The following is a 69,105-nucleotide window of genomic DNA, read 5'->3' as shown; positions in this document are numbered from 1 at the left end:
AGCCTTAGCATCCAAGATACTAAGGACATGCTACTTCTAGCCAACAATGAAGAGAGATGCAATGGATTTCTCCAAGAGGTGTGATGCTTGCCAAAGACATAGCAACATATTACATCAACCAGCTGAACCATTTTATCCTATCATTTTCCTATGGCCATTTATGAAGTGGGGAATGGATATTGTGGGAAAGCTGCCCAAGGCTCCTGGTGGAAAAGTCTTTATGCTAGCCATGACGGATTACTTCTCCAAGTGGATCGAAGCAGAAGCATTTGTTCAAGTCAAAGAAAAGGACGTGATCTCATTCATCAAACGCAACATCCTAACAAGATTCGGTATCCCAGCAGAGATTGTTTGTGACAATGGATCACAATTCATCGGAAAAAGAACAACCAACTTTTATGAAAGTTGGGGAATCAAGATGGTGACCTCAACTCCAGTACATCCTCAAGCTAATGGTCAAGCAGAATCCAGCAACAAGATCATTATCAACAATCTGAAGAAGAAATTGGGGTCCAAGAAGAGTAAATGGGCTGAGGAACTACCATTTGTTCTTTGGGCCGGCATGACCACTTCAAAAAACGCAACGGGGCAGACACCTTTCTCCTTGGTGTTTGGGCCGAAGCTGTTATCCCTATCGAGATGGTAATCCCTACAGCAAGAACCAACATCCAGGATACTGAGTCCAACAACCAAAGTCTTACTGAAGACTTGGATACCATCGATGAACTCAGAGATCTTGCCAGGATCAGAATGGCAGCATACCAACAGAGAATAGCCAAGTCTTACAACAAGAATATCAGGGTTCGAAGGTTCCAAGTAGGAGATATGGTATTAAGAAAGGCATTCCAGAATACCACTAACCCAGCAGATGGAAAACTAGCTCCGAAGTGGGAAGGCCCTTACTTAATTGATTTAGAAGCAGGTAAAGGGGCCTACAGGTTAATCATTATGGAAGGTGTTCCTATACCAAGAGCCTGGAACGCTATCCACCTCAAGGCGTATTTCTGTTAGTATACTTAACTGGTATGTTGGTATCCTCAAGAGGAAGGTATGTTTCCTTATCTATTTTTAAATTTTTTAACTCTATTATTTCTAAATCAAGTTTACTGACTTAAGCATCAGAGGGGTGTTAGCCAGGCTAACACCCACCCCTCATCAAGAGCTTAGTGTTTTGCAGTTATCCTAAGGATATGTTATCTCAACAACAGTCAGAGGCTGATCACCTCCCAAACGAATATGATATCCATGATATTCCTCAAGGTTTAAAGGTCTTCACCTTTCCCACGAACGCCAGGGGCGCACGAATATGATATCTCGGATATCTCAAATGGTTTAAAGATCTTCACCTTTCTAACGACGCCTGGAGCCCACGATGATTCGGGTATAGTTCGAGGCAGGCTGACCAGACCAACTGATAATCCGTCTGTTGTTGGCTATATACCGAATCCTTAAGATAAGTGGCAGACGTGTCACACAAACGGTTTATAACATTTTCATGTTATCTAAGGTTCATAACACTTTCGTGTTATCTAAAGTTTTGGCATAATCATGCCCATACGTTTGGGACCTTCCCCAGTTTTATCTCAAGCTTAAACATTTTCATGTCTCTTAAGTAAAGGCCTAGTCGCCAGTAAAAAGGCTTTATCGCCAGTTAATGGGCATTGTCGCAAGAATTGTCTAACTTTGTTTCGACAGATTGCTAAGAAGATTACTAAATTGTTTTTAACTTAACAAAATCCCAGAAGCTTGATACTTAAAAAGGTCAACGATTGGGGACATCACATGTAAGCCTATCAAATTTATAAATAATCTCCACAAAGGTACTCTTTACACTTAGTTTTATTACACAATTTTATTTCAATGTATGATCTTTTGGTTTGGTTGTGATAACTCACACGAGGCGTAAGGATACATTATCCTTAAGATATTTTTTATCAGTTCCTAATAATCCCTTTGAGGATTATGTTTTCTAAAAACTTATAATCATTAAAACATTTCTTGATCAAGATACGTTATTCTCAAAATGTTTTATTAAAAGTCTTAAAGATAGATAATCCTCAAAGGGTTTAAGAACCATGTTTTCAGGATACATTATCATCAAAATAATTTGTCTCAAAAAACTAAAGACATATAATATTCCAACTAAAAATTACAAGTTATTGAACACAACACTTAAAGCCAAAAGATTATGCTATTACTAATCATAAGTGCAGGAAATTAAAAAGGCAACACCCAGGTTTCGTCTTGAAAAGCCAAGATCCCTCCACCCAAGTACTGCCAGATGTTCAAAAGTTAAGACTACATGGGCTTCGTCTTGGAAAGTCAAGATCCCTCCACCCATGTATCCTAAAGCATACCATTATTTAAGACAGAAAAAAGTAAATTGTTCAACAGCCATTACAAACCAACATTAGACCAATAAACAGAAACACATAAAAAATTGGGCTCAAGCCTTTTCTTTACCGCTATCATCGCCTAATTGCACCTCGTCACCAACCGCCTTCACTGCACACTTGATAGCCACCTCCACAGTCTCTTCTGCAACCTTCTCCGCTCCGCTAGGACTAGCATCCTCTACCTTCTCCCCACCAAGCTCAGCCAGTATCTTCTCCCAACCAGCTACATCCCAGAAAGGAGTGTCCAGACCAGCATCCTTCGCCTCTTTAGCCATCTTAAGCGGGACTGGAATACGGAAACAGCAACAGACTTCTTCGCCCCCCTCCATAGCATCATAAACTTTTATCATACATTCCGCCTCTTGATGAACCAACTCCTTCCTGACCAGTGACAACTCCAGCTTCAGGTCATCTACCTCTTTGGTCTTCTTATCAAGAAGACTGGTCTTTGTCACCCCCCATCTTCATCAGTTCAGAGATACGAGTATGGGTTTCATGGAGTTCAAGGCTCATGGCGTCAAACCGGGAGGAAAGATATTCGAGGCCCAACAAGGATAAAGAATCCCCAATATAAGTTATTCTTAGGATATGAGAAATCGTGACAAATGAAGAAGATACCTGCTGAGTCTTATTCATGGCATCGTGGAAATCAACATCGTGCACGGGAATGGATTCGCTGGTCTCCTAGCTATTCCGTTTCTTAGAGCCTTTCGCCCGGCTGCCTTCTGGACGTGGGATAGAGCTGGATATGGGTTCTTTCTTGATAACGCTTCGAGTGGATACCATGCTTTCTATATCTTCAAGGGAAAAAACAGAAGCAGACTTGCCTACAAATACACAGGTTAGTATCCCTAATCCTTAAAATGTTGATACTAACATCCCAAATGTTTCTTACCAGACATAACGGAACTTGAGGATGGAGATGGCTCTTGAAAGCTTGATTGAAGATGAAACGTCCTTTCCTCCTCGTCAATAAGAAAGAAGGATGCAAGTCTGTCCTCAGTTTCTCCGGTGGGAGGAGCGATCTCAAAGAACTTCAAAGCTGCAAAAATAAAGAAAAGCACATCAGTCACAAAAGGTAATAGTATATATTCAAGATATAGTATCCTACTTTTGGAAACCCAGAGATAAGGAAAAGTATTGGGCTGAGGAAGAGAATCTCTCCTAACAAAGAAAAATTGTCTCTTCCACTGGTCATTATTCTGGGTGTTTTTCAAGACCAATGGAGATTGACCAGATTTGATCTTAAAGAGATATCTTGAAGACCCATGGCTACGAAGGTCGTATACAGAAGCAAGCTCCGAGAGAGTAAATTCAAGAGCGTGGTCGGCGATTAGTCTCTCCAAAACAAGCAAAGTCCTCCAAACCATGGGCTTGGTTTGAGCATAGCTGAGACCAGTTCTTGAAAAGAAATCGGTGGTAAAGGTAGGAAATGGATAGGAAAAACCAATTTTGAATGGCAAAAAAGGAAAACAGATCCAGGTTCTAGAAACAAAATCAGAAGATAAAGCGGCATCAAAAGGCCAGAAAACAGTTCCAACAGGAAAGCAACCCCGAGATCGAAGGTTTGCGATATCGGCATCACCAAAAGTGCATATCTCGTTCGCAGGACTTGCGAGGAGATTCTGACATACGAAATCCTCGATACCAGAAGGAGAAAGTTTCGGACTCATGGTTTCGTTAAGATAAGAAGAAGAAAGGAGTTACCTGGAGAGAGGAGGAAGATGAGATGAATATTATTTATCCGGGTAATTATAAGGACAAACTTGGGTTTGGCAGATCATCATGACGGCTGACACGTGTATCAAAGATCCACCGCACAAATGGGGGTTCAAAATTCAAAATTTGAAAATTTTACAGCTGCGATCTATATCTACAGCTGTTAAATTTGAGGACAATTGTTAGGGCACGGATTTTCAGTATCCTCAAGAAACATTATTCAGAGCAAATTCACGATGCGGTATCGTCAAAGGTAATAGGTATCCTAATTACATTATAAATTTAACATGATTTTTGCTTCTTTCTATGTTTACCAGGTCAAAGATTGTTATCGTGATCTCCCAAAGACTCGCACTTTCCGTTAATAAAGTGTGACAAGAAAGGAAACGTGCTGATTGAAGGGCTAACGGCTAATTGGAATAACTACGCAGTTTCCTTAAATATAGACCATATTGTTAGCTTTTTATTTTTATAAATAGAGATCAAAACCGGATCAGAACACACACTCTAGACACACGAGACTTACTAGTACTCACATTCTCTGTAATCACGATCAAGTTTGAGCTCTATCATTGTAATCAACTTTGTTATTAATAAACCGGTGGTGATAGTTTTCACCGCCCGGGGTTTTTTGCTTGTTATCCTAAGGATAACGGGTTTTTTCCTCGCAACAAATCTTTGTGTTCAAACACTTTTACTTTCATTTTATATAAGCACCTAGTCCCGATTACTAATTTGGTTACAAAATTATTATTGCCAATTTTTGACCAAAACAGTAACATCGTTTTTTTTGTTACATGTAATATATGTTGTTACATTTAATACAAAACATCGAAAACATATAAAAAGATGTTTTGCTATTTTTACAATTTTTTAGTAATTTTTATATATGTTTTCAGGAGAGAGAAAATGTAAATAAACTTTTACATTTTTTATTAACTTTAATTGTGGACCACAAGATTTAATCTTTAATTAAAAACATGTGGTTGAGAATTAGTTTCTAGAGTTTTAACGACTCAAGTAGGTTTTTATTTTAACCTAACCCTATATATATATATATATATATATATATATATATATATAGGGTTTAGGGTTTAGGGTTTATATAGGGGTGGGATCCAGTGAAAATTCCTTTTAAAGAGAAAGCTTGAAAACTCCTAAAAACACCTAAAAACTATTTTTAACTTTTTTTAAATTTTTTTTGAAGTTTCTGTTTTTTCCATTATTCTTATATTTGTTATTGGTTCCAAAAAAAAAAAAAAACCTTGTTGCTAACCTCGTCGGTGTAGTGCACATGTGTAATGGTGCTTTTGCATGTATGCAAAAGTGTTTGTATTGCATAGTATACAACACTATTGCAAATTTGATACACACTATTGTATATATGCAATATAAGACTAATACGCACATCGATTACACATTAGTACGTATGTGTAATACAACATTAACGGGCATGTGCACTACATCGACTTTTATTTTATTATTATTTTTTTCCATATAATACAACACTACTACACATATACAATACACAAATATTGAATATATACAACTAGACACTATTGAACTTAAAAATACATAGTAATACACACGTGTAATACAACAGTTTCGCACAGTAATACGTATGTGCATTACAGCGGATTTTTTTTAATTTTTTATATTTTTTTATTTTTTTCGAGTGAAGGGGACCAAAATATAAGAATAATGACAAAAATGGAAATTTGAAAATATTTTTTTATATTTAATTAAAAATAATTCTTTAAGAGTTTTTAAGTTTTCTCCCTAAAGGTGAGTTTTCTTTTGATCCTCTCCCTATATATATATATATGTGTGTGTGTGTGTGTATTGTAGGTGTATGTTTATATAGTATAAATCAATGAGGTGAGTTTGGCTTAATCGATGAGCTCGAAGATACTATCATAAATATAAATGACAATATCTAATTAATTATTTTGTTCAAATAATACACACAATAATCAAATACAACCAAACGATTCAAATAAGTAAATACAACAAGTCTAATTCCATGTATGTCTTCATTATAATCCTAAGGTCTTTCTAAGTGTCCATCCTTCAACTCAGGCAACCTGCATATGCGTAGAAAATGGAGTTTGATCAACAACACATGTTGAGTGAGATGATCACCAATTTTGAAACAACAAATAATATATATATATATATATATATATATAGATAATTGATAAATGATAAATACGCAAACCAATCTATGTGGTAATAATCAATCAAACCTTAACAAACCAAAACCAAGTTGTACTCGTGTGCCAATAAATCGTTGCCAAGCGAATCGGGCATTGATCACAATGACTAGATTATCGGTTTACCTTCGCCAAGCGAATCGGGCTCCGGTTACTAAGACGGTCATATGATCATACTAATGAGAACCCTATACAAGGGGATATGTTGGACCTCTCCGAAACGTTATCAAGTAAACAATTAAACATGTAGCAATTAGCAAATAACATTCAATTGATATTCACACAATAATTATGTTTGCGATTTTGAGTATATATATAGAATAGAAAATATGAGTAAGTACGCATATGTCCCCAAAACGTTAGAAAAAAGTGTATAAAAAGGGGAATGATCAAACTCACTTGATCGATTAAGCCAAACGGGAATATTTGCGACAAGAACGATACTCATGCTCTTCGAGAATTACCGACAAGAATCCTAATTAAATAATGTTATGAGTGAATTATAAATGATATAATACGTACAACGAATTTAGGATTTCGATATGATTTGAGTTACAATTATGTTTGGTATGTTATGGATTGAACGATTGATCTCTACTAATTATTGTTATCATTTAATTATAAAAGTCATTGTTTGTTATAAAAATTGGGTTTACGAATAATTAGTTTAAATAAATATGAGTTAAGACCTACTATAATAATAAACGTTTAAATATATAATTATCATAAAATTTATATTTTGGAAAACTTAACGAAAATCTAACGATATAAATATTGACAACACGTTTAATTAGTTTGTTATACCTTTACAAATATATTTACATATATAATAATAATAAATAAAATAAATTTATGAAGACGTTCAACTACAAGAACCTCGATATTGGTGTCAGGTTTTAATAAAATAATTGTTGATTTATACTATATAAACATACACCTATAACACACACACACACACGAAAGCCTGTAACGAGACAATTGACATGAAACGTTTAACTCGGTAATGTTGGTTAAAATAAAATATTGTTTTAATATTGATTATAATATATCCTAATTCATTAAAACAAGTTTAAAACAATCAAATAAAAATAAAACCAAAAATAGGGGCTGGCCGGGACTCGAATGTAACATCTGCCCTGATCCGACCCGACCCAGGTACCCGTTTCTCTTACCCGATCTCTTTCTTTTATGATTTAATATTTATTTATAATAATAATAATATATATTTCCTTCCCGCCTCTTTCTCTATCTTTTTCTTTCCGCCGTCCCGTCCCTCTCCTTCTCTCTTTCCGCCTTCTTTTCCCTCTTGTCGCCGTCCCGCCCTTACGCCTTGTTTCCCTCTTCTAACTCTTTGCTTGTCCTTTGGTTCTTCCCGCCTAAGGATGTCTGCAGCTCCACGCGCCAGACTCCTTACATGGAAGCCTGCGTGAAGACATCTTGTTCCTGCAATGCGTGAAGAGAACTCTTCTCGCAGCGCGCTAAGAATGTTCTTCCCGCGATGCGCTTAGAATTCTAGGTTCTTCACGCAGCGCGCTAAGGATTTGTGATCCTTCCCGCAGTGCGCTAAGGATTTGTGATCCTTCCCGCAGCGCGTTAAGGATTTGTGATTCTTCCCGCAGCACGCTAAGGTTTGTTGTGCCAGCCTTCGCGCTCGCGCACTCAGCCTTCTCGCGCTTGACCCTTTAGTCTTCTGTTTATTCTAGCCGTTTGCTTTTGTAATGTCTTTTCTTCTGAGCTGTTGACCTAACCTATCTAATGTCTGAATAGTTACTTTCGGCGCAGCATGCGTACCAACCCCATTGGTTGGTAGAAAAAGTGACTGACATTATCTTTTGAGATCTGCTTTTGCCATGCTTGACCAGTAACTTTATCTGTCCTCTCCCATGCCTTTTTCTGAATCCTGTCAGCTTTTTTCTCTTTTTCCCTGCTACCATATCTTTTGATATCTTTACTTTTCAGAACTTTTTACTGTTGATATCTTTTCTTTTACTTTTGGAGATCTTTTCTAGGGTTTGTGTCCCCTAGGGTTTGCCTATATATAGTACTATTTTCTTAACACTTCACACACTACACTTATTCTCTTCCTCCCTTTTTGCTCTCTGCCGTTGTTCTTCAGCCGCCTCCCTCCTCTCTTGCCTCCGTTTTCTCCTCTCCTCTGCCCTGTTTTCCGGTAATATATTATATATAATAACTTATTAATTATGCTAACTTATAATCAAGACTTAAAACAAATCATTAAAACAATAATCTTTAATTATAGGTTAACTTGTGCTTGTTTAAAGTTGGTTCTTGCTTTATCTATCATCGCATCTTTATCAAGTGAGTAATCTCGTACCTAATCCCTTTTTGCTTTTAATGTTTTGGGATGTTCATGTGTTCATACAAACTTAGAGTCTTAAACTGTTTATGAACTTTAGTCGCGCAGTATCCCATGTGTTGAGGACGTAGACTTGGCTGTTTATTTGTATGTGTGGATCATTAACCGTCTTGTCGGTCTATTCCGCAGTTTTCATGGTACCATTAGATGAACACGGGAGAACTATCGTTTATGATTTTCTCTTTTGTATACACATGCACAGTTTGTCTTGTTTGTGAGCTCAATTGTGAGCACTGGCAGTCTTGTCTCTTAGAATTGGTCCCGATCTGATTACACCCTTGTCGAAACCCAGACATACACATGTTGCGCGCAGATTTATGGTTATCTATGTATTGTATTAAACTTGATTTCTCACCAACACGCAAGTGTTTGACGTTTATTTTAACACATGTTCAGGTTTGCAGTAGCTGTTTTGGAGCTTGTGGACACATAGGAAGTTTTCTTTATTTTGGACCTAGATTAAAATGTATCAAGACAAGTTATTGCTGTTCGAATATTTGATTGATAATATATTGATTTATGATGATTTATGTTATCTTACTTTTACTTTGCGCGTGCGCGAATGAATGTATTTATTAAATATTGACACCCAATAGTGTCACGAGTAATGAAACAATATGTGGCGCCCCGATGTATAATCCGCCTTTGGTCGGGGTGTTACATCGAACCCGCGCCAGTGGCCGGTCCAAAGTTTAACACACACACTCCAGCCATGCGTGCTGGTGTGTCAGTTGTTTAAAAGTTGTAAACGGTTTGATTTATACAGACACAAACAAAAACCCAATTCTGATTAAGAACCCTAATTATACAATCGTTAAATCTGTTAATTGTTGATTTAATTAATGTTAGGGCTTTCATTCCCCGATGATCGACGAATAGGATGCACAAATTAATTACCTCAAACGATGATGAATTAAGGGAGAACGATACCCACCAGCGCCGTCAAGACAGAACCCGATTGGAGAGGTTACGGCTAATACTAACAGAATTAAGCTTAGGGGTTTTGATCGCCGGATTATATAGAAGGTTCAGACGTGTTTTATTGCATTAAGATCAGCCCAGGTTTATATAATTGATATTAGGTTAGGACGGTTATTTGAATAAATCAATTCACATTAGATTTGATCTTGTTTCTTAGTTAAATGAGTTTGTTAGGCCACTAATGGTAAAGGATATCAAAACACGATCCAATTCTTAATTTAGAACGAAAATTGTGGTTCAAACAATCTAATCGGGTCACGGATTTGGATATCCGGTTCATGGGTTACGGGTTGGGTAAATGGGTATTCAAGATATTCTTCAAAAATTGCAGTTTAGTCCTTATGGATTGGAGATGGAGACGTTATGGGATTAAACTTTATATTTGGGTTGAAAATGTACTTTTTTCAAAGTTGAATATATATTAAATAACTTTAATAAACGATTATAAAATTTCTCGATAAACGCGATATTTTTCAGTGTTAAAACTTCCCGACATAAAACGGGTCGAGTAACGGGTTCGGATTAGTATGTGGAAAACTTAGTTGCTACAGTCCCCCTACTTTAGGGAATTTCGTCTCGAAATTAAGGAAAACCACAACATCATCGTTTGTAAAACAATTAAGCTTTTTAAATAAAATATCATGACATAGAACTTATAATAACCGAAGCAACGATTCAAATGACAATCCGATAAGGGCACTTATATATTGGATGTACCAGCGGCGTATCCACCATGTCCTTATCATCTCGTCATTCGTACCGTTACCCAAGCTACCTTAGGTTCTAAATCATGACACACAATTTTACGTATTATGATTTCCATGCGAGAACTTGGATAATTATGTATGCATTCATAATTACTCTTATCGTCGGATGGTCCGCATAATCCGCGCCATCATGTGGATTGTAAAACATTGAAAATAAAATTTTAAGAAGAAACAATTGTTTTGATAATTCTAAATATACTTTCAAATTATAATTAATAAATGTTCGAGTTGAATTAATAAAACCGTGAGATTTCGGGAAACCTTGTTTGCTTTTAGAAGTAAAATTTTGAAAATTGAAGAAAATAGATTTAGTGAAACAGATGTTATTGTGATAATCGAGATTAAGGGAATGAGATAGAGATATAAGAGCCTAATAGATTAACTTCGATAAAGGAATTTTTACTCCGGGGATGAATTACGCAATGGTTTTATAACAAATAGATAATGGCATGCGAAGTCCTTAAAGATCGTATTCTTTAGGGAATAAAGTTCTTAAGATTGAGAATATAAGTTTAGACATAGTTAACGAAAATTTTGGTGAGTCGAGTTTAGTTAATTTAAGTACTTATGAGTTTAAAGAGAAATTAATGTAAAGTTTATATGTTTTCAAATTGTGAATTTGGGATGAGATTAATTCGATTAAGATATTCTAAAATATTATTAAAATTAGTAGTTAATAATTTAATTTATTAATGAAAATGCAAAAATATATGTATTTGAATAAATCGTTATTAGATTAAATTGAGAAGCGGATATTCCCGAATCACAGAGATAGTCCTATTTCAATTAAACCTTTAAAATTAGATAAAATATAAAGTAGGTAATTAAATTAGATTAAATTGAGAATTCGTGGATTTTTTTTCGTTTTCTCTTGCATAAAATCATTATAAACATTAGGAAGTAAGTAATTTGAATTATCAATAGTGGAAATTTGAGTAAATAATAAATTTTAAATTAAAGTGAAGCATATAATAAATTGAGATAAATGTGAGGCTAGAAATGCATGAACCACCATGACTATTCTAACAACTACGAATTTATCATCTCAAACGTTCAAAATTTTCAAAAAATTAAAGTAAGGAGTTGAAATATTTACGATGAAGGTTCAATCAAAAAGTCAATTTAATAATAAAAGTTAAATTAATTAATGGAATATTTTAAATTTAAAAATTGAAATTAATTTAGAGAATACATAATTTAGTTTAATATCAATAAGATTTACAACATTTGAATTTTAATAAAGATTTATAAAATAGAAAATAAGTTATGAAAACCATCATGATATTGAGGAAAACGAGAGGTAATAATATATTTATAGTTTAAAGTTGAGGATAAGGATTTAGATGTACTTTGAAATTTATAGTTTGAGGATATGGATATAATTTAAATAATATTTGACGGATATGAGTTAATATAAGATTTCTTGTTTGGTGTATTTTAGTTTTGTCGAGGTTGACGGTTGGTCGATTAATAGCATACAGTAGCACTCCTTGGTGATTCTAGTAGTCGAATGGAAATCACGGGAAACAAGTGAACGACGTTGATTCTTAAAAAAGACATTCTATGAGGGCCAATAATGGAAATGTGTAAGATGACAGGTGAGTTGTAGGAATGAGTTGATATGAAATTACGGGGATGCGTATGTATATGTATATGTATGTTTATGAATTATTACTAGTGAAGACTCGAGGATGAGTCAAGAATTAAAATAATATGTATGAGTTTAAAGCATTTAAGTAAATAATGTTTTTATAAGATTTTTCAAAAATAAAATAACCAAGCATATCAAACTAGTTGACCTCCCATGAGCTTTCCCTGGCAATTTGAATGACCCAACTAAACAAAACAACATAAAGTTTGTGAATTGGCCTCCCATGAGCATTCCATGGCATTTTGATGGTCCAATTCAAATAACGTGTAATAAACAATTGAGTTGTTTAGCCCATGAGCGTGTATATGGCATTTAACCGACCCAACTAAATATCGAATCAACGAATCAAATATAAGTAGTTGGTGTATCTCGGGAACCACCCCGGACGACACGTTCCAACCAAAAAAAAATCAAATTGAAAACGAGTTGAGAAATGGATAGTTGGAGTGCCCATGGATTTCCATGGATTTTTCACCCAACTAAGCATTTAAAATAATTTAAAAACACAATTTGAAAGTATAACCGTTTAGCCGGTTATGTTTACCACATAACCGTTTAGCCGATTACGAGTACCACTTGAAGTTATGGTTGTACGAGATTTATCATACCCCCACGCTTCAAGGTGAAAGAGCAAAACACGGGAATTCTTAAGGAATTTCCCACAATAAAATATAATCTACAAAAAATTAAGAGGATTTAAAAATATTTTGAAAGTTGAGGCATAACCTCGGAATTTGTGTGTATGTGCAACAAATAAACAAGATAAATACAATTTAAATAATTAATCTAAGCAAGCTGTAAACAATTTATTAAATAGCACATAAGGCAGTTTAGATAAGCACGTATAGGGTTCCTAACATATGTCTAGGACCATTTCTAACGACCTATCTAATAACCTTCGGCTCTGATACCAATCGGATCACGCCCTGGCATTTCCGCTTTAGGTTGGGGTGTGACATTGGACCTGCTCGATTCTTAACAAAACTTTTATCGCAAGGGAAAATGAAAGAAAGTATCATATTTGAGCTATTTCTAACAAAACTTTTATGAAAACATATATAAAAATAAACATGTTTTAAGGATATACTAAAACAACAAAATTAATTTAAATTAGATTTTATAATGGAAAAAAAATATCATGAAACACAACTTATGAAAATAAAATATAAAAGAAAATATTAACAAAAGCCATTGAATAATATGAAAGTGTTTTGATTTACAAAGGGATCAACTAAAAAAAATCTGGATATAGTGTGAAAAACCAACATTAATGCAGCAGTGATTAAGAACCACTCATTTTTCTTTAGTATTTAAAAGTGAGTATGTAAATTATTATAATAATGAAAGAGACAATGGACCTTGATCATTCTTTAAGGCATGATACTCCTCCTTCTCCTTCTCTTACCGATGATTCCACTGTAGAACAAAAGAGAATTCATGATTGGTGGGAGTGTTCTAATAGAATGTCACTTATGATAATCAATAATTCAATCTCTTCTACCATTAGAGGAGCCATCCCTGATTCGGAATATGCTAAGGCCTACTTAGACTTGGTTGAGGATCAATTCAAAAGGTACCTCAAAAACTAATGCTTACATCTTGATCCTCAACATGTTAACTACAAAGTACAATGTGACTATTTATGAGCGTATCATGATGATAAATGACACAACCAACCAACTAAAAGTTCTAGGCATGCAAATCAGTGAAGCTTTCTTAGTTCACTTCATTATGACATATCTCTCTTCTCAGATTGGTCTTTTTAAGATCAACTATAATACTCAAAAGAAGAAATGGAAGATGAGTGAATTAATTGCCATGTGCGTTCTGGAAGAAGAATGCTTAAAGCTAGAAAAGCATGATGTTGCTCAGCTAAACACTTTTGACTCCAAGAAGAAAAGGCACATTCAAAGGCTAGGTGAAATGAGAAATAAGTTAAAACTCAAAAGTTCTCTACCCCTATAGCAAGTACAAGCATAGCTAAAGGCACTCCTAAATGTTGTTTTTGTCATAAGAAAGGACATTATCAATGGTACAGTCCAAAGTTTATGGAATGGCTAGCGAACAACGGTATTGCTCTAAAGAATTAATTCATGAATCGTTTAATGTTTTAATGTTGATGTTACCTGTAATACATGGTGGTTTGACTCTGGTTCCACTGTACACATTTCTAATCCTTTACAGGGATTCCGTACAATAAGGAAGCTGACAAGAAACTAGCAGACGGTTAAAGTGGGAAATGGCTTGGTTTCTGAAATGGAACACGTGGGGACTTTTTCTTTAGTTCTGGAAGGAGGCTTCATTTTAACTTTACCTTAAAAAGAGGAAAAGAATTATGGAGACTTCATCTAAATTATGACACCAAATATTAGACTTTTCCGATTTTGAAGAAAAATGTGATAAATGTATTAAAGGAAAAATGACAAAGAAAAATACAAAATGTTCCACTAGAAGCACAGGATCACTTGATTATATCCATACCGACATATGTGGTCTTTTTCTTACGAGAATTGGTGGGTATAAGTCATTTATTACTTTCATCGATGACTATTCACGTTATATGTACTTGTATTTACTCCATGAGAAATTTGATAGTTTAGAAACTCTTAAAACCTTTAAGACTGAAGTTGAGAATCAACTAGACCGGAAAATAAAGATTGTAAGATCAAATAGGGGTGGGGAATACTACGACCGACACACCGATGAATTTTGTAAGAATCATTGGTATTATAAATTATTATACCATGCCCGGGACTGCTAACAAAATGGTGTAGCTAAAAGGTGTAATCGTACTCTTATGGATATGATACGTAGTATGTTGGCTAATAGTGATCTCCCTTTATTTCTTTGGACTGAAGCATTAAAAACAGTCGTCCATATATTTAATCGGGTTCCTTCAAGTCTGTCCCCCAAGACTCCATTTGAACTATGGATGGGAAGGAAACCTAATACAAATTATTTTAAAGTATGGGGGTGTCTGGCTAAAGCTAAATTGTATCATACACATTCCAATAAGTTAGATATGAAAACTGTTAACTACTCTTTTATTGGATATCCCGAACGTTCGAAAGGATACCGATTTTATTGTCCTTCTTATTTTACAAGAATTGTTGAGACTAGAGATGCTGAAACAATATTTTAACTATCCTGAATTGTTGTTAGCATCGAACTGGCCTAATCTTCCTTTTCGGTCGATGTAAACAACTTATTTAGTGGAGCGGTGGGTATTGGTAATGGGATTCGATTCTAGGTCAATTGTTGCCTAACTAAAAGCCTCTCAGCGTGTAATTTCCTAACCCCTTCCTGCTCGAATTTGTGAACTGTTACCCAGGATGTGGAGCAGATAAAGTTATCTCTTGGCTTTACTTCACAAAATTACAATTCCTGTAATTCCTAAACTTTCGAGCGAAATATGTCAATTTCAGAAGTTTAGGGACTAAAAATGAAAATATTAAAGATTTGGACTCGTCGTTCTACGTGATGGATCAAAAACAAAACCGTCATGATACACAAATGGAGTATTTAAAAACCCAAGAATGGGCGGTGTCGCGCTATGCGACGAACCTCCCATCTCCTCATCGCGCTACGCGACGTAGTCACCACGGCGGAGTGACACATGTTCAACAACATGTCAGCACGTGGCATCACGGGACAGGTCACGTGTCAACACTTGGCAGACCTATATGTCGACGAAGCAGGCCTAGTGGGCGGTGTCGCGCTACGCGACGGCCACCCCTAGCATTTGTCGCAATACGCGACAAAATAAAACAATACGAGGAGGTTAAATGGCCTGTACAAGCTAGGCAGCTGCGCAAGGCCTATAACCTAAAGGGGCCCAAAGCCTTTTAAGCTGAAACCATGCACCAGCCCATCAAGAGTTTACCAGCCCAAATTTAAAACAGTGAAATGGCCCAAACAAATATAAAACAAATTAAGTAACTATTTAATACATATAATTTTGCTACAATAGTATTGTTTTGTTCATCTTTATTACATTTATCGACTTATATATGTATTTACGTTAATTTTTTGGGGCCATTTTTATAACTCGTGCAAGGCCTATGAAAGTCATCGAGCTCTCGGGAACAGCCCTGCGTTTGTAGAGTGTAAGGTGGCAAAATACATTTTGTCTCAAATTGCTCTTTGGTGCAAGATACTAGTGATTGTCGCATCTACTCCTTCGGACTTGTTTGTCTCATTAAAAAAGGCTTACAAAGTCGATTTCGGTGACTTCTTGTTGATGTATTTGGCGGGCTAAGAACGAAAAGATCTTCAACAACAAACCGCTTCACATTCCAAAGATCATTATAGTCGTCAAAGTTCTTGGGGTGTGTAATAGCTAACTTAGATAACTTAGATTGGTTCAATTTGGGTTTGATTTTATTGATACTTCGTTTTCTTTCGAATATCTTGTTTCTTGCTAGTCTCTTCTTTATAAATTTACCGCATAAAAAAAAACAATTTATATGCCCACTAATCCACCCTTTATCACCTTTCTATTTATCTCGTCACACACCTATATATAGATGTGTGTACTAGTTTTGTAAAGTTAAATTTGATGAGGTGCTCTTAAGCAATGTTTTGAAACCCGGACCGGACCGGTCCGATCGGGACCCGCTATGAACTCCGGTTCGGTTCACTCATATTACCCGTTTTCTAAAAACCCGGCCGGGTTTGACGGGTTGCGGCCGGACTGGACCCGGTGCATCAACGGTCCACCTGGTAAATGCTTTTAAAAAACAAAAAAATCAAACCCTAAAGTACTAAATTCGCAGTCACAGCCCTCGTTCCCATCTCAATTCGCCATTCTCTTCTGTAGGCCATCTATTATACACTAGCATGGCTGTTGTGTGGGCAGCTGCTGTTGCTGTTGTGCAATATCAAAAGAAAAATGGGAGGTGGGTGGCTGCTGTGTGGCTACAATATCTTGTAAAGAAGAAAGAATTGTAAAGAAAGAAGGTGTTATGTGTTTTAATTTGTGGCTATTTTAGGACAACTTTAATTTTATTGACTGTGGGCCATCTAAATGTTTTTTTATGGGCTATCAGTTTGGGTTACTCATGAAGTAGTTCAAACAAGTCTTAATACAATAAAACCGAGAACAAATAATTGTAGATTATTGTTAATTAATTAATTAATTAATGATATATATTTATTTATATAGATGATGTCATCCGGGTCAAACACCGGTCCGCCCTCCCGGGTCGGTCTGACCTTTGACCCGGTAAGGCTTTCGGGTCGACGTCCGGGCCGGGTCTGAAAACATTGCTCTTAAGTCACAACTAACAAAATCAAACTCAACACCAACTCTCATGGTAAAAATAAATGACCTCACGATTGTGTTTAATTCAACACTTTAAATAGTATATTTTTTGTTATAACACTTACGTTTTTATCAAATGTGATTTTAAAGAGAATTATACATGATTTCCATCAATGGGAAGTATTAACATTGAAATACAAATACCTCTAATAGGAAACATGGTAACCACAATCAACTATTTCCCTTCTCTCTTTAAATAGATTATTGGGCATACCTTATCAATCATTTGTCATATTGTTCATTTATACACATGACATATTTTTTTTACAAACCACATTTTCTATATCTAACTTCAGTCAAACAAAGAATCATTAGGACATTGTCAAACAATCAAATTCGTGTTTTTGTGATCACAAAGAACAACTATAATCGACTTACTTCATGCAAAAAGGGTATAAAGCAAGGGCATTGAGGCCTATGAATACAAATCCGAGCAAGAAAGGGGCTATAAGAAGAGGATCACCAAATAGAAAACCAAAAGCCGATGATCATTTAGAAAGGAGAAATGGAGGAACGAGTTCACCAAAGTCACAAAGAATTAGTACTCGTAGAACCACGAGGCTTGAGACTCGTGACACAAATGAAAGGCAACAAAGTGGCACTATTCTATCATGGCTCATCGATTCCCAAAACATCCCAGAACGTGCAACTATTTACTACATCGGTTCAACCAATCTTACCAGTTTAAAGAAAGGCGCACTAGAGCAAAATGGGATTTTATGTGCTTGTTGTAAAAGCATATTCACCATTCGCGATTTCCAAATGCACTCGGGTGGCAATGCTTGTGACAATCCATATGATGCAATTGGAGTTTATGGAATTCTAGACAACGATTGCATTACTCCCCTTTCACAATACATGCAACTAGCCTTGCTAAATCGAAATGAGCCCAAGCACCACACTGTCAAACATATCACCAAAGGATTTGATGATGATGACGATGTTTACGATGATGTTTGTATTCTATGCGCTGATGGAGGGAATCTGATTTGTTGTGAACAATGTAACTCAACATTTCATGTAAAATGCCTAGACATGAAGGTACATAAATTGTATTTATTTTTGTCCTTTATATATAATTATTAACAATTGAATATCCTAATGTTGTAGGTGGTACCTGATGAGCCATATTATTGTGCTTATTGTGCATGTAAGATATGTGGAATGCCTATTACCAAAAGGGATTCTTCTTGTCTCACTTGCTCTTTATGTGGAAAACAATGTATGCTATTACACTATTTTCATTTTCATTACAAACTTTCAATATATATGTTATCAGGTCGGGACACGTTCAATTCATAACCAATAGCTACAAGAATCGTGTAATAAACTTCTACATAGTGTTTTGATAGTAGGATATGCAGTTTTCCAACCGCTTTATTTGGTGTAGCTAAAGAAATAGCTACAAATATTTATGCGATTCTTGTAATTTTCTAATTTAAATTGGTTTTGTATTGAACATGCCTCTATGATATCTTTATTTAACAAATAATAATTTGTTTTCGTGAATACAGATCACGTGAGGTGCTCAAATGAGTCTTTAATGATTGACGTCAATCATTTCCCACGAGCATTTTGTGATAAAAGTTGTCGAAAGGTTCACGAAAAGTTGGAAAATGAAATCGGAGTGAAACGGGAGCTAGAAGATGGGCTATCCTGGACTTTGCTACATAGATTTGACCAAGAATATGGTTCTTATGAAGTTCAAGCATCCAAAAAACTCGAGTGCTACAGCAAGCTCGCGGTTGCATTTAGAATACTGACCGCATGTTTTGAGCCGATAAAAGATCGACACACTAGGATTGATATGATTCGAAATGTGGTGTACAATTGTGGGTGAGTGCCAGTGATCAAAAACCAAATTTGTAAGCAATTTTCATGGCTTGATTATAAAGTTGGTGATCACTTATGTAGGTCACATTACCAACGGATTAATTTTCGTGCCTTTTTTACTGGCATACTTGAAAAGGGTGATGAAATTATTGCGGTGGCATCAATCAGGTATAGTTTAGTTATTATACCATTACTTTACAACTAGAGTGGAACAGAACTTGTTATATAAACCTGTTTGGTTGAGTTTTTAAAGACTAGTTATCCAAACTAGTCATAGCTAAGACAGGCCAAGGCAAAGTCATATGTGGCACTTCATCAGGAGGTCACCTCAACTGAATCATGCCTATAGGCTTCGTCTATCATATGTGGCACTTCATCAGGAGGTTGGTTTTGGGCTTAAATCGAACCAATACCAAAGTTTTGGCTTTTTGGTTTTAGAATTTTTTTTTTTTTTTTTGTGTGTGTGTGTGTTTGGTTTGGTTATGTTTAGTTTGCGAATTTATATTTGGGCTTGAAATGTTTGTGCTTGGAGAAAAGCTTTTCCAAAATATTAAGCTTTGCCTAAAGTCTTTGTTCTAAAATTTTTGTTATCTATTAATATATTTTAGCGTGAAACCTTTTGACCTAAAATAATGTATTTGAACAATTAATCCAATAATAGACATTCATAAAAAGTTTAATTTGGTTTGGTATTGGAGCGAGGCATAACCAAGCGAGCTGTAATTTATGGTTTTCAAAGAAACAAAAGTGAACCGGCTTTATTAGGTTGGGCCGGTTGTATTTCAGTTTCAGTTTTTGTCAGATTTTTTGGTTTTGCTTCAGCTAATGATTTATGCTCACCCTAGCTTGAACCAAGGAAATGGGCACTGGTTGGACCGGATTTTTTTATGTAATTCATTTACTATCCTGGCTTCATTTTTTGAAATGGTCTAATCTGCAGACCGGTAAAACGATAGTTTAATGACTCATTCGGTTATAAAAACGTTGAAACGTTTTGATCTGTGTTTAGGGTACACGGGACTAACCTAGCAGAGATACCGTTTATAGCAACTGCCGAACCACATAGAAACAAAGGAATGTGTGGCAAATTGCTGCATGAATTGAATCTGCAAGTTTCCGTTCAAAATCACAAGACCCTTTTCTTGTTTCCAGAAATATGATGATTCGATTATGTTACATGTAACAAATCTGCAGGATCTTCAAGATTTTGGAGTTGGAACCATGGTTATCCCTTCATCATCAGAAACAATAAGGGTTTGGAATAAGAAATATGGTTTTAATCTTCTGAAGGACATAAAGCAAGAAATCATGAAATTGAACACACTTATGTTTCATGATTGTTTAAGAATGCAGAAGACTATATCAGGTTATCTTAATACCTTACTATCTTAAGGATACACATATTTTTTCCGACAACCAAAAAATCAAAATAAATCGTTCATTTTTCCAGTTTTAAACTACAAAAAAATTTGTTGAAATGCATTTTTGTTCATCTTTGATGAAATTCAAAAACCAAATAAATGCATAAACAAATTTCAGCTATCTATAGAATCTACAAATGCATAGCTAAACGCCTAAAAGTTTAACATAATAAAAATAACATATGAAAAAATTTTGTGAAAATAACATGTACATTTTGTGTAAACGATTTCAGTTTTCATTTTGTTCACGTAATAATTTTGTGTCTTGTAATGAGCCTCATCCTTGTATATGCGCAATGTATATACGTCACACGAATGTGTACGTTTTTGACCTTTTTCCCACAAAACATGTAATTCACAGCATTTTATCATCAAATATAGATTTATGACGTTTGATAAACTGTTTCCTCTTGCAGGCTCAATTTAAATGAGGAACCACCACAAGAGTAATATACTAATGTGGCATCTTTCTGTTAGGGACTAGATTCAATCCTATATTATGTAAACCAAGGAAAACTATATATCATCTTTATACCTATTTTTGATGCTGATTATAATTCACATAACCTATATATTCATATTACCGTCTATATAGCAAAATACAATTCAATTTCAAGTGTATCTAGTTCCTTTTAAAAATATCACTCTTGGAATGTCACCAAAATGTAAATTGCATAGAAAAGAATGACAAAAGTTTGGTGACCAATGAAATGGCTTCTTCACATCAACAAGTATGATAACTAAACTCCATATCTTAACACACATTGGCCACCCACATGCTTACCCTCTTCAAGTTGAGCAACAGCCTGACTTTTGGTTGACCGGTTGGCCTCGGATTTCAACAGTTGGCAGCCTAACATTGTTCACTGCAGGCTGGCTTGCCATCCTGAATTTATACACCAAATTAGTTATAACACCTTATTTCAGGAACATGGTTCCTTGATTAATTCTTAATTGATCATTACCTGTTTTTGATTTCAGCAGTCATAGCCATAAATGCCTCTTCAACATTGGTGGAATTCTTGGCACTTGTTTCTAGAAATGGAATCCCAATCTCATCAGCAAATGCCTGCACATCAAAACGGGCTGGGGTCATACGGGTTCAGGTAAAAACGGGCCAAACTAAAAAGGTTCAGTTTGGTTTGGGTCAAAACGGGTGCGCATGAAATTGGAAAAGCGGTTCATAACTGAAATAATCGAATCCATACAAAAACAATGGGTTGGTTTTACATTTACATAAAAGCTGAACCTTTCATTTTCAATTTTGCATGTAATTAAAACTGAAATAACCAAACTGAACGAAATTTATGGATTTTCGTTGTTAATTTTGAACTTTAAGTAACTTATAAGAATTTGATAAATACTATTACAGACGAATATGCTACCCCAAATGTAGGATAATCACTTAATTATTAACAAAAAAGACTTAAACCAGAGTTTTAAGGCACAAATTCATTATATTGGGTCACTTTTTTGTTTTCAGCCCAAAAATTTCAAGCCCAAATGGTAAAACTGAAAAAACCAAAAACTGAAACCGAACGGTTTTCAAATACCAAAAACGGCTCAAACTGACCCATGCACCACCCTAAAAATAAGCTCGGGTACAAAGGGCCATTTAAGGAGAAAAAAAAAGTACCATACAAAGTCCTGATTTTTTAATCTAGCATATTGGTTATGATCATTATTAACTTATTTGCAATATTACCTTTCCTGTTTCATAAGAAACAACTTTCTGAGACGTGAGATCACATTTGTTTCCAACAAGAAGCTTGTTTACATTCTCACTAGCATAACGGTCGATTTCACTCAACCATTGTTTCACATTGTTGAAACTCTCTTGATCTGTCACATCATAAACAACCTGCACAAAAACAATATTAATTCCTCTGTTCCCTATTCTTCATACAAAAATGATGAAAAAGAATATGAGAATGAATTATTTACAATAATGCCATGAGCTCCACGATAGTAACTGCTAGTGATAGTTCTGAATCGTTCTTGTCCAGCTGTATCCCACTGTGTGCACAAGAACGGTTAGCAAGATCTATGAAAAATTTCAATAATAATGCAATATGCAAGCATGATGTGGTAAAAATAAGATACGAATTTTCTACAAAACAAGAAGCGTACAATTTGAAGCTTAATAGTTTTGCCGTCTTGTTCCACTGTGCGAATTTTCTACAAAACAGATACGAAAAATTATAAATATAATGAATTTTTCAAATAGTTATCATGTCAAAGTCAAGCTAAAAGCTTGATTAAAGATTGCTTACAAAGTCAACCCCTATGGTGCTAATGTAACTTTCCAAGTATGAATCATCCTGCAGTACAAAAAGAGTAAAATCAATGATATGATAAGCATGCACGTATGAATATTTTTATGGTAAAAATAAGAGACCGATTGCCTCGTTCTATAATTTTTATGTAGATAAACTATAAAAATAAAATAAAAGAACTTACAGCAAAACGCAATAGGAGACATGATTTTCCAACTCCCGAGTCTCCAATGAGTAACAGCTTGAACAGATAATCGCTACAATTAAAGAAAATATATAAAGTTAGCGTTTACTGTTACCATTCATCTTATACTAATATAAATTAGGTGCGGCAATTATTGACACGGCACGCGTCCCACGAAAATAATCGGGTTTCCGGTTCGCCAGTCTAAAATGTTTACTAGAAAAAGTCGTGCTTGCGATGACTTGCATCCGACTTATAAACAAGTGATGCTCGGTTGTACTAAAATTAAACAAGTTGAACTGAACCCCGCTTAAAACTAGAATAAAAATATAACCCACTAAGCCGTTTACAACTCATTTACAGCCCACCAACCCGTTCGACCTCTTTAGATAAAGAGGTTGCGGTCGTCATGTTCGCGCCACGTAGTTTTAAATGTGTCCGGGTTAGAATTAATATCTATTTGATAGGAATACATGTATAGCGCTAAGCTTTCTTATAATCAACCAGTGACACAGACACCATCCATTTGAGGTTACAATTTAATAAGTCTATCTAGGTCAATAATTTGCTATCAAAGCTTTGACTTTGAAAAATAATCACTTTACATAAACACCAATAAAGCCGTACAAAACCTAATTCAACGCCAGTCCAGTAATAATTTTCAAAATCAGCGTTACTTAGATCAGATCAACAACGAATTTAATCAACAGATGGAGCAAAATTCCCAAATTGAAGATAACAATAGAGCCCTAAATCATCATCGGTGGAAAGCAAACAGCTAATCGAAGACCAATTGAGCATAATAAGCGATCAAACAAGCACAGATCTAGTTGAATCACATGAGTTAGTTATAAATGAAAAACTTTAAATTTATTGAGTAGAAGAAGAAGAGCATACTATTCGGGATTCATCTGGATCGATTAAATGAAAGATATTTGGCGATTTTGAAGGTGTATTTGTGTAGATGCAGATGCAGATGCAGATGCAGATGCAGATGCAGATGCAGATGCAGATGTAGGTTAGCTAGCGGTGTTTATGAATGCGGGTAAGGTGGAGGTTGAGTTGAGTTGAGTTGAGTTGAGTGGGTGACGTATTTATTTAATTCGATGGAAAGTTGGAAACAATGTTTTGACACGCGTTTTTCTCTTTTCTGTGTAACTTCCTTCTTTTCTTAACACACCAACAAAAATAAAAAGTAAATGAAATGCAACCAGTATTTATTCCCTTTGACTAATTTTTAATAATAATAATAATTATTATTATTATTATTCAGAATTTCGACCGATGTGATGGTATAACACAACCAGACATTGGTTTCTTTAAGCAAATTACATGGTGTCGCATGTCTAAGATACCACTGTAAAAGGTTAGTGTAGTTAATAAAGATTAATGGCCGAGACCGTAGTTTACTCTAATAATTACAGTAAATGATGTAAAGTATTACTTATTTTAATGTACTTGACCGGTTATTATTTTTTGAAACTACCATTTGGATTGCTGACATCACTTGCATACCCGATCATCTTCATTCTATTTCTAGGGGCATGGGCGAAGTATAAGAGGGATCGGGGGCGACCCCGGTCACTGCCGGGTAAATTTGGGTGATTTTATTCGAAAATTGTTATAGGTATTGAGCATGGTCGAGGTATTTGGTCGGTGACTTAGGCACCAAGTTAATAGTCCAGGGACTGTTGATATAAATTACTGCCTTCCGTTCCCCACAACAATGAACACCTTTGTCAGGCTCTCACATACGATTCCAATTCCTATTCCAGTTCCGACGGTTATGCTCTGTTTTCTCCACCACACCACGTGTTGGTAGGAAATTGAATCCACAATTCGATCCTCATTTCTCTCGTTATCATAACAGCTAATAATAAATATTTGAATTCCTTTCTTTCTTTCTTTCTTTCTTTCTTTACATTCTTGAATTTCAATTCATATTCTAAACTGATAGCTTCCGTTTTCATTTCACGGATGATAGATTACATTATTATTAGATTTTGAACCTTTTTATTTATTATTATCAATGGCTAGCGGCAACAAATTAGTCTCCGTCGATCCCGAAGAGCTCAGGTTTCCATGTAAGCATAGACTTTAAGCTTGTGTTATTTGTTATGATGATATTTGTATGTTGTAGGATATATTATTGCATCATGTTGAATTATTTGGAGATCTATATCTCATGAATGATCTGTTGCTGATAAATGTATGCAAATGGATATGAATTAGGAGATCAGATATAATATTAAGAGGATATTATATGTAGAGGTGTCGTAATGCTTTCATGTTGCAGTGATTATAATGAGGCTGAATGTTGCATCATGACATTTTTTTCTTCATAATCATCAATCAGGTGGTTATAATGAGAATGACATACTGAATAGAGGAAACTTAATAAAAGATATATGATAACTTTAACTACACTTTTAGGTTGAGTGCATGATACATACAAGGATCATAGTAATGCATGTTTGAGGTTAACATGAAGCTTAATTGCTCATATTCTTTTACATGTTAAGTTCCTTGTTTATACTGACTTATCTACATTATCAGAATTTTTAATGGCATGGCTTTAACATGCTAGAGATTAAGCAAACACTGATTTTAGCCATTGATTACATATCTTTCTTATCATTTATCTTTCTCATATTTCAACAGTTGAACTGGAGAAACCGAGCCTCTGTGATTTAAAACTTTCTAACTCCACAGACAAGAATGTTGCCTTTAAGGTATGTATGCTTTTCAACTCTTAAATGTTTAGGTGTAAAGCCTTTCCTCATAGCGTACTCACACAGATAATTTTTGTACCATTTTCTTGTTTTATGCTAGGTCAAAACTACTTCACCCAAGAAATACTTTGTAAGGCCAAATACTGGTATTATACAGCCTCGGGGTTCATGTATCATAAGAGGTAAATTATGGAGTCAAATCTGATTTGGATTATCTTAGTTTTGAGTGAAAAGATAAACTAGTTTACATCGCCACCCTCCTTATATTGAGTAAGGACTGCAATTAAACAGTTAGATATCAATTCATTATCTGAAATTAACAGTCGAAAGTGTTTAGTTATTGATTCCAATCATGTTTTATAAGTTACCCGCATGTATTCTAAATTCAACTTATTTGTGTATATTTAGTTACCCTTCAAGCTCAACTTGAGTACCCTCCAGATATGCAATGCAAGGATAAGTTTCTTTTACAATGCACTCCGGTCTCACCAGAAACTGATAGTGAAAATCTTCCACAAAATACTGTAAGAATACTTAAATATATATTACATTTCAGTCACTTTAAGCTTTATTGAAAAGATTAATAGCAGTTGAGTTATTAGTATATATTGCTTGTTGAATCCAGTTTAGCAAGGAACCTGGTAAGCAATTAGAGGAATGCAAGCTTAAGGTTGTCTATATTCCTCGCAATAATCCGGGAAATTCAGATGATAGTAAACAAAATTCTGATCCAAGCTCTGTGAGTTCATTAACAGTTTTTTTTCCACTTTATTGTTCATTTTATTTGACTGTATCTTTGCTGACTTCAAATTGGTTCTGTGTTGAACTACCATCTATATACATAGAATATATATGTATATACACACAGATACATATATGTAGACCAGATTATGCTTATTGAGCTATTTTTGTTCCTTCTTTGAATACAGAATCCCGCAGTTCAGGCCGCAAAAGCCGCTAGGGATGCAGCTATAAAAGAAACAAACCAGCTGCAACAGGAATTGGTACATTTACCTTTTTACCCTCACTATAGTTGGTTCACTAAATTTGTGTTACTTTCAACCATCCTTAGTAACGAATCTACATTTGAATTAATTTGAAGTGTCAAACAAGTTACCGGGAGGTTAACCCTTTCAGTCCAAAAAGCCTCTTTTAACATAGATTTTAAACCTCAGGGCATATGTCAATAGTCAAAAAGATTTTTTTTTTGGCTGAAAGTGTTAAACGGGCCAAACCACAAGGACCAAGGGTCCAAAAGCTTATTCTACTTAAATTTTATAAAGTGATAAAGATGGTTCCTGCGCATTTTCAAAAAAGTGAAGAGTAAATATAAAAGGTTAAATGGATGGTTTTGCTTACACGGTCGGTTCCTGCTAAACTGAAAAACTGAATTGTATAAACCCTAAACTGACGAACGACTTGCTTAAGGTTGGGCAGTCCGGTCGGTTTCAACTGTTTATGAACACACCCCTACAAGCTAGCATTATAATATCAGAAGATAAAAGAATCACTTCGGCTTGAGTTGATGATCTTTGAAATTTATTGAATCATTAACATTAAACATTCATATATGTTTTATGACTTTATCTACTCTTTAGGATACGCTAAAGAAAAGGAGCCACAGCAACAGTTCTGGATTCTCAATGAAGCTTGCAATAGCTGCTGGAGTGATTGGGATAATAGTGGGGTTGGTTATAAAGATGGTTCTAGGTTCATCACCAACACCACCCATACCCGCACCAATAGTTGAGGTAGCAGAATAATTCGCTTCGAAGTATAAAAATCTATTAATGATGATTCTTTTGTTCATTTTTTTTAAAGTAAATTTGTCTATGTCCAAAGCTGATGATGGCTTTGTGTTGTGTTGCTTGTTTTATTCATTGTCTTTGTACATTTGAACATTGAACATTGTTTATTTTGTTGGTTCTTTTATCAACAAGTATATGTCTATTATGCTAAAGTTATGTATTCTCACCTTGTTCCTTATTCTACTATAATCAATAGTTTAGTCAATGTTAACTAAAATCATGTTCTTTTTCAAATACTCAAAATCTTTAATTTTAAGATTATTTTGCTAAAGATTTGATCTAAAATTAGGATTTGCCATGGGCTGGTCCGGTTATGGTACGTGTAACCGATGTTTTAGCTTTTAGATTCCACAACCGATCAGTTTTTGATGGGAATGAGCTATGGGGGGGAATGATATATAGGTATTCTTAAAGGGGTCAATGGGAAATTAATACAAGTGACTAAAGTGTAATATAGAGGTAGTATAAGTAATAGGAATAAGACGTGTTAGTGGGCAGGATTTAGTTTGTTTGTTGTTAGGGCTCCGATGTATGGAGAGAGGGCATAGCCTTGGATTATCGCTGTAATCTTTCTTTTACGTTTTCGTAATACAATCGTCTCTTTTGTTCTTATTATCTTCCCTAAATCCAATCTATCACAATCAACACATATCAATTCTTATCAGTTTTGGTTACGAATGATTCAGGTTTTTGGTTATAAGGAAAAGTGGTTTAGTTAGAGCACCTATAATGGGTTTTTTTTTTAAGAAATCTGTGGTCTTTACGAGGCCAACGTGGAGGAGAGAAAAAGCGCAACGCCAACCTGACATCCATATGCCCCCACAGGGTTGCTCTTAATTCACTTAATCGTTGATTACGAACTTGAGTAAATTCGAATCAGTTTCAATATATAAATATATTCCATAGGTTTTGTGTTGATTGGAAAAAAAAGTATTTTAATTTTCAAAGGGAAGGAATAAGTAGGTATATATTATTATTGATGATAAAACTATCACAAAGTGATATATGATATATACTATTTATAAAGAAAAGAAAATATTGGGTTTTGATTTGATAAAACTATTAAGTAGATGATGATATGCATGGGGCTGATATGCATGCTATAAAAGTACAAGGGTGAACTAACAATAAAAGAAAGTTACGAGGGCAATACGTAAAATTAAAAATCAAGATCCAAAGCAAAGCAGTCGGGCGGGAAAACTCAAAACCAAAGTAATCAAAACCCTAACCCCAATCCCATTTTGGCGCCTCCAAATCCAATCCACCATTTCTCATCTTCTTCACTCTTCAATACCACAAACCCCTAATTTCCACACACACATTCAAACAATTTCAATGAATAACCAGCTGCTGCTATCATGCGCCTCAGATCAACTTCCGGATCTTCGAATTGCAGATCCAGAGTTACAAATTAAGTCATGGAACTTGTTTGCTGTTTTATTATCTATAGGTCATCCAGTTCCTCCAATTGAACTCGCATCTCGTTGCACTTCAATTGATGCGACTCCGGAATTCGTCGAATTTATTTGTTCGGTACCGAATTCGCCGATTTCGTTGACCAGTGATGGACTTGTTACGGTATCTTCTGCTGTTTGTGTGGTTTTAAAGAGGTTTTTGGTGAATTCAAGTCGAGGTTTGAAGGCTTTGGTTTCTCCGGAGGCGATGACGCGAGAGTGTGGGCGGAAGAGAACGCGAGAAGGTTTTGGAATTACGTTTACTCGGAAGCGAAGAAGACTGCGGTCGAATGCTTGCGGTAATAGATGAATAGATAGATCTAGGTTTTATTGATGAAAATTGTTATTGGCTTATTGTTGTTATTCAAGTCTGTTATTGTGTGTTTGAAATGATTAATTATGCTGCAGAGAAAGCAGATCAAGCCGATTTGACTATTCCTTTCGTGATTCCGGATGCTTGTGCGAAGGTACATCATTTTCTATTTTATAAAATTATAGCGTGCTCAAGTTAACAGTTGTTTAGAACTTAGAAGTGATTGTAATTGTATTCGTAATGTACCGTGAACATAAGTATCCTATTTATTATTTTAAGTTCTAAATTAGTTCCTTTTGGTGTAAATATTTTAAGTATTCATTCTAGAATTCGTTTAGTTTCATGGTGGTCAAGTAGTTGACTTAGTATACATTTATTGATAACAGGTTTTCATTCGCGTTGATGATATGTTGAGGAGTGTAATCATGAACACAGGATCGATTGGTATATCTAATGCTAATAGGATGCTCTCACAAATCAAGTTTGATTCTGGAAACTCTTATTATGGATTGAACGGTGAACATGAAGAAGAAAAGGAGACTGCTACTATTTTGAGCATGAAAGAGCTTGGAAGTAACAATAGTTTGAGTACTACATTAGCAGGAGGGCTTAAGGATTATTTTCAGTTTAGGTCATTATTTCATGTAACTGCAAGTTCACTTGCACGGATAGAAGATGTAAATGATGAAAGCTGTTTGTTAGGTAAAGAACCTAGTACAACATCTCACCAAGCAGATGATAACAGTAAGGTAATCTCACTGGTGAAGGCATGGATTGATAATGATTCTTCTAAGGCCGCTAACAACTTACTTGAAACAGAGAGGTTTGTGGAGGGAAGAGAATGTGAAAACACTTTAGATTCTGAAAACCATAAAGGCAATCTTGAAAATATGACACATAAAACTGTTCATGAGGGCGTAATACCTGAGCTTATTAATGGAAACAGGAACACTTTGTGCTTCAATGACATAACACATTGCCAAGAAGTTGGTGAACAGAATGTAGTTCCACAAACAGAAGAGAAAACAGCTTGCAGAAAAGATTGTTCACTTATTGGTGAACAAGATCATGAAAATTTAGTGGCGGGTAAGGATGTGACTTGCAAAGATGAGTTTACAATGAAAAACAGTGTCATTTCTTATGATCGAAAGCATTTGCCAGAATCCACTGCAAAATTGGAAGCTATTACAAAGGTTACAAGTTCCACACTGCAAACAGTCTCTATTAAAACAAGCAAGGGAAATGATTTTGGTTCTCTTACAGAGCAGAAGTACAGTAAAAAAGACAAGAGGCCAGTTCATACAAAGCAGAAGTTAAAACCAACTTGTGAACAAACGGTGCACACTAGTGGAAGGGAAAACATAAAAGAAACTAAGGAAAAGGCTTCAGTCATATCTGTGAAAGTGAGTGTCAGATGTTGTCTGATTATGGTTTTGGTTTGATATGTTAATTTTTAAACTCATAGTTTGATTGTCAAATAATGCTTCATTTCCAGGGTCATTCAGAGCCAAAAGTATTTCCAGTGTTTGAATCTTATATTGTAGAGGAAGAAGAAGGTTCAGGTAATTGGAATAAAGATGAATTCTTAATTATAAATTACAAGCCTTTTAGCCTAAGGTCTTTGTTTTATGACAATTTATATTATTTTCTTTTATTCTTATATTGTTTTTCACTTATGGAATACACAGGTGGTTATGGCACAGTGTATAAGACACGGAGGAAAAAAGATGGAACAATGTTTGCTGTTAAATGTAAGGAGCTGATGCATATTTGTTGGCACATCATTACATATGATGTATATTTCACTATGTATTGTTTACTTATGATAATAATTTGATAAATATTTGACTTCTGGTACTTTACGGTTTTGCAGATCCTCATGCAAATGCTAACAGACATGTTTATAATGAGTTGAAAATGCTGGAGCGATTTGGGTAAGGATACTGTAAAGATATTTCATAACCACCATTCTGTTATGATGCTGATACAAATTGCTTTTATACATCAGGGGCAAGAACTTTGTGATTAATTTTGAAGGCTCGTTCAAAAGTGAAAATTCTCCTTGTCTTGTTCTTGAGCATGTTGCACATGACAGGCCTGAGGTAATCTCTTAGACATTTGTTTTTATATAACCATGTAGTTAGTAAACATGTGTTATCAGTCTGCTTCATTTTTGTGTGTTTTAATGTAGGTTTTGAAAAGAGAAATAGATGTTTCTCAACTCAGATGGTATGGCTATTGTTTGTTTAGAGCGCTTGCTAGTCTTCATAAACAGGTACTGTTTGTTTTAACTTATCTATATTTGTGTGTGTGTGTGTCTGTGCCTGCGAATTTTTATTTGTATTTTCTGCTTCAGGGAGTAGTTCACAGAGATGTTAAGCCTGGAAATTTTCTTTTTTCTCGTAAGGCCTCTAAAGGATATCTCATAGATTTCAATCTTGCCACTGTAAGTAACGTTTTTCTCTAGTTTTTAACAAGGCTTTTTGATAATATGATATTTACTGTAACATTAAAATATTATTTATCGATTGTAAATATCTTTTTCACAGGATTTGCATCAGAAGCTTGGATCCACTGGTTAGCTCAATTTAGTGTTTTATGAATTCAGTTATTTTATAAAAAGCTAACTGAATCTTGTTTTTTACTCAAACCTTCCAAGACTTTCAAAACTTTTGATTTATGATTGTCTAGTCAAAATTAGGTGTAAGCGAACCGAGCGAACACACATGGAGCATGTTCGTGTTTGTTCTTTTAACTTTACCCAAACATACGATCGGACATGAACAACTAAACGAACAAGGTTTTCTTGTTTGTGTTAGTTCGTAAAGAAAACGATGGTGCTTATGTGTGTTTATGTTTTTTCACTAACAGTTTAAACGAACGGTTCACGAATGTAAATGAACATATTATGAATGGACATAACTGAAGCAAAACCATTTAAAAATAAACGTGAATAACAATTGTTGGGATAAGTTGTTAAAACCAGGCTATATTTTAATGGGTTAAGAGCCTAAAAAATTTAAATGAATATAATAAGAGTGAACTTAAACAAACCTAAACAAACAAACATAAATAAACATACACAAGTAAACGAACATTCACCGACATATATGAACGGATGAGACACGTGTTTGTGTTTGTTCGTTTATTAAATAAACGAAAATAACCGAACCAGTTCATAAATCGTTCACTGAACATTTGGTTCATTTACAAGCCTAGTCAGACGTGACAGCTAATGTGTCAGTAACTTTGATCATGTTGACTTTTCCTTATGTGGGGTCTGGAAAGTGGTTAGACTTGGAAGATCTTAAAAAAAAGTAAATAAATAAATAAATTTTAAACCTTAATATCAAAGCTGGTTACGTTTTGACTTTTATGCATTTTGTCCAATGAAAAAGAAGCTTAATAATTATTTCAATAATTAAACATATTCTCTCTTTCACAGCAAAATCCAAGTCCTATAACGATACAAGTTCTAAGCTTGTTTTGCCACCTCATCCCGAATCTCTTCCTTCAACAAGAACTAGTAAAACACTTTTGATCCCAAAAAACATGAAAAAGGACCACAAAGACTTAAACATGCACGGTGTGATGAAAAGCCAAGGTGCTGATGGTTCTGGAATAACTTCTACAAAAGATGCAACAAGTTCTAAAGTTCCTTCAGGAGAAAGATTCAGAGAACCAATTCCTTGCGTAGGAAGACAAGCATTACTCAAACTGGTACATGAATCATTGCAAAGTCCTGCTCGTGAATCAATGGTTACTAAAACTCCAGTTTCAAAAAGAAAGCGGGTTGCTGCCCCGCCTGCTAAGTTGGATAACAAGTTTTTGTATCTTACTCCTATGCCTTTGCAGTCTACTGGAGGTGGCTTACTTAAGAACAAAGGTGTGAGTTTGATTTAATTTGTTCACTTTTAACAGAATGTTGTATTAGTTGGGCTGATTGTGGTTTTTTGTTTTTTAAGGTGATGGGAAACAAAAGAAAGAAGGACCGTGTGTTGGTACAAAGGGTTTCAGAGCTCCTGAGGTAGGTTGTTATGCAATCATGTAATTGTCTGTGGTTCGATTATTTTATTAAGCTAAATTATTTTGCTAAAAAGATTTTTTTTTAAAACAACATAGTTCTTGTAATCTTATTGGATACGATAGTATTTATATGGTGTAAACGAGTCAAGCAGCTAGGTAGCTATGCGAGACTGGCTTGTTAAAATCTCGAATCAAGGCGGGCTTAATCGAGAAGCTCGAACTGAAAAATAAATTCATTTGATAAACGAATCCTAGCCAAGCTTCATATACTGAGCTTGGCTGATCTTGCGAGCTCTAGTTGAGCCTATTATATTCCATATTATAAGTAATTATATTTAATTATGATAAAAATAACGAAATGCTATATACTTATATATAATGTTATATGTAAAAAATTATAATTATAAATATATGTTACAAAAACATTTGAATATGCATATAAATAAACTAATAAATAAATAACATATAAGCCAAGTATGAACTTTGGATGTAGAACTGAAAACAAGCTAAGCTCGAGCTTGACTAGTTTACACCCTTGTTTATTTGTAATAAGAACGTTGAAATTATACCCAAAATTGTTTTGGTTCAGCCCGAGCTCGAACTTAAAAACAAGCTCGCATGATAAACGAATCTAAGCAGGAGTTTTATATACTGAGCAGCCTGAGCTCAGCTAGGCTTGCGACCCTAATGAGCCTATAGCATTAAATAGTAATAGTTATATATAATTATGATAAAATAGAATGAAATATTTTATAGAATGTTATGTGTATAAAGTTATCATTATAAATATATACTTTAATAATAATGGTAAATGTTTATAAATTATAAGTGCGATAATTAATAAATAATAAGCGAGTTGAGTTTGAATTTTGGATATAGAGCTCAAAATGAGTTGATCTCATGCTCGGCTCGTATACACCCATGATATTATATCAATAATAAAAAATTAAGAACAGTGAAATTTTACACAAAGTGTTTTGATTCAACCCGACCATTACCAAAAATACTTGTTTCGACTTTTGAACTTTATCTACCCTGCCTTGGTCGTTGGTAGCAATATCACCACTTATCATCGCAGCACTAAAATAATAATACTTCATTTTTAATTATTTTTATTTCATATCTTAATAATTCAAACCTGCATGTATTTCAGGTATTGTTGAAATCTACATACCAAGGCCCAAAGGTTGACATATGGTCTGCTGGAGTCACTTTACTCTACTTGATCATCGGAAGAACCCCCTTTGTTGGTGACCCGGATCAGTGAGCCTCCTCTTTCCCTACTCAATAAACCCTTTCTCAAATACGTTCTCTATTGCCACGCCAGTGAAAGCTAATTAATTTTTCTATTTGAAAATGCCACCAAACAGAAACATAAAAGAGATTGCAAAGTTTCGTGGCAGTGAAGAGCTATGGGAAGTGGCAAAGTTACATGATCGTGAATCATCGCTGCCACCGGTATATTATACTACTTAAAATATTTTATTCCCTATTTTGTTTTTGTTCCATATTACTGCAAGTAAAGTTATGTAACTATGTATTTTGATGCTATAGGAACTTTTACAAGTACAATCACTGGCATCCACAAAGCTACAAGAATGGTGTAGACAAAACACGAGACGAGAGGATTTCTTTGAGGCCATTCCAAGCTCGCTTATTGATCTTGTGGATAAATGCTTAACAGTCAACCCACGGGCAAGGATTAGTGCAGAAGAAGCTTTGAAGCATGAGTTTTTCGTGCCATGCTTTAATGCTTTTGAGAAACAGAGGCTACTTAGGCAAAAACTAGCTCATTCAAATTCACAGTCTGTCAATTGTCAAAGCTCTTCTGTGAAAAATGTTTGTTGAATTCATATTAACTTGTTTAACCCAAGGGACTTTGACGTGTTGGCTTTCTACTTACTTGAACCTTGCTAATTGAAGGGGATGGAATATATCTACCAAATTTGTAAAAATTAAGATACTGTTTAATTGTTTATTCATGTTTATCATTTTTTCCTTTCAGTTTAACCACTATTTAAATTAGTAAAGCCATTTATAAAAGTTTGTCCAAGTCAACATTTTATGTTATTTAACTTAAAACTGCATCCATTTTTTTTTTGGACAAAACTTTTGCATGCTTTTCATCATACTTTTAAGATATGTTATGAGATATAACAATTTCTGAAGTGACATTAGCCCAATTAGTCTTCAGATGTGACAAGATGCTTTAGCGTTTTTGTATGTTATTTACAAGACATCTGACCACGATTTCACAAGATAACAAAATAAAATTGATTAGCTTTTTGCATAAAATAAAAATAAATGGAAAAATTTTAAAATGATCCAAATAAGTAGAGAGATTCAAAAAACGATCTACCCTTCAGAAAAACTCTTTAAAATGGCCCATCCCATTTTCATTTTCATGATGAGATTCATCGATCAATAAAATACTTGTTGAATTTAAAGTTTAAGCTCAATTGAATGGGTTATTTTTAAAATCTCTCTCCTTATTTAAGTTATTTTGAAATTTTTTCCTAAAATAAAACTGTTGTTTTTTTGAAATAAAACGGTTGTTTTCTGTGTATCAATAGTGATTGCACATGGACACACGGTTAGTTTACATGTCACTCATGACTGGTGTATATACTTTTACTTTTTAATTTCTTTTAAGTTGATAATTTAACGTATATCTAAAATGTGTTTTTACCTATTTAATTTTCACTCCATTTACGTTTGTTAACTTAAAAAAATAACTTGTCATAAGTTTTTTCTTTCTCTTTCATTGACTATTACTGAGTACCGATGCCGTAAGAAACAGTCTCACCAAATCAAACAACTAACCGAACAGATTCCCGCCACATCAATAATGAACTGAACACATTTTAATACCCTCTGGGCCATTTAACAACTATAGTTATGGATTTTCTCTTTTGTTTGTTATAGAGAGCGAATACTATATCGGCTTCCCATTGCAATGTCCATATTCTTATATACGTTCAGTTATATAATTTTAACACCCAACTGCAGAATACCCTCCTCGTAAACATCAAAGATTATATCAATCGTGAGAATTCCCACAAATAACCTAGAAAGTTCCTGAATTCCTTGGATTTATATATATATATATATATAAGGACGTAAGGTTACATTAAAATACATACAATATAACAACTAATTATAAAAAGACAAATTAAGTAGGAAATTTCCTATTGGACGGTACTCGTCACTTGGCGAAACTTAACGACGTCTTCAACCATCTGCTACAAATACCTACCGTTTACTTTGCCTGCCTCAAAAGTCAGTTTCATCATAACCAATCAAGCTCAATGGAATCATTCTCGTCGTTCTTCGATTCACAATCTCAATCGGCTTCTCGTAACACCTGGACTTACGATTCTCTCAAAAACTTCCGTCAGATTTCACCCCTTGTCCAAACTCATCTGAAACAGGGTTCGCCTATTTTCTCTCAATTAGGTTTAGTATACATCTTAATTTTGGAATAAAGCATTAAATCGTTACGTGTTTGCTTCATTTCGGAATTGTTTACGGTTTGATCCGTAAATTGTTCGTATGTTTCTTGGTTGTGTAACCGCCTGATTTTTGAGTATTGTTGATCTTTCTTAAGCTCGTAAGCTTTATACTACATACAGACAGACAGTTACAGAATTGAATGGTGAAGGTTCATGTGCATACGAAAACGTAGGAAATAATACCAATTTATAAAAAAATAAGAAATCTACGTAAACAATTATTTGTTATAATAACAAAGAAGGAAACAAAAAAATTAATCAAGAACAAAATAATAACAACAAATACTTATATCAGCAAAAGAAAAAATGTAATAATAACAACAAAATATAAATAAGCAAATACTTATAACGTCTCATAATAAAAAAATTAGCCAATACGAACATAAAATAACAGAAAACACTTATAAAAATAAACCTAATAACAGCAAATTGGTTCTCACTGTTTTCATGTTAAGAATAAAATGTATTTGATCCTGTTTCGAATTTAATAACCAACTGAAAATGAAAATGTGTGTCTTGTACAATAATCCCTAAATTACACCACAACATCAATTACAAATAAATAATTAAATAAATAAATAAATAAAATAGATGAATTTGATCTGGCCCAGATGCTTGTGCTTGAGCCTCTGAAGAAACTAACGGCTTATTTTCTAATTTTAATTTTAATTTTTATTTTCATTTTTTTAAGTACAAAGTTACCAAAAGTTTTTTATTACATCGAAACAGAAGGCAAGCAGGCAACAAGCTGCGCTGCTACCCCCTTTTTGAATTGCAAAACCCAATCTTTTAAAAACTGCATTTGCTGATCTTGGAGTCATAACATTACTATGCATGACCCGTTGAACGCGGGTAAGTAACTCAACAGCTTTAGGCGCGAGGAAACCCAAAGTATCGCCCATTAACAATAGTTTTATGCTTATATAATGATATATATGACATAGTTTTTTTTAAATTATTTTTTAATTACCTTTTCATGTTTAGTTTCTACTCATACTGCTTATAATTGACTCCATACAACATCATTTCAGGTTTATCTGACTCTATGTTGCGCGCTAGTAGCGTCTGCTGCTGGAGCTTACCTTCACATCCTATGGAACATTGGTGGTCTCTTGACCACATTTGCAACCATAGGATGCATGTCATGGTTACTCGCCACTCCTCCGTATGAAGAGGTAACTTTATTTGCTTGCTTGTATTATGTTGTATTATCTTTATGCTTATTTTTTGAATCATTTTGTCTTGTTTGATATGCAGCAAAAAAGGGTTTCACTGTTAATGGCTTCAGCTCTCTTTCAAGGAGCTTCTATCGGTCCTCTAATCGATTTAGCCATCAATTTTGATCCAAGGTATGTAATATGTTTATGCTTATGCTTATGTTGTTATTTTGAACTTATGATATAGTTATGTTTTGCTTAGTGAACATTGTATCATGTTGTTTTGTTTGGTTTGCCCCTTGCAGCATTTTAGTGAGCGCGTTAATGGGGACTGCTATCGCGTTTGCTTGCTTCTCTGGAGCTGCCATGTTAGCGAGACGCAGAGAGTATCTTTATCTAGGAGGTCTTCTGTCTTCTGGTTTATCGATATTGTTCTGGTTGCATTTTGCTTCATCTATCTTTGGTGGTTCCATGGCTATGTTCCAATTTGCGGTAACAAACAAAATGAGAATGCTTTACTTGATACTACTAATCGGCACGCTACCTTTATTCTAATTACTAATTATTAATGGTTATGGTTATATTTTGCAGCTGTATTTTGGGCTTTTGGTGTTTGTTGGCTACATGGTATTTGATACACAGCAGATTATTGAGAAGGCTCATCTTGGAGATTTGGATTACGTGAAGCATGCGCTTACGCTGTTTGCCGACTTCATCGCTGTCTTTGTTCGTATACTTATTATCATGGTAAGTTTTAACTTTTGAATGGAATGCCATTGTTTTCTTCTTATTGACTCATAATAATGGAATCTGATTCGTTTGTTTTCTGTCATGTCATGGCGGATGCAGTTGAAGAATTCGGCTCAAAAGGAAGAGAGGAAGAAGAAGAGAAGAGATTAGAGTGTTTAGACTTGCAAAAACTTGAAATAATGTTGATAATAATGATGATGTGATCTTACTATGTTTAATATTCTGGTACATAAGTGAGTATATGTATGTGGTTTTGAGTTATAATTAACGAGTATTTGTACTTTCTATAGGTTTGTGACAAATTACTGAATTAGTATTCAAGGTCCGGTTTTAATTTAGATCTCGGTTTTACCACACACAACATGATGATATCCGTTCTCTCATCTGAAGATATCCATACAAAATTTACCTGTTTTATATGTCGTAGGTTTACAATGAAGAAAAAATAGCAATCTCAAAATTACAATAAAATGTGACTTAGATCTTGTAACACCCCGACCGATGGCGGATTATACATCGGGGCGCCACGTATTGTTTCATTACTCGTGACACTATTTGGGTGTCAATATTTAATAAATACATTTTCATTGCGCACACGCAGAACACAAATCGTAAAGTAACATAAATCATATCATAACTTAAAATATTCAAATAACATAATTTGTCTTGTTACATTTTAATCTAGGTCCAAAGAAAAAGAAAACATCCTACGTGTCCTTGAGATTCCCAAAAGCAGCTACATCAAACCTGAACATGTGTTAAAATAAAACGTCAACACTTGCGTGTCGGTGAGAAATCAAGTTTATTAGATATAAATAGATAATAACAAATACTGCGCGCAACATGTGCTTAACTGGGGTTTAACATAGGGTGTAATCAGATTGTGATCAAGCCTAGATAGATCATAGCTCATAGTTCAATCCGTGCTCCCAATCGAGCACAAAAACGAATAATCATACGTGCATGTGTAAACAAAACAAGAAAACCGTAAACGATAGGTCTCCCGTGTTCATCTAATGGATCCATGAAAACTTCGGAATAGGCCGAACAAAGCGGTTAATGATTCACACATACAAATAAACAGCCAAGTAAACGTCCATAACACATATGGGGTTTTGTGCATATAAATTTCATAAACAAGTTTAAGACTCAAGTTGTACGAACACATGAACATCCCAAAACGTTAAAAATAAAAGGGGATTAAGTACGAGATTACTCACTTGTAAACGGTGCGATGAAAGATAATGCAAGAACCAACTTTTAAACAAGCACAAGTTAACCTATAAATAAGAGTTTATTGGTTTAACGATTGGTTTTTATGTCTTGAATATATGTAGTAAGTATCGATTTTTGTTAGTTAAACAAATTAAAACAAAATATATATATTTATATTTACCGAGATTCTGGGCAGAACAGAAGAGAAGACGGAGGCAAAGAGAGGGGTGGCGATGCTGAGGAACTACGGCAGAGAGCAAAGGGAGAGAGATTTGGGGAGTGTTTTAAGTGTAGTGTTAATAAACAAGAAATTAGCTTAATTTATAGGAAAACCCAAGGGAACACAATCCCTTGAAAAGGGGAAAAGATCTTATCAAATCAAGCAAAAGATATTAAAAAGCACAAGAAAACAAAAGCAAAAGATATCAAAAGATATGCCGGCAGCTGCAGGGGATGGGGAAAAGCTGACAGGTTACAGATCAAAGCATGGGGGGTGTCAGATAAAGCACTGTTCAAGACATGCAAAAGAAGATTTCAAAAGATTATGTCAGTCACTTTTTCTGTCAACCAATAGGATTGGTGCGCATGCTGCGCCGAAAGTGGCTTTTCGGACAGATGTCGGAACTGATCTACAGTGCTCATACAAAAGATAAGATATTTCAAAAGCATACAGGCTGACCTAAACTGAAGAAAAGACTTAAGGTCTAGCGCGAGAAGACTCGAGCGCGCGCGAGGGCGAAGGCAGACAGAGAACAATCCTTAGCGCGCCGCGGGAAGAACTAAAATCCTTAGCGCGTCGCGGGAAGAACTACAATTCTTAGCGCGCCGCGGGAAGAACTATAATCCTTCGCGCGCCGCGGGAAGAACTACCATTCTTAGCGCGCTGCGGGAACAGTTCGCCTCGCGTATCGCAGGAACAGTTGGTCTTCGCGCAGGCTTCCTTGTAAGGAGTCTGGCGCGTGGAGCTGCGCAGACATCCTTAGGCGGGAAGAACCAAAGGACAAGCAAAGAGTTAAGAGAAAAAGGGGTTCCAGGCTTAAGGGTTAAGCAGAGGGGCGGGACGGCGACAAGAGAGAAAAAGGGACGGGACGACGACAAGAGAGGAAAAGAAGAAAGGGACGGGTCGGCGGAAAGAAATTATTATTATTATTAAGTAATATAAAAATATATATATATATATGATTTATTAAATGTTGAAATTACAAAGATTAATAATCAAATTTTAAATTATAAAAAAAAAAAGAATCGGATTCGAAAACGGGTACCTGGGTCGGGTCGGATTGGGCAGTTGTCACAGTCTCCCCTACTTTAAGAAATTTCGTCCCGAAATTTATCTCGAAGTAGGATGCGCAGAGAAAAGGTGCGGGTACTTGATCTTCATTTGATCTTCCCTTTCCCAAGTGAACTCGGCTCCGCGCTTGGACTGCCAACGAACTTTGACAATAGGGATGCGACTGCGCTTGGTTTGCTTCACCTCGCGATCCATAATCTCAACAGGCTTCTCAACAAAATGCATAGACTCATCAACTTGAACTTCATCAAGTGGTATGTGGAGGTTCTCGTCAGCTAAACATTTCTTGAGATTGGATACATGGAACGTTGGATGCACATTGCTGAGCGCGGGCGGCAGGTCCAGTTTGTAGGCAACTTTTCCCACCCTCGCAAGAATCTTGAACGGACCAACATAACGAGGTGCAAGCTTACCTTTCTTCCCAAAGCGGACAACACCCTTCCAGGGCGACACTTTGAGGAGAACAAGATCACCAACTAGAAATTCGAGAGGCTTCCGCCTGCGATCTGCGTAACTCTTATGTCGGCTTCTGGCAGTCAGCAGATGATCACGGATCTTGGCGATTTTATCGGTTGTCTCTTGAACTAGTTCGGGTCCTGTGATTTGAACTTCACCCACTTCGCTCCAACAAATCGGTGAGCGGCACTTTCGACCGTAAAGTGCTTCAAATGGGGCCATACCGATGCTGGAATGATAGCTGTTATTATAAGAGAACTCGATCAGAGGTAGGTGTGAATCCCAATTACCTTCAAAATCAAGAACACAAGATCGAAGCATATCCTCAAGGGTTTGGATGGTTCGCTCAGACTGTCCGTCAGTCTGGGGATGATATGCAGTACTCATGTCCAAACGAGTTCCTAACGCAGTTTGGAGAGATTTCCAAAAGCGAGATATAAAACGGCCATCGCGATCGGATATGATGCTCAAGGGAGTACCATGACGGCAGACAATTTCATTGACATAAAGATGCGCAAGTTGTTCAACACGGTAGGTTTCACGAATGGGCAGAAAGTGGGCAGACTTGGTCAATCGATCCACTATTACCCAAATGCTATTATGGTTGCTTGCGGTCAAGGGTAACTTGGTGATAAAGTCCATTGCTATACTTTCCTATTTCCACGTAGGAATTTCAGGTTGTTCGAGCAAACCAGATGGGCGTTGATGTTCAGCTTTTACCTTAGAACAAGTTAGGCATTTAGCTACGAACACAGCAATATCCTTTTTCATACCAGGCCACCAGTAAGAAAGGCGCAAATCTTTGTACATTTTGTCAGCACCAGGATAAACGGAATACCGAGTTTTGTGCGCTTCACTCAGTATGACAGAGCGAAGATTCTCATCACTGGGGATCCAGATGCGATTGAGATAACAGAGAATTCCATTCAGGTTAGGGACTAGATGCGCTTCTGCACCACACGCTAACTCGGCGCGTAGGTTGCCTTTGCTGATCGATGCGCGCTGCGCGTCGCGAATGCGCGATTCAAGATCGTTTTGGATCGGCGCAAAATGAAGCTGCGTGCGCGGCAAGATACAGTTGAGTTGACTGGGTTTGCGGCTGAGCGCATCGGCTACCACATTAGCCTTTCCAGGGTGATATCGGATCTCACAATCGTAATCGCTGATGAGTTCGTTCCATCGGCGTTGTCTCATGTTAAGTTCCTTTTGATCAAAAATGTGCTGAAGGCTTTTATGGTCTGTGTAAATGATGCACTTAGTCCCATAGAGGTAGTGTCTCCAGATTTTTAAGGCAAATACAACTGCACCAAGTTCGAGGTCGTGAGTCGTATAATTCTTTTCATGAATTTTGAGTTGCCTAGACGCGTAAGCGATAACCTTGCCTCGTTGCATAAGTACACAACCGAGACCTTGGTTGGAGGCATCACAATAAACGACAAAGTCGTCAGTACCCTCAGGTAACGCTAGAACAGGAGCTTCGCACAACAATTGCTTGAGCGTTTGAAAGGCTTCTTCTTGCTTAGAGCCCCAAATATACGGTTTGCCTTTGTGCGTTAATGCTGTTAAAGGCAAGGCGATTTTTGAGAAGTTCGAAATGAATCGCCGGTAGTAACCAGCTAAGCCCAAAAAGGAACGGATTTCGGTAGGAGTGGACGGTGCAATCCAGTTCTTGATTGCTTCAATTTTGGATGGGTCGACATGAATACCCATCTTGTTTACAACATGACCAAGAAACTGTACTTCGTCAGACCAAAACTCACACTTGGAGAGTTTGGCATAGAGTTGTTCGGTTCGAAGCTTTTGCAACACCAACTGAAGATGTTGTTCATGCTCGGCCTTGGTTTTGGAATACACCAGAACGTCATCGATAAACACGATCACGAATCGGTCCAAGAAAGATCTACACACCCTGTTCATTAGATCCATGAAAACAGCGGGTGCGTTGGTTAAACCGAAGGGCATGACCAAGAATTCAAAATGACCGTAGCGGGTTTGAAAGGCAGTCTTGGGAATATCCCCTTCGCGGATACACAACTGGTGATAGCCAGAACGGAGATCGATTTTGGAGAAACAAGAGGCACCTTGGAGTTGATCAAAGAGGTCGTCAATACGCGGTAAGGGGTACCGGTTCTTAATGGTGAGCTTGTTCAGCTCGCGGTAATCGATACACATGCGAAACGATCCGTCTTTCTTTTTAACGAACAACACCGGAGCACCCCAAGGCGAAGAGCTAGGGCGAATGAATCCTTTATCTGTCAACTCTTGAAGTTGACTTGCTAATTCTTGCATTTCAGCGGGTGCAAGTCGATAAGGAGATTTGGCTACGGGGGATGCACCAGGGACAAGATCAACACGAAACTCGACTTCCCGAGCGGGAGGTAAGCCAGAAAGATCATCGGGAAAGACTTCAGGAAAGTCACGCACGATGGGGATTTCAGAAAGTTTCTTCTTTCCTTCATCGGGTTTGACCACATGAGCTAAGAACGCGACACATTTCTTCCGCAAAAGTCTTCGGGCTTCAGAGCATGACATAAGTTTAAGACCGTTAGATGGTTTCTCGCCGTAGATATGAAGATCTTGACCATTTTCCCGAGGAATGTGAATCAACTTCTTGGCGCAGATTACTTCGGCGCGATTTTGCGAGAGCCAGTCCATTCCAATAATCACATCAAAACTTCCAAGAGGCATGGGAATGAGGTCGATTAGAAAATCATGTTCATTAAGGTTAAGCGTGCAATCTTTGATCACGGAGTTTATTAAAATAGTTTCACCATTAGCCAATTCAACTGAAAAGTTTTCGTTTAAGTTTTTTCGCGGTCGCGCAAGCTTTTGTTCAAATGCGCGAGAAATAAAACTTCTATCGGCGCCAGTATCAAAAAGTATAGATGCATATTGTCCGTTAAGTAAAAATGTACCATTAACCACGTCATTATTCGCTTGCGCTTGGTGCGCGGTTATATTAAAAGCTCGTCCGCGCGTCACTTGGTTTGAAATTTGGTTAACCGGATTAGCTTGCGTAATTTGTACTTGCAGTCTCGGGCACGCGTTCCGGAAATGACTGGGGTCACCGCAGTTATAGCACGACCTGGGTCGTGGATTAGGGTATGTTGGTTGGGGGTTTAGCGGGTAAGTTGGTGGTGTTTGCACGATTGGGTTGGCGGGAAGGACTCTACAGTTCTCAGCAGTGTGACCAGTACGGCCACATCGGTTACATTGTCGACACGGGACTTGAGTTGGATGGTGAAGTCTACAGGTTGGGCAAAAGGGTTGGTTTCCTGTGTAAGGTTTCTTAGTTGACGGGGCAGGGAGTGCGGGATTGGTTAAGGCATAGTTATGGACTACAGGGGGTGTTGGGTAGGTTGACAGTGGGTTAGGAGCGTATACTGGAGGTTGGTAGGCGGGTTGCTGGACAACAAGCGGGTTGGTAAGCGCGTAGGCTTGATGATTGGGTCTGCGCCTACGCTTGAGGTTGTTACGGTTTGAGGGTTCTGGCTTGGTTTCTGTTGGTTCTGGGACAGTCTTGGTGAGTTTGGTCTTCTCGGCTCCCCGCAGGAACAGGGTTCCTGCCCTGACATGGTTGTCGCTGAGCACAGCGGCCAACTCGATGCCGTCAGAGAGGGTTGCTGGGTTCCTGGCCCATACAGAATCTTGAATTTCCATGGGGAGACCCCCAAGAAACTTCTCGATGGCTAGGCGGGAAGGGGTAACTAGGTGCGGGACAAGCAAACTTAGTTCGTGGAAGCGCGTAGCGTACTCGCGCGCTTCGCCACTGTACTGCTTCAAGTTCCAAAATTCCTCCTCAAGGCGCTTTATTTCGTTGGGAGGGCAGAATTCTCTAGTCAAAAGTTCCTTGAATTCCTCCCAGAGCATGCTAGAAGCAGCCTCTGCGCCACGCGCGTGAGCTACTCCGTTCCACCAAGTAGGCGCCCTTGATTCTAGGACACTTGAGGCGTATAAGGTTCGTCGGTCTGGAGGGCATTGGGTATGGAGGAAGGTGTTCTCAATTTTCTCGAGCCATTGGAGCATTACGGTGGCTCCTTCAAGCCCTGTGAATTTCGGAGGGTTACCCGCATTAAAGGATTTAATATTGTATCCGGAGGGGTTGGTATTATTTTGGTTTAAGGCTTGGGCTATTGCGGCGGCCATTTCCTGGGAACGTTGCTGCCTACGTCTGCGCGCGGCCTCTCTCCTCTGATAACGAGCTGATAGCGGAGGCATTCTATAAAAGTTTTAGTTTTTGTTAATATCTTGGTATGGGAAATCGTTTTAGCGCAAAGTATATCATCGTAAAGCTTGTTTCGCGGAGTTAAATGCTATCAAATTTTGAAGTAAAATATGAATTTAAATGCAAACTTAATACAGGTAATGAATTCGAATTGAAAATCGACAATTCATGCATCACCATGACTTTCCGAATTCTCAATTTAAAATATCGAGTAAATGAATATTGGAGATTGACAATTCATGTATCACCATGACTTTTCAAATCTTCAATTTAAAACATAAAGTTAATGGGTATTGGAGATTGACAATTCATGTATCACCATGACTTTTCAAATCTTCAATTTAAAACATAAAGTTAATGGGTATTGGAGATTGACAATTCATGTATCACCATGACTTTTCAAATCTTCAATTTAAAACATAAAGTTAATGGTAATTGAAAATCAACTATTCATGTACCACCATGACTTCTCGGATTTTCAATCCCCACAACAAACGAATATGTAAGTAAAGAAATAAATTGAAATTTAACAATAAAAATCGAAAGATCGCGAATGAAACATGAAATCATGTGCTGCGTATGCGCAAGCATATTTTATAAATATCGAGTAATTAACAATTAGCGCGCAAACATGAGATATTTCTCATGCGCGAGAAGGGACTCTTAGGTATTCTAGGTCGTTACGTCTAACCACCTATCCTAAAGTCACGGAGCTCTGATACCAATCTGTAACACCCCGACCGATGGCGGATTATACATCGGGGCGCCACGTATTGTTTCATTACTCGTGACACTATTTGGGTGTCAATATTTAATAAATACATTTTCATTGCGCACGCGCAGAACACAAATCGTAAAGTAACATAAATCATATCATAACTTAAAATATTCAAATAACATAATTTGTCTTGTTACATTTTAATCTAGGTCCAAAGAAAAAGAAAACATCCTACGTGTCCTTGAGATTCCCAAAAGCAGCTACAGCAAACCTGAACATGTGTTAAAATAAAACGTCAACACTTGCGTGTCGGTGAGAAATCAAGTTTATTAGATATAAATAGATAATAACAAATACTGCGCGCAACATGTGCTTAACTGGGGTTTAACATAGGGTGTAATCAGATTGTGATCAAGCCTAAATAGATCATAGCTCATAGTTCAATCCGTGCTCCCAATCGAGCACAAAAACGAATAATCATACGTGCATGTGTAAACAAAACAAGAAAACCGTAAACGATAGGTCTCCCGTGTTCATCTAATGGATCCATGAAAACTTCGGAATAGGCCGAACAAAGCGGTTAATGATTCACACATACAAATAAACAGCCAAGTAAACGTCCATAACACATGGGGTTTTGCGCATATAAATTTCATAAACAAGTTTAAGACTCAAGTTGTACGAACACATGAACATCCCAAAACGTTAAAAATAAAAGGGGATTAAGTACGAGATTACTCACTTGTAAACGGTGCGATGAAAGATAATGCAAGAACCAACTTTTAAACAAGCACAAGTTAACCTATAAATAAGAGTTTATTGGTTTAACGATTGGTTTTTATGTCTTGAATATATGCAGTAAGTATCGATTTTTGTTAGTTAAACAAATTAAAACAAAATATATATATTTATATTTACCGAGATTCTGGGCAGAACAGAAGAGAAGACGGAGGCAAAGAGAGGGGTGGCGATGCTGAGGAACTACGGCAGAGAGCAAAGGGAGAGAGATTTGGGGAGTGTTTTAAGTGTAGTGTTAATAAACAAGAAATTAGCTTAATTTATAGGAAAACCCAAGGGAACACAATCCCTTGAAAAGGGGAAAAGATCTTATCAAATCAAGCAAAAGATATTAAAAAGCACAAGAAAACAAAAGCAAAAGATATCAAAAGATATGCCGGCAGCTGCAGGGGATGGGGAAAAGCTGACAGGTTACAGATCAAAGCATGGGGGGTGTCAGATAAAGCACTGTTCAAGACATGCAAAAGAAGATTTCAAAAGATTATGTCAGTCACTTTTTCTGTCAACCAATAGGATTGGTGCGCATGCTGCGCCGAAAGTGGCTTTTCGGACAGATGTCGGAACTGATCTACAGTGCTCATACAAAAGATAAGATATTTCAAAAGCATACAGGCTGACCTAAACTGAAGAAAAGACTTAAGGTCTAGCGCGAGAAGACTCGAGCGCAGCGCGAGGGCGAAGGCAGACAGAGAACAATCCTTAGCGCGCCGCGGGAAGAACTAAAATCCTTAGCGCGTCGCGGGAAGAACTACAATTCTTAGCGCGCCGCGGGAAGAACTAAAATCCTTAGCGCGCCGCGGGAAGAACTACAATTCTTAGCGCGTCGCGGGAAGAACTACAATTCTTAGCGCGCCGCGGGAAGAACTATAATCCTTCGCGCGCCGCGGGAAGAACTACCATTCTTAGCGCGCTGCGGGAACAGTTCGCCTCGCGTATCGCATGAACAGTTGGTCTTCGCGCAGGCTTCCTTGTAAGGAGTCTGGCGCGTGGAGCTGCGCAGACATCCTTAGGCGGGAAGAACCAAAGGACAAGCAAAGAGTTAAGAGAAAAAGGGGTTCCAGGCTTAAGGGTTAAGCATAGGGGCGGGACGACGACAAGAGAGAAAAAGGGACGGGGCGGCGACAAGAGAGGAAAAGAAGAAAGGGACGGGTCGGCGGAAAGAAATTATTATTATTAGTAAGTAATATAAAAATATATATATATATATATATATATATATATATGATTTATTAAATGTTGAAATTACAAAGATTAATAATCAAATTTTAAATTATAAAAAAAAAAGAATCGGATTCGAAAACGGGTACCTGGGTCGGGTCGGATTGGGCAGTTGTCACAGATCTTTCTGAAATAAGTTTCAATTCTAATAAATAAAAGAAAACAATTAGATAATTGATAATATATTTCGTGACTATCAAGTTGTAATTTATCTGTGAAGTTAAAAATATTGCCTCTGGTTTTGAAATAGCATGTTTTGGTGCTACGTTTTATTTCTTGTAACGCGATTAGATACCAACACTAATAGACGTTAAAACTTAATTAAGAAGTCTCTTAACATGTTAGGGTTAGGGTATTTTCATCATTCTTGATTGAATTGCACAAATAAATCATTTTTTTAAGGTAAATACTCCTTTTCAATCTCCCTGCTCGTATTCGTCACAATTTAAACCGTCATTCAAGAATTAATTGGGCGCCAACTACGATCATAACATGTGGTTCATCCAAAAGGATTTTTTTGATTTTAGTTATGATATATATTGTAAGTATACTCGAAAAGTTTAAATTTTTGTTAATTTTTTGAGAAGATTATGATTTGCACCCATGTGTTTTATGGGTGGGCGCACTTTGAAGGCCTGATTCTTAAATTGATTGATTTGTAGCTCCGTGGTTCTCTGGCGGGCTTTTTAGTGCCCTTTAGTCAGTTGACCAGCTGACGGCAAGGGTAATTTGGTAATTCGTTCTTAATAACATAGCAATTGAGAAGATGAAGATGGCCGTCACCGATGACCCAGGTTTACCACTGTCTCAACCACTGCCATGGTCCAACACCAGAAAGTCATTGTTATCACCAATGGGTGTTAGTTTCTTGTTTGGGCTCCATTTGGGTTTAATTTCGCCATTGCTGAGTCGCAGATGCACAAATTAGAGGGCTGTAACGGTAAGAAAGTGCATGGGTAAGAAGGGATGTGGTTGCATGAAGGAGAGCCGGTGATTGTAGGTTTCATTCTGGTGATGGCAGGATCTTGACAACTTCATGGTTCATATCAAGGAGGGCTCAAGTGGTGTGGGAATGTGGTAGTCTTGTGTGAGATCTAGATTTAGTTTCAAGTTGTAATTTGAATCTAAGCATGTGTAGTTTCAAGTTGTAATTTGAATCCGCTTTGTTTTTCTGGTGACTGTTTCGCTTTTCTTGCGACAGATCAATTCCAGTGGCTTCAGAATCTATCTCATCATCAATGTACTCGTTTTGATCCATTGCATTAAGGCCCTACATTTTTAATCACAAGATGTAATAAACAAACAAGAATTTTGGAACTCCAACAAGCCGAACACCTTCAAATCATCATATTTCGGGCAATTAAGATATGCTTATTGATCGTTTTTGTATTGGGAATCAAAGCCCTCTGTCAATTAACATTGGCAGAGGCTTAAGCGTTTAGTTTAGGGATCTTAGGAATCTAGGGTTTATGTGTGACATCCCACATCAATTGGGGAGTGTAACGCCCGTAAATTTCGTTAATCGGCTCGATCATTTATAAATGTTTTTTTTTTTAAATCCGGGGTTTCATCTTTCTAATTTAGAGCCTTGTAATACGTTTTAAAAGTCCGTTTGTCCATCCTTTTTTCCCAAAACATCCCCTCTTACGGCTTAAAGTATTATACTAGTATGTAGCACCCGACATTTTCATTTATCGGCATGCACATTGTAGAGTTTGTATATTTATCGGGTTTGAACCGGCTTACTTCGGGGACCTCCTTGTCATACCCATAAGTGGGATTACTTAAGTTTTATTCAAGTGTCGCAATTTTCAACTTGGAAGGGCCAGAACGTAACATTTTATATTATAATTAAAACCCAAAACCCTAGCTCCCATGTCCTGCGATCGGCAGCAGCACCCCTTTTCCACCTCGTTTTGCGTGAAATCAGCCACCGTCTGGCCGTCCAAACTTTAATTCCAGGTCGGTATTATACGTATACAACTCTTTTTCACCTTAATTCATCCTTATGGCGCGCTTATTGGTCGTTAAGATTGAGTTTTGATGATAACAGCTTGCTGACAGATTCGTATACGTTTATTATAGGGTCTGTAACGCGATGTTAATCCACTGTTTTTGATCGATTCTTGATTCCATGATGTTCTACTTTGAGTCTAGTTTCCAGAAAGGTATAATACGTAATTTTTGGACGAGATTTGAATAGTTTTTATGAATTTATAAAATCGAGTGTCAAAGCTGATGCGGGATGACGGATTCTGGTCTGTCTTCCCGACGTCATAATCTTTTTTAGACAAGTCCAAATTGGTTGGTTCCACTTCTTGAATTTAGTGTTTTGAGTAAGGAACCAAACCCAATTGGAATCGTTTAATTTTGTTCGGTAATGAATTTTATAAAAATAAAACCATTTTGTTGCGCGCTGAAATAGCTGCACATACCTTTATGTGTTGGAAGAATTTTTATGATTTTTGTGTCCAATAGAAAAATATAATAAAAATATTTTTATAAACCTAAGACATTTATTAAAGTCTGGTAAAAATTTAATATTTTAATTCAAAGGTTATCCTATGTAATTAAATGCATCTTCGCATGCTAAAATCTGCACGTTTTACTCGTTATTAATCAACAAGTTCGTTTTAGGCTTAACCGGTGGTTTTGGTTAGTTGAAAGGTTTTAGGGGCCTTGGGCCAAGTGTTGGGCCTCGGGCCATCAGGGTCTTGGGCCAAGTGTTGGGCCTTGGGGAAAGTGGTTGGGCCTTGGGCCAAGTGTTGGGCCTTGGGCCAAGTTGTTGGGCCTTGGGCCAAAGTATTGGGCCTTGGGCCCAGTTGTTGGGTCTTAGGCCAGAGTGTTGGGCCTGAACGGCCCATTAGGCTAGAGTGTTGTTACAGTCTAGTTTAATAACGCGTTGTGTATAATTTACAGGCCCTTGCTTGTGATTATGCACTTAGGGATTTCCTAGCTCATTGCAGGTGTTCGGTTGATTCAGGTGAGTTCATGATGCCCTTTTTACTCTTTTACGTTTTGGGCTAGCATACACACCGAAATACAATTTTAAACGATTTTACTCGTTACAACTATTTGGATGGTATTACATAGCCTTATTCATATTTGTGTATTTATGAAACTATTTGTGAACTATATTTTATGCCTTAGGATATTGTAGACTCGTTTATGGTCTTATATTCCTTAAGGTTATATACCTGAATATGGTCTAGACTCGATGATGTTAATAAGCTTGGTAGTAATTGAATGCGAGTAGACCTATTTACTTAGTTCATGTATTGGACTGATTAATATCTATTACCTTTTGGCCCATAGGCTTATTTGTAATTTGGAATGTCTTGGGATGATATATATATGTATGAATGTATGGAGGTATGTATGTATGTATGTATGTATGTATGAGTATGTGTTACCTTATAGCCTACGGTTGTGTGATGATATTTAGTTCCTCGAGACTAAGAATGATGTGAGTAGGCTTATTGATGTGTGTATGCATGGTAATCACGGCCGGGTCAAATTTATTACTCGGGTTTTAAAATTACTTGTGGTCTAGGCTCGAGGTTGCTATTAGGCCTAGTATTAATTCCTAGTATTAAACGATTTTTCCTAATGAAACGTTTAAACTAATTTATATAGGCTTGCTAGTATATAGTTGGCCTTGGAATGTTATAGTATGTGTGTGTGTGTGTGTGTATATATATATTATTGTTTGGCCTATATTTGGCAATGTTGTAGTCGTTTCGACTACTGATGTGTGTATGCCTACTTTGTGTTTGCATGCACTGATGTTACGTGTTTGGGTTGTACGTGTGCTCGACCCTGATGTTATTACTTGGATGAGATGTTACGTGTTTGGGTTGTACGTGTGCTCGACCCTGATGTTATTATTTGGACGGTATTTATAGGGATATAAATATATGGATGTATATAGATGTCTAAGTACGAATACTTAGTGTTGATGATGGCCTAACTGTTCGTATCCCGTATTATATTTTAAACTCTTGGAATGTTTTATAATCCAGTTTTTATATTTAAACTCTTGAAATGTTTTTAAACAAATTTATATAGGCTTGCTAGCATATGGTAGGCCTTGGGATGTTAAATAAATATATATATATATATATATGTATATACATTATTGCTTGGCCTATATTTGGCGATGTTGTAGTCGTTTCGACTACTGATGTTGTGTATGCCTACTTTATGTTTGCATGCACTGATGTTACGTGTTTGGGTTGTACGTTTGCTCGACCCTGATGTTGAGCCGTGATCGGGTTAAATATATTACTTGGGGAAGACCCGGGGTGAAGAGGCCCGTATCACGTGCTTGGATGTATGAGCCGGGATCGGGTCAAATATATTACTTGGGGAAGACCCGGGGTGAGGAGGCCCGTATCTCGTGCTTGGATGTATAAGCTGTGACCGAGTCAAATATATTACTCGGGTTTGACTCGTGGTGGAGAGGCTCGTGTCACATGCTTAGGTCTTACCGCGTCCGGGTCAAATATATTACTCGAGTCTTGACTCGTGGTGGAGAGGCCCGTGTACGTTTGTTCGACGATGATTGTATTACTTGGTGAATTATATATAATTTATTTTATTTATACCTTCTCTATTGTTTATAACTATAGCTTTGAAATAAAGTATGAATTATTGTTTATAAAAACTTGAACTCACTCAGCTCAAGCTGACTTTGTGTGTATGTCAGATTGACTTTCAGGTTGAGGATTAGAGATTTCCGCTTGGACGTGCTAGAGACTACTCGGACGGTTGAAGGCACATCTAGTCGAAGAATTAAACTGTTTGTTTTAAATTATTACCATAAGTATTTAAATTTTAATTTTGGTCACTTTCCCTGGTTTTAGGAATTTTGATGTTATCTATTCCGCTGTTTACTACTCTGAAACGATTTTAATGAGATGAAGATTTCAAATAAAACGAATATTTTATTTACAATTGATTTTGGATACCTGTACCCGTGTTTTGGGATTTGTAATACTTAAACTTTTCCGCTGTTATTTACTCTGAACTGGTTTTAAATACAAAGTATTGTTGGGATTTTTTAAATTTTTGTGAAATTATGGATGTGATTACCAACTGTAGGATTTCCGGGATTCGGGGTCTTACAGGGAGGAGAACAAAGTCTTCTTTATAAAGAAGTGGATATGTTTCCCATCATAATGTCTTTGGGGCGGTTAATGATAGTGGATAAGAGAAGAACTCCACAGTCTAGCGTGCTCAGGTAGGGTTTGTATCAGGATGGGTGATCTCTTAGGAAGTTTCCACCTAGGCAACCAAAAGCAAATCTGTGTGTCGCTGGTGGTATGTCCCGGTCAAAGCAGACAATATTATGGTGCGCGCGGTAGCTGTGCTGTTACAGATGGTATCAGAGCCAAGGTCGTACCGGTGGTGCCAGGTCCCACGAGGATGCTGGACCCCTAAGGGGTTATATTGTGACGTCCTACGTCGGTTGGGGAGGAGAACAAAGCATTCTTTATAAAGAGGTGGATACATTCCTCATCATTATGCTTTTTGGATGCTTAATGGTACTGGATGAGAGGCGAACTCCACAATTAAGCGTACTAAGATAGAGTAGTAGCAGGATGGATGACCTCCTGAGAAGTCTTCATCTGAGCAAACAAAAGAAAAATTAGTGAGACGATGGTGGTACGTCTCGGCCAAAGCGGACAATATTATGGCTTAGTAGTAGCTGAGCTGCTACATTATGTGAATTGGGAATAATTGCTCTGTATGCATAAAATAATTTGTTTCTGAGGAATGAACATGAACATGCAAGTCACCAACCCAATTGGCTGGTGCATATTCTGTCATTGTTTGGACTCATTCAGACCTGGGTTTGAACATGATTTCACTCACTCTTTTTTGAAAAACAAGGTAGGAAAGCAGTAGGTACGCCATTTCAGCACCTTCATGAACGGTCAACAAACAATCAAACGACGGAAGCGCACAAAAAAAGCTCGCTAGAGAACCACGAGGGTAAAATCAACCATTTTAAGAATAAGAATCTGACTTGCAAAGTGCAACCGCCTATAAAGCAAAGGGGGTGTAAATCATAATTTTCTCTGATTTGTTTGAGCGATTACATTAAAGTATGACGAATTCCTGATATTTTTTAGTAGTTCATCAAAACCCCTTTTTTGTTTTTTTTCGTCCTTTAACGTATTCGCACAAGAAAATAAAAAAAGATAAAATTTTGAAAAGTATACTTACAATGTAGTTCAAAATCATTCACTTAAACCACACATCGTAATTGACATCTGATTAGTTCTTGAATGACTTAAAATTGTGGAGACTACAAGCCGACGTAAAGATGAGAATTGAGTTTTAAAAGGTGTATTTGTCCAAAAAAAATGATTTATTTGGGAAATGTAATTAAAAAATTGACGAAAATATTCTCTTATGTTAAGCATATGAGAGGCTTCTTAGTTAAGTTTTAACATATGTTAGTGTTAGCATCTATACATATTACATAAAATAAAGTATTGTATCTAAACCTTTTACTTGAAAATCTTAATTCCAAAACATGTTACATTTTTAAAACCATAGATACTAACGTCGTAATTAACTCTTATTTGTGTCATTTTCTTATATTTGTACCATTAGAGAGGTATAACACCTTTTTAAAAATTATATATTCGTGATTTTCTTGTCTCAGCATTCTCATCCCATCCATTATATTGTACCTCATCTTTAAATTTTAAAAGAATTTACTAAAAACTAACTTCAACCCATCCACCATTTGTTTACCCCAACCCTAAATTATAAAAAGTTGTTATATCAACTTTTTATATATAAAAAGCTACTATTCAATATTCTTTAAATTTGTGTGAGTGTATGAAAACAAGAAATATGATAAAATAATTGTTTGTAAGTAAGATGAAGATAAGGATGGTGGATGGGTTGTAAGTGATTTTTAAAAATAAATATTAAATTTTAAATAGTATAAAATTTAGTTAAATTATAAGATAAAAAATGATAGATGAAATGTGAATGCTCTTATGCTTTTACCCTTCTTAGTCAACCTTAACAAAAAGAGAAGATGGGGAAAAATGGGTTAACGACGTACAACCCAAACTCCACTCGACAATTATTTAACTAATACATCACAACAGACGAAGCATGATGATTTTTATATGTAAAAATTTATATTTCATGTTAAAATATGCTTACATTAACCAAATGCAATAAACAAACAGACAGACGTGGGAACAATATACAAGATTTGTGTAGATCCCCAAGAAGATCATACTTATTGTTGAGAATAGATCTATAATAATATTATTTGGTTGTCATATTGGCTAGAAATACAAATGAGTAAATATATATAGAGCAAATATTTACGACTCAACACGGGAGTTGATTGATTTGGGTTTCTAATTATTTTATTTGAATACTATTTGCTGGAAATCAAGAACTAAACCGAACCAAGTTCAAAGTTGGTTTGATCAAACCGAAAACTCGATTCCATTCAGTTCGGTTTCAAACTGAAAGTCTGAAACCCAAACTTTAACAAGATTAGCTATGTCAGTTTGGATTTCGTGTTCTACGGTTTGGTTTTCCCGGTTTTATAACGAGCTAAATATTTAGTGAGTTAGTAAGAAAATCGATATATATATATATATATAGGGGATGGATCTTGCGAGAAGTGATATTTTAGCGAGAAGTGCGAGAAGAGAATCTGAACCATTGATTTGTTTAATCAATGGTCAACAAAAGAAATGACAAATTCGTAAATACAAACACATGTTTATGACATATTTATAATTAAAAAGGGTGCATATGTCTTTTGTGATGTAGCCCTTTTTAAGCTAGACATTAATGCATTTAGCGGTTTCATTTTTTATGCTTAATCATTGGTCATTGTGTCATATATAAGTTTTACTATTTTATTTTTTTCAATAAATTAGACATTAATGCATGTGAAAATTTTATAATTGTAGATTATTAGCATGATCCGCTATTTATTATATGTAGTTTAATATATATAAAAAAGAGTTTATTTTGTACTGTGTAAGTGGTATTTAACGGTTTCAATTTTTATGCTTAATCAATGGTCATAGTGTCATATTTAATTTTTACTATTTTATTTTTTTCATTAAGCTAGACATAACTGTATGTGAAAATTTTCTAATTATAAGTTATTAGCATGATCCGCTATTTATTATATGTAGTTTAATATAAAAAAAGAGTTTAATTTGTACTGTGTAAGTGGTACTTTGAATTGTGTATGTATAAAATTTGTTGTGTGTAGCTTCATATATGTACCGTGGAGGTGGTATTTTGAATTGTGTACGTGTAAATTTTGTCGTGTGTAAGTTCATGTGTGTACTGTGTAGGTGGTATTCGAACTTTATACGTGTAAATTTTATAACATGTAGGATCATTTATGTGTTATGTAGGTTCATATATGGGTTGTGTAGATAACATTTCGTATTGTGTTTCGTAATTTTTATCTTCTGTAGGTTCATATATACTGTGTAAGTGGTATTTTAAATTGTGTATGTGTAAATTTTAGCGTGTGTAGGTTCATATATGTACCGGGTATGTGGTATCTTGAATTATATACGTGTAAATTTTATCGTGTGTAGAATTATTTTATGTAATATGTAGGTGGTTTTACGAATTCGGTATAAAGTTGAAAATATTTTTAGATATGGTTAAATTTGAAATATTATGACGAATGAATTAATCATAGATTAAAAAAACAATTTAAAATAGAACGTAGATTGTTACTTGGTTATATTAGTTGATAAACTGGTATTCGAAATCATCAATTATTTCATGGTAAATGGAACTAGTGAAAAAAGAAACAAACATAAATTCATACTAACTAAAGGAGATCTAGTGGTATAAATAAATTGTAACTTACAAATCATAATGTCTGGATATTAATGCTTTAGACTTTTATTTAGGGATAGATTAAAAAAATTAAATGATGAATTATTTTAATCTACCTACACTACCCTTTTATTTATTTATTTTATTTTTTCTCAAATTTCATTAATCACAATAAATGCAATACATTTTCAACCATTGATTAATAATCTAATGGTTGAGATCACTTCTTGCACTTCTCGCTGTAAGAATCACTTCTAAAATGAACCTAATCCTATATATATATATATATATATATATTGTAATAATAAATATATGGATATATATATATTTATGTATGGCCATCATTATCATTTATATAATAATAGATCAAAATAATTAAATTATACCTTATTGTTATATTAGCTAGGTAATTGTTGATGAACCATATTACCATTACTTGCTAATCAAGGGTTTCCCATTGGGTGTATATAAATACATGGAAGAGATTAATTAACATCATAAGAAGAACCTAACTCTCACACTTAAGAAATTCGTGACCCCTATATCTCTTCATAATTCAGTTTCCTCAAGAACCCTAATCCCCATCGCTAACATACATCCTAAAGGGGAACTCGACCAAGCTGACTATCATGTCGACAAGAGGATTCTCATCAACCATGACTACTCTCTCTGTTGTAACAAGTATGTTTTACTTTTGGGTTTATCATAACATTCATGTTTTCTATTACATACATGAAGAACTGATCAACATGTGGTATCAGAGCGATGTTGATTAATCAGTTCTTTATGTTTTCCCTAAATCTGGATCTAAACCGGAAGACATGAACTAAAATATGATATACCCGAATTATGTTTTTTATTATCATTAAATTCTTATGAACTTATTGAAAATCTGGTTATATATACATTGTTTAAAAACAATCTTATAACCAATTTCACATTAAAAACATGTTAAAAACTTTATGGTTTTGTGGTGGTGTTCTTCGTGTTCATCATGGGTTTTTCAAAAATATTACATATTTTGGTTAAAATTCGTATTATGATTGTGTTTTCTTAAAATAATTGAATAAACAAATCTTCAAAGATTTTAAATTTTGAATAATTATGGAAAATATAAATTTCAAAAATTAAACAAATCTTGGAGATAAAATTAATCCTTAAATAATTTGAATCAAAATATTATTACCCTAAATAATTTGGATTTGAGTGTCCACCGAAATCTTGGTTAAAACCGAGATATCATTAAAACCGAAATCTTGGTTAAAACCGAGATCTTGTTAAAACCAAAATCTTGGTTAAAACCGAGATCTCATTAAACCGAGATCTCATTAAAAACCAAGATCTCATTAAAATCGAGATCTCATAAAATCGAAAACCCAATAAAAACCGAAAAACTCAAGTGTTAACTGAGAACTCATAATTTTCGAGATCTCATAAAACCGAAAACTCAAGGGTTAACCGAGAACTCATAATTTTCGAGATCTCCTAAAACCGAAAACTCAAATGTTAACCGAGAACTCATAATTTTCGAGATCTCATAAGACCGAAAACACGAAAAATTTCTTCGGGCCTTCCGCCCCGAACCTTGGGCGGGGCGCACTGTCCCGCACCCCCCAGCGAAATCACTGCGGAGTTCGATCCGCTGTAACAGTTGGCTTGCTATTAATTAATTAATGTTTTGTAAAACACTTAAAATATAAATATATATGGATTAATTTTACAAAACATGGAAAGGCTTAAACTTGAATAAATTGTTGATGCAAACTTCTACCCAAAGGTGATGCATTACATCTAACATATCATTCAAGTCTTAATACAAGCCGTGTTAGTTTCGCTTAACATGATTTAAATGTATCGCTTCTGCCCAAAGGTGATAATTTACATTTAAATAAAGCAAAACTAACCCGTGCATAATTAAAATGGTTGTCTCACTTCTGCCCAAAGGTGATGTGTTACAATTGTTTTGCACATATACTTAAATAAATTTTAATTCTGCTCAAAGGTGATTTATTTTTTATTTAAGTAGAACTTCTAATTTAAGTTGTCTATTAGTTTGATGTTAATAATTGACATATCACATCTTCAACAAAATATAATGATCCTCACAATTAATGATCCTTCATTAATCTAATGATCATTTTAATTAATCTATTTTACTTTAATATCCCATTACATTACTCACTATAATTTTCTTCCTAGAAATTACTCTCATTCAAAGTATCCACTATAATCCTAAAACACAAGATTAGTTTTGCCTTATAAAGAGTTTCAATAACATTTAGCTCTTCTCAATTTTTATTATCCCTCAAAACATGATATGACAATCTTACCGCTCTTTTAAATAACAATAATTCTATTGAAAACTAGAGCATAACAAATGGGACGAGTCAATCATAATGTCTCTTATGATAATGATAATCAAGAACTTATTTAAATAAATGCTATCACTAGAGTTATTCTAGATTTAATTTTTCCTAAGACTAAACAAAATAACTCCTAAAATTCATGCACTCCTTAAAAAATTCTAACTATAAGGTTAAATGACATTACTGAATACATCATAATGTACAATATCATGACCCATAAAATTAAAGGCTTACACATGAAAATAAGTATGATTTTTTCAGTACATTATACACTAATTTTTCAATAGTATAATTTGATGCCTTAAAAATCAACTATAACACTCAGAAGTACCAAAGAAAAATGAGTGTGTTGATCAGCAACATATGTACAAGAAAAGAAATATCTAGTACTGGAAAATAAGATATTATTCAACTCACCACCACTAAACCCTAAAAGAAGACAATTCTAAGGTTCATAAACAAAATACAAGTATAACTTCTAGCTTTAAGTTCTCTAAAGAGAAGACTCACTGCAAATATATGTCATTATACTAGGCATAAGGAACGAGATTTTCCATAATTTAAAAGAACTGTTAGCTAAAATTAGTAGTCACATATTCATGATATTTAAGTCTGCTAATTCTTTATTCCAATTAACACATGATAGGTTGATTCTAGTTCTTTATATGTTTCCTTACCAAAAATCATCTAATAACTAACATGAGTGTTGGTAACAAAATTAAATGTTCAAGTTATCATAAACCATAATAAACTGTTCTAGTTATGCTTTAGGATACCTTATAAATTCTAGTGCTTAATCGGAATTTAGTATCAATACTTAAGCTACGTTATGACAGTTGTGAGGTTTGCATAACCAACATAAAGGCACTCTTACATTAGACTCTCATATTATTTGTTATCAATATCTGGATTGAAAACTTTTAGAACTAGATGATACTATATACTTTCACAACTTTTGTTATCATAAAAAAAAATTAACAAAAGATAAATGAGACCAATAAAAGTCATCCATTGAAACCAAAATTTCATGAGAAATCATGACATGGTTGATAAGAATGATTTTTCATATAATCTCATTCTAAGTGATTTTAAAATCATGTGTTAGATACCATAAACATTACTAGGCTTAAGGAATAAGTATGTGTCCACCCAAAGTTATATTTCGTTGACATTCGTGGAACTTATTCCAAATGGAATATTCAGACATAAGTTATCATTTAACGACTATTTACTTGTATCTAATCTGACTTCTATGATCCACGACCTTAAAGAGATCCATTCATATATACTTAATTTAATATGTTTTCTTCTAAAAATGTCCCTAAGTTTCTTATGACATATGGACGTTAAGGAAATCAAATCAAGTCTAACGTATGAATGAAAGGTTCCTACGTCACGTACATCATTGAAACTTCTCATGTATTTTCCAAGAGATTTGAGGATCAGTGGGAGCATTAAGTGTCTTAATCATAACTTGCAAGATTTGCAAGAGGTGGGGAGTGAAAACTTGACATTAACTCAGTTACACCTCTTGTACAAGACATTGCTCTATCACAAAACTGTTTTATCATAACTTATCTCCTTAGAATTCAATAATACTCTTATAGAAAGTTTCATTGTTACTTAAATGTGGGCATATTCAGATTTCTTACTAAACTAATCCCCACCAAGAGAAACTTCAACCATTTATGTTATTAACTCGTTTCTCTATTAGAATATGTTGGTCTTTAAATATTGACCCTAAGCATGCCAATTTCCTAAAGGTTTCTAAGGTCAGTGGGAGCAGTAAAAGCCCTTATAATGACTTGTTAGAGGTACAAGAGGCGGGGGAAGAGAGTCACTGAATTTTACTCCGAATTTAACTCCTATTACACCTCTTGTACACCATACTGCACCAACTCTTACACACTTAGAATCCTGAAAATGATAGCAACCTAAACAAGAGCTAATCCATAAAACCAAAACTTCTAATAAACCCAATAATTAACTCAGGAGGTCATCTAGGTTTTAAAAACCTACTAACTTTGATGATTATATAACCTCATTAACTAAAGTTGAAATGGATGATGAAAAGTTTACTGATCTTACATCTTCTAATTAAACCATTAATATCAATCAATCTTCTGAATGGAATAAAGCTATTATTAGCAATCTAAATAAAATTCTATAAGTCAGAATAACGTTAGGGATTTGGTTGAATCACTTAAGAGTGTTCATAACTAAACTAAATCCTAATATAAACGTTAAGACACTAAGAAGCATGATTGATTATTAAAGGTTATATTCAAAAAGGAATAAATCATCTAAGAATCTTCTTACCCATATTACAAAAGATTTCTTTGAGGATCATCATTGTTCAAGTAGCTTATAATATTTAAGAGCTACATTACATGAACATTTAAACAACTTTTCCTAACAACTGACTTGCATACTTACATGTTCATAGAGCAACTTGAAGTTCTCAACTGAAGGTCAAAGAACACTTAGTCTGTAAGTCAATATAATCCATATATGGGTTAATGCAAACATTAGAAATGTGATGAAACCTTTATACAATAATTTTCATCAATAACTAAGTGGATCAATGTACCTGTCTCAAGATGAGTGGGAGCAACTAAAAACAAACTTGTCCTTATATAGATGACATTCTTTTGACAAGCATATGTTACATAAGTCTAAGTATTGTTTGTACATACTTTGATATGATAAATCTCAAGAGATATCTCTTAAGTGATAGATAACATAACATACTGAGATAGACCCGAAGGGACATTATTTTTGTTCTATAAGTATTAACTTAAAAGGGTCCTTGTACATGTAACACACAATAACGCTCTCCTTTAGAGGATAATAGGGTCACTAAGATTATTTCCTTGTACTTCATTAATTAGAAGCGTTATGTAGTACAAGTCTATACTTGTTCAGATATTACTCAAATTGCAACACACTAGATATGTGTAGATTAATGTGAAACATCTAAAATAGTATTAAAATATCTTTAAAAGGAAACGAGAGACTACAATTTAAAAGAATAAGTGAGAATTCAAACCGGTTAACTACTCTAAACTTCGTCATATTCAAAAATAAGAAAATGTAATTTTTGGGATATATTCTTATGTCAGAAGATAATCTATCTCATGGAGGAGTCATAATGAACTGATAACAACAATCTAAATTTTAATGACATAATATGTTGATTAAATCTCAACGCAATTGTCAATAATGTTGTTGAAAATTTATCATTGGACTCATAAGTTTATTAACTCCATATAAATTATATATTGAAGACTTATTGTGATAAAGTCAGCTACCATGTTTTCTCAAACAGTAAAAGTTCAAGAGGCGCTGCATTAAATTTTGATATGAAATAAATTATTCGTTTATGAACGAATTGAGGAAACTAAATTCTCATATCGAATACATTCATGATATGCTTAAGGATTCTATAACTAAAGGTTTATTACCCATAAGTCTTATGAAAGCGCTTATAATAAACACGGTATTATTTATGACCATGTATAATAGTATATCGTTATATGAATGACTTACTTTAATTGACTAATTATTAATTTTCCTCACCAGTTTTGATTTTGTATGTCTCTTAATATGTTCTGCATGCATAATGACATATAGACAAATTAGTATACAAATCAAATATTTGAAGGGCTAACTTATAAATTTTGATCATAACTACTTAGGTTTTAAACAAGGACTGCAGTATGATTAATGGGGGTCTTGAGTTGATGTTCAATTCAATGACTGTATTTCTCTGCTCTAGTTTGAGTTTAAAGCTAAAATGAGTGTTAAAATCTGCAGACTAATCTAACGCTCATAATAAATGATTATTCGGCCAAGTGGGAGAATGTAAGAATAAATATATGGATATATATATATTTATGTATGACCATCATTATCATTTATATAATAATAGATCAAAATAGTTAAATTATACCTTATTATTATATTAGCTAGGTAATTGTTGATGGACTATATTACCATTACTTGCTAATCAAGGATTTCCCCTTAGGTGTATATAAATACATGGAAGAGATTAATTAACATCATAAGAAAACCTAACTCTCACACTTAAGAAATTCGTGACCCCTATATCCCTCCATAATTCGGTTTCCTCAAGAACCCTAATCCCCATCGCTAACATACATCCTAAAATGGGACTCGACCAAGCTGACTATCATGTCGACAAGAGGATTCTCATCAGCCATGGCTACTCTCTCTGCTGTAACAGGTATGTTTTACTTTGGGTTTCTAATTATTTTATTTGAATACTATTTGCTGGAAATCGAGAACTAAACCGAACCAAGTTCAAAGTTGTTTTGATCGAACCGAAAACTCGATTCTATTCAGTTCGGTTTCAAACTGAAATTCTGAAACCCAAACTTTAACAAGATTAGCTTTGTCAGTTTGGATTTCGTGTTCTACGGTTTAGTTTTCCCGGTTTTATAACGAGCTAAATATTTAGTGAGTTAGTAAGAAAATCGATATATATATATATATATATATATATATATATATATATAGGATCAGGATCATGTGAGAACTTTTTAGAAATTGAGTACCATGAGAACCATTTTGGACCACAAAAATCCAAAAATAAAAAAAATCATAAAACAAGAAAAAACACAAAAATAAAAAAAGTAAAAAAACCAAAGTTCTTATTTATCATCCCGGTTTTATAAAAAAAAATTCTCGGTTTAGCTAAATTATACATATTTGTATAATATGTACATATATGTACACACATGTTTTTTATACACATATGTATAATTTAAGGCAAATGATAATGTACATATGCTAACATTACGTAACTATAGATAAATAAAATTATACACATTTGTATAGGTAAAATACAAATTAATTTTTTTATGAAATCGGAATGAAATATAAGAATTTTGATTTTTTTACTTTTTTAAAATTTTTGTTTTTTTTTGTTTTAGAATTTTTTAAATATTTTTTTAAAGATTTTTTAGTGGTCTAAAATGGTTCTCAAAGTTTTTAATTTTTTTGGAGTTCTGTAATGGAACTAACCATATATATATATACATATATATGGAGAGGATCAATAAAAAACGTACCCTTAAAGAGAAAACTTAAAAACTAAAAAAGAGTTATTTTTAATTACAAATAAACAAATATTTTCAAATTTACGTTTTTCCATTATTCTTATATTTTGTTACCATTCACTCGGAAAAAAAGGCAAATTGGAAGTAAATAATCCCACCTTTTTGTGTATTGGCCGATAACAATCCAACTTTTAAAAATCACTACCAATGGTCCCACCTTTCAACTAATTTTGTCACAACGGTCCTTCGTTAAAAAATACTTAACGCCGTTAAGTTTTTTCCTAGTTTCAAATCGATGGTTTAGGGCTTTTGATTGGAAGAAGGATACGACTCGACTGATATAAAACTTATCTCGAAATGGTGATCCAAACGACGAAACAATATTTCAATTCAGGTGCTTGAATTTCCAATTAACAAAAATCAAGCCATTTAAATCACCGTTTCATGATAAGTTTTACATCAGTCAACTCGTATCGTTTTTCCGATCAAAAGCCCTAAAACATCGGTTTGAAACTACGGAAAAAACATGACGACGTTAACTATTTTTTAACGGAGAACCATTGAGACAAAAATAGTTGAAAGGTGGGACCGTTGGTAGTGATTTTTAAAGGTGAGATTATTATCGGCCAATACACAAAAGGTGGGATTATTTATTTCCAATTTTCCAAAAAAATATGTTGTAATGCACATACGCATTACTGTGCGATACTGTTGTATTACACATGTGTATTAACTATGTATTTTTATGTTTAATAGTGTTTAATTGCATATATTCAATATTTGTGTATTGTATATGTGTAGTAGTGTTGTATTATATGCAAAAAAATAAAAACAAAAGTCGATGTAGTGCACATGTGCGTTAATGTTGTATTACACATACGTACTAATGTATATTTAATGTGTGTGTTAGTCTTATATTGTATATATACAATAGTGTGTATCAAATATGTGCAATAGTTTTGTATTCTATACAATACAACACTTTTACATATATGCAATTCATACTATTACACATATGTACTACAGCGACAAGTTTTTACTTTTTTTGGAACAATATCAACATATAAGAATAATGGAAAATAAAGAAACTACAATTTTTTTTTAAAGTTAAAAATAATTTTTTAGGAGTTTTTAAGTTTTCTGTTTAAGAGGAGTTTTCATTTGATCTCATATATATTTTGAATTCGAATTTCGAATCGAATCGTGTAAGGCCTCGTTCCCGGAAGCCCTACTTTGGCGTTGGATTTACTCATAAACACAGTTTTAAAATCAGAGTTAATTAAAAACTTTTCGCGGAATACCTAATATTAAACATTCTTACATAACATGAGTGCTTGTTTTAAACAAAATACATTAAGTCTTAAAAGGTAACGTAAACGACACGTGAATCTTCTTTTCTTCAATGCCAATCTTCACTTTGTTGCCACGTGTCTTCCCTCAAGCAACCCGTTGCATCCTATTCACCTGCGTGCATACTAATAGTCAGCTACACTGAGTGAGTTCTAGTTTAACAGTTTACAGGATTATTCTTATACATTCTTTTATTTCCATACAAGTATTATTTGTACTACTCTTACACATTCTTACAAATATACAATTAACATACATTCTTGCACTGATATTATAAGGGTCTGCCACCCGACTTCTTGCACAGATATTATAAAGGTCTGCCACCCAACTTCTTGCACCGATATCGTAGAGTCGGCCACTCTATTCTTGCCCAGGTATTAGAAGGGCCTGCCACCCTGACTCTTACTATTCTTGCCCAGGTATTAGAAGGCAATGCTACACTGACTCTTACTTCACATTCCTTCTAGATTCTTACAAACATGTTAAGTTAAACAACTAACATATGCAAGTTCTAACATCTTTCTTTCATTCTTACAATAATCAGTTGTGTTAATCACATAGATATATATATATATATATATATATATATCTTTCTTTCATTCTTGCATTAATCATTCACGTTAAGCGCATAAGTATATATGTTACTATTCTTACAAGTATGCACACAGCCCCGAAACCATCTCAAAGAGAAATGGGGCTAGAAGTCACCTGGAGACGATTTCTCTCACCGTCAATGGTAATGCCCTTCCTTAGCTGTGCACGGCTAACTGTATAATACATTACGCGCGTCAATTAACCATTATTACTACTTCTTACATCTAAGTTAATGAAACCCTCAACTAACAGGGGTCCGGGGGCAGCAGCCCTGGTAGCGGGGTCTAGGGGCGGCAGCCCCTAGCAGGGTCCAAGGGGCAGAGCCCCTGGCTGGGGTTGAGCTGCCAGGTCAGCTCGGAAAAATTTTATTTTCGTTAATAGGTCCTTTAGCAAAAACGCATTAGAAAATGAATCGGGTCACCACTTAAACAATTTCGCATGGGAGGTTTCGTTTCGCTTCGCATGGGAGCGTTTCGCTTCGCATGGCCATGCGATGCGAAATTTCTGCCTTTCTTCGTTTTTACCATTTTAAAGCCATTTTACTTCATGGCTCCTCCTCAAGACCTGATTTTTACTCATTCTTAACTTTCGACACATTTTGACCCTATGCACCTGATCCTGAACCCATCTCTCATAGTCCAAACGCCACCTTTTTACCTTAAAGTGCACCCAAGAGGTTATAACTTACCAAGTTTATATTTTTCTTACATTTCACAACCCGATCTACCATTATATCTGTTTGCATGCCGATTCTAACCATAAAACTTAACCATTTGAACCGAAACCTACCTTTGCTTCGGGTTCGAGTTCAGATCTGGACAACACGCAGGATCTTCCAAGCGTTTCTTGTTGCTTGATGACGTTGAACACGAGATTCACCTTTCTTTTGCTCGGATTTGGATCCGGGTGTTTAAGAGAAGAAGTGTGTGTGTGTTTCTAGTGTGTTGGGAGGGAGACAATATGGTGAAATGGTGGGTGGGTTGGGTTTATATAGTGGGTTATGGGTCCCACCACCCACTCTCCATTCCCATTCCAATACTTATCCAAACATTTGTACACACAATTACACTAACGACACACGATTAATAATAAACTCTCTGTTATTTATTACTTTCAGAAATGCGGATGTTACAAATCGAATAATAAATCATAATTCGTATTCAATTACTATACTCGAATACAAATCAAATCGAATTCGAACCGAAACGAATTTCGAATGCTTCGAATTCGAATCAAATTATGAACACCCCTAATGAGAAGTGTGAGAAGAATTTGTGGCGACAAAAAAAACCCCTTAATAAAATATTTACAAAATATAATAAAAAAATCATAACTCAAAATATAAATAAATAATTTTAAAAAAACTAAAATGTTTCCCCCGTCATTCCCGTTCCCAAAAAAAACGACGAAAGGCACAATGCCGAGAAAAAAGACACAATAACCAAAATAAACAAAAAACACAATGATAAATAAAAAAAGATACAATAGATCGCAAAATATAACACAACGCCGAACAAAATATAACACAATATTGAGTAATATAATATAATATAAAAAAAATACACAATGTTAAGAAAAAAAAGACACAATCAACGAAAATAAAAACAATGATCTTTTTTCATCAACATTATGTCTTCTTCTTCTTCTTTTAGAACGAAGAAAACGGTGGAAACTTCCATGTGTTTTTACTTTTTTTGTTTTTTTAATTAAATTTTGAGTTATGATTTTCTTAATTACAATTTCATTATTTTTTAGGGTTTTTTCTGCTACAAATATTTCTCATCATTCTCATTTTTATCCTCCTTTGTAAAATAACCTGACTTAAGTGTCATTCTGTGTTCTAAATAAAGAATTGAAGCCTGGGATGCAAATAAGATGCGATTAAGATCATTGTAAGTCATGAAGATAGGTTATGGCTTGCGTGGACGCTTTGTAGATAGAGGGCTGACGACTGCGTTTGTTTTGCAGCGGAAGGGGCTTTTAGGAACCCTAAAGAGAGATCACAAATGCAAATTATGAAAATTCTATTGATGATAACCGA

General features: G+C 35.2%; 5 protein-coding genes across 5 annotated transcripts; 4 read left to right on the top strand and 1 right to left on the bottom strand.

The window, feature by feature from the left end:
• The first annotated feature begins 17,808 nt into the window (after positions 1 to 17,808).
• On the top strand, positions 17,809 to 21,108 carry LOC143533435 (increased DNA methylation 1-like). Its single transcript, XM_077028226.1, has 7 exons — positions 17,809 to 18,468; positions 18,538 to 18,649; positions 18,942 to 19,263; positions 19,342 to 19,428; positions 20,270 to 20,372; positions 20,455 to 20,626; positions 21,098 to 21,108. Exons 1-7 carry the CDS (start codon positions 17,809 to 17,811, stop codon positions 21,106 to 21,108), a joined length of 1,467 nt encoding a protein of 488 aa, XP_076884341.1.
• A 309-nt stretch (positions 21,109 to 21,417) lies between these two features.
• LOC143533434 (ras-related protein RABD2c-like) lies at positions 21,418 to 23,552 on the bottom strand. Its single transcript, XM_077028225.1, has 8 exons — positions 23,503 to 23,552; positions 23,142 to 23,214; positions 22,955 to 23,002; positions 22,812 to 22,859; positions 22,626 to 22,697; positions 22,387 to 22,542; positions 21,647 to 21,750; positions 21,418 to 21,567 (listed from the first exon to the last, which is right to left on the bottom strand). The coding sequence occupies exons 1-8, from the start codon at positions 23,550 to 23,552 to the stop codon at positions 21,471 to 21,473; spliced, it is 648 nt and encodes a 215-aa protein (XP_076884340.1). The 3' UTR covers positions 21,418 to 21,470.
• Positions 23,553 to 25,096: 1,544 nt separating this feature from the next.
• Positions 25,097 to 27,709, top strand: LOC143533464 (vesicle-associated protein 2-1-like). The gene is made up of 7 exons (XM_077028242.1): positions 25,097 to 25,225; positions 25,803 to 25,873; positions 25,974 to 26,055; positions 26,282 to 26,397; positions 26,499 to 26,612; positions 26,803 to 26,877; positions 27,472 to 27,709. Exons 1-7 carry the CDS (start codon positions 25,171 to 25,173, stop codon positions 27,634 to 27,636), a joined length of 678 nt encoding a protein of 225 aa, XP_076884357.1. The 5' UTR covers positions 25,097 to 25,170; the 3' UTR covers positions 27,637 to 27,709.
• Positions 27,710 to 28,958: 1,249 nt separating this feature from the next.
• Positions 28,959 to 35,322, top strand: LOC143533433 (uncharacterized). Its single transcript, XM_077028224.1, has 15 exons — positions 28,959 to 29,434; positions 29,544 to 29,602; positions 29,835 to 30,851; positions 30,944 to 31,010; positions 31,137 to 31,199; positions 31,322 to 31,382; positions 31,457 to 31,550; positions 31,640 to 31,723; positions 31,805 to 31,894; positions 31,998 to 32,025; positions 32,894 to 33,334; positions 33,414 to 33,475; positions 34,628 to 34,737; positions 34,845 to 34,932; positions 35,029 to 35,322. The coding sequence occupies exons 1-15, from the start codon at positions 29,017 to 29,019 to the stop codon at positions 35,320 to 35,322; spliced, it is 2,976 nt and encodes a 991-aa protein (XP_076884339.1). The 5' UTR covers positions 28,959 to 29,016.
• A 1,460-nt stretch (positions 35,323 to 36,782) lies between these two features.
• Positions 36,783 to 39,143, top strand: LOC143533462 (bax inhibitor 1-like). Its single transcript, XM_077028241.1, has 6 exons — positions 36,783 to 36,935; positions 38,018 to 38,161; positions 38,244 to 38,335; positions 38,449 to 38,635; positions 38,735 to 38,890; positions 38,993 to 39,143. The coding sequence occupies exons 1-6, from the start codon at positions 36,783 to 36,785 to the stop codon at positions 39,041 to 39,043; spliced, it is 783 nt and encodes a 260-aa protein (XP_076884356.1). The 3' UTR covers positions 39,044 to 39,143.
• Positions 39,144 to 69,105: the final 29,962 nt, after the last annotated feature.

This window comes from Bidens hawaiensis, unplaced genomic scaffold, assembly GCF_021521415.1.
Source record: "Bidens hawaiensis isolate Kalapana, Puna unplaced genomic scaffold, B.hawaiensis_p1.1 tig00009693_1, whole genome shotgun sequence".
Classification (NCBI taxonomy): Eukaryota; Viridiplantae; Streptophyta; class Magnoliopsida; order Asterales; family Asteraceae; genus Bidens; species Bidens hawaiensis.
This window is presented reverse-complemented; position numbering and strand designations above follow the sequence as displayed.

What these genes read in the sequence shown, in the direction of transcription:
- LOC143533435 (XM_077028226.1), top strand. Translation starts at nt 17,809, where the DNA reads ATGCAAAAAGGGTATAAAGCAAGGGCATTGAGGCCTATGAATACAAAT. An exon ending in AATGTGGTGTACAATTGTGG is followed by an intron (nt 19,264 to 19,341) that starts GTGAGTGCCAGT and finishes TCACTTATGTAG; the next exon opens with GTCACATTACCAACGGATTA. An exon ending in ATTGCGGTGGCATCAATCAG is followed by an intron (nt 19,429 to 20,269) that starts GTATAGTTTAGT and finishes ATCTGTGTTTAG; the next exon opens with GGTACACGGGACTAACCTAG.
- LOC143533434 (XM_077028225.1), bottom strand. Translation starts at nt 23,552, where the DNA reads ATGACGACCGCAACCTCTTTATCTAAAGAGGTCGAACGGGTTGGTGGG. An exon ending in GTCGAACGGGTTGGTGGGCT is followed by an intron (nt 23,215 to 23,502) that starts GTAAATGAGTTG and finishes CTTTAATTGTAG; the next exon opens with CGATTATCTGTTCAAGCTGT. An exon ending in GTCTCCTATTGCGTTTTGCT is followed by an intron (nt 23,003 to 23,141) that starts GTAAGTTCTTTT and finishes TTTGTACTGCAG; the next exon opens with GATGATTCATACTTGGAAAG.
- LOC143533464 (XM_077028242.1), top strand. Translation starts at nt 25,171, where the DNA reads ATGGCTAGCGGCAACAAATTAGTCTCCGTCGATCCCGAAGAGCTCAGG. An exon ending in AAAATCTTCCACAAAATACT is followed by an intron (nt 26,398 to 26,498) that starts GTAAGAATACTT and finishes TGTTGAATCCAG; the next exon opens with TTTAGCAAGGAACCTGGTAA. An exon ending in ACCAGCTGCAACAGGAATTG is followed by an intron (nt 26,878 to 27,471) that starts GTACATTTACCT and finishes TCTACTCTTTAG; the next exon opens with GATACGCTAAAGAAAAGGAG.
- LOC143533433 (XM_077028224.1), top strand. Translation starts at nt 29,017, where the DNA reads ATGAATAACCAGCTGCTGCTATCATGCGCCTCAGATCAACTTCCGGAT. An exon ending in AGGGTTTCAGAGCTCCTGAG is followed by an intron (nt 33,476 to 34,627) that starts GTAGGTTGTTAT and finishes CATGTATTTCAG; the next exon opens with GTATTGTTGAAATCTACATA. An exon ending in TTTGTTGGTGACCCGGATCA is followed by an intron (nt 34,738 to 34,844) that starts GTGAGCCTCCTC and finishes GCCACCAAACAG; the next exon opens with AAACATAAAAGAGATTGCAA.
- LOC143533462 (XM_077028241.1), top strand. Translation starts at nt 36,783, where the DNA reads ATGGAATCATTCTCGTCGTTCTTCGATTCACAATCTCAATCGGCTTCT. An exon ending in TTTTCTCTCAATTAGGTTTA is followed by an intron (nt 36,936 to 38,017) that starts GTATACATCTTA and finishes ACATCATTTCAG; the next exon opens with GTTTATCTGACTCTATGTTG. An exon ending in GCCATCAATTTTGATCCAAG is followed by an intron (nt 38,336 to 38,448) that starts GTATGTAATATG and finishes TGCCCCTTGCAG; the next exon opens with CATTTTAGTGAGCGCGTTAA.